The following is a 72,089-nucleotide window of genomic DNA, read 5'->3' as shown; positions in this document are numbered from 1 at the left end:
AATCACAAATTAGGGTGTCCAATTTTATTAGAAATGACAAGTGAGATCAAGCTGGTGTTATAAAGAATGTGTGTTTAAAGATCACACTTATACAGGGACCTGTTTAGTTAGTCATTTCATTCAAACTACTTTGTCAAGCCCATAAGAATTTGAAATGTTTCAATGCCTGGTTTTTCCCATATCTAGTTCAATGCACATTGATGACCATTATTCATTCCCCTTGAGGAGTAGGTTGGACTGTTTGGTCAGGTTTTAAATTATGCTGAATTCATTGAAATGGTCAGAAGGAGAAGAAAATGTCACCTGATGGTATTCAGTGATTGTTTGTCTTATGTTCCCTATCATAATGCGCATTAATGTATCTTGTGCAAGTCTACCACTGTGACAGCCATGTCACAGGGCTAGGCTCAAGCCCTTGGAGCAGGAGGGAAACTGGATGAATTGATTTAAAAAATACCTTTTGCATGCCTACCTGAACAAAATTGGTGAAAGGCTTAAAGTGAGACATTTAACCTATCATATGTACTATGCCTGGTGTCTAGCGAGCTGCAGATTGGGAAGAAAAAGGTGAAAATTAATTGATAAGTAAATTCTGCCACATAAATGAGCAATAAATGATTTTGATGTCTGATTACTGTAAATATTAATTGAGAAGTTCAGTGATGTACTGCTTTTCCAAGTACAATAAAATAACACTGGTTAGGCTTATTGTAAAAAGTCATGGATACTGTCACTTTCTGATGCGACACCATCAAATCATCCAATGTGACATTTCACTGATGGTTAATGCCAATTTATGTTATTAGTGTTCTTTAGCATTTTCAGTATGACTAAGCTTACAGCTTGGACATATATTCTGTCCAAATATCATCCAAGTCTAATGGAGCTGGCATTTTGAATGTTGAAAGGCTTGGACAGAGTAGATGTGGGGAAGTTATTTCCTATGGTAGGGGAGTCAAGGACAAGAGGGCAGAACTTCAGAATTGAATGGGTGGCCATTTAAAACAGAGAGTTTAAAAACAGAGGAATCTCTTTATCCAGAGAGTGGTGAACCTGGAATGTGGTACTACCATGGGCAACTGCAGAGGCCAGGTAGATGGGTGTATCTAAGGTAGAGATTGATATGTATCTAAATAATAAGGGCATCAAAGGTTATGGGGAAAAGGCAGGGGCTGAATGGGAGAATGGATCAACTCAAGATGGAATGGCAGAGTGGACTCAATGGGCTAAATGGCTTACTTCTCCTATATCTTATATGTCTCATTGTCTTATGGTCTCCTGCCAAAAATATTGATTAAGCCCAAGTCTACTTAACAGAGAGCTCAACCAGAGTTCAGATCTATTGCTCCCCATAGATCAGTTGAAATTTGTGCACAAAATGGATCCTACTTCTAACAAGATAAATTCTGCAGGGCCCAGTATCACTACTGGGCCTCACGACTCTATTTCACTAACAGAACATTAAATTTCAGTACAGCTCCTTCGGCCCTCGATGTTGTGCTGACCTATATGTATCTGTCTAAGAGTCTCTTAAATTCCCCAAATGTTTCAGCCTCCACCACCATACCAGGTACCCACAACTCTCAGTGTAAAGAAACTTACTCCTGATGTCTCCCCTAATCTTTCCTCCTTTCATCTTGTACATGCGTCCTCTGATGTATGCTATTCCAGGGTAAAAGATACTGGCTGTCCACCTTATCTATGCCTCTCAGAATTTGTTGTTCTTTGGTTTGAAGAAGACACATTTGTGCAGTTCATCTGTGGGCATGAAGGTGACTCCAGCCCTAGGCTGGAAGCACAAATTCTGGCACATGAGGGCACTGGAAGTTTGATTTGTAATAACCGTGGCTGCTGCTTTGTGACGCTGTTCACAGTTTTCCATCCATTTTTGGCAGCGCCTGTCTTCTTGTAGACCTCTAATAAGTCTCTCATCTTTCTTTGCTCCAAGGAGAAAAGTCCCAGCTTGCTAACCTTCCCTCATAAGACTTATTTTCAATCCAAGCAACATTGTGGTAAATCTCCTCGGCATCTTCTCCATGGATTCTACATCTTTCCTATAATGAGGTGACCAGAACTGAGTGAAGAACACAATGGACAACAATTCAATGATGCCCTATATTTTCAGCAACTGTGGCAAAGCCTTCTGTTCTAGAATCAGCCTCCATGGCCAAAGTAGATTCTGTTAAGCAAACCAGTGACTACCAGCGGAGCAACACCCATGGCCAATCATGACCGATGGAGGCCAAGAGAGAGAACTGAACACAATTCCCTAAGTGTGGTTTCACCAGAGATTTGTAGAGTTGCAACATGACCTCACAACTCTTCAATTCAATCCCCCCCTATTAATGAAGCATCCCATAAGCCTTCTTAACTATCCTATCAACCTGCATAGCAACCTTGAGAGATGCATGGATTTGGACCTCCAGGTCCTCTGTTTCTCCACATTGCTAAGTATCCAATCATCAACCCTGTACTCCACCTTCTTGTTTCACCTTCCAAACTGCATCAATTAACACTGATCCTGAATTCCATCTGCCACCTTTTTGCCCAACTCTGCATCCTGTCTATATCATCTTGTAACCTACAACAACCTTCAGCACCATCCACAACTCTTCCACCTTTCATATCATCCACAAACATACTGACCCATCCTTTCACTTCTTCATCCAGGTTATTTGTAATAATCACAAAGAGCAGAGTTTCTCAGAACAGATCCCTGCAGAACTCCACTCATCACTGACTCCAGGCAGATTACTTTCCACCAACCACTACTCTCTGCTTTCTACTTGCAAGCCAATTTTTAATCCACACAGTCAAGTTTCTGTGGATTCCATTGCCTCATGACTTTCTAAACGAGTCTCTCACAGGGGGACTTTATTAAATGCCTTACTAAAATCCATATAGACCACATCTACCATCCTAACTTCATCAATTTCTTTTGTTAACTCATTTAGGCTCATGAAGCATAACCTGCCCTTCATGAAGCCATGGTGACTCTCCTGCATTCTCCAAAGGCTCATAGATCCTATCCTTAAGAATCCTCTCCAATAGTTTTCAGTCTAGTCTATAATTCCCAAGATTCTCCCTACTAACGTTTTTAAACAAGTGACCATATTTGCCATTCTCCAATCCTCTGGCACCTCCCCTTTGGCCAAGGAGGACTAAAAGATCATAGACAATGCCCCAACTATCTCTTCCCTCCCTTCCCACAGCAACCTCGAGGACTTCAATCTTAATATTTTTAAGAAGATCCAATACTTCTTCTTCCTTAATCTAACATTGCCCAGCACACTAGCCTGGTATATTCCAATCTCACCCTGATAAAGGTCAATACTAAAGCAAAGTATTCATTTAGGACCTCTCCAACCTCCTCTTCCTCCAGGCACATGTTGCTTCTTTTATCCTTAAGTGGCCCCACCTTCATTATTGCCATCCTTCTGTTTTTAAGGTTCTCCTTAATCCAATTTGCCACAGCCTTTTCATGCACCCTTTGAGCTCTCCTAAGACATTTCTTAAGTTCCTTACTGGCTACCATTTAATTCTCATGAGCCCTTCCTGTTTCCTGCTTCCTAATCTGCTTCCCTCTTCCTCTTAAATAGCTGTTTCAGCTGTTTTGTTAACCATAGTTACCATCTTTCCCCTATTTCAGTGGAACAAACCTGTCCTGAACCCAGCACAAGTGGTCTTTAAACATCCTCCGCATTATTTCTGTGCTTTCTACCGTGAACATTTGCTCCCAATTTACTCTCCCTAGTTCCTGCCTCATCCATCATAATTAGCCCTTCCAAAAATGAAATCCTTCCAATTTTGTCTGCTCTTATCCTTGTCCATAGTTATTCTAAAGCTCAGGGAGTCACCATCACCTAAATGGTCCCCCACTGAGAGGTCTGCCACCTGACCAGGTTCATTACCCAGTACTAGATCAGGTTTGGCCCCTCCTCTAGTCAGCTGTTTCATATACTTTGTCAGGAATCCTTTTTGGACCCAACTAACAAATTCTGCCCCATCTATCCCTCTTGTAGTCAGAAGGTGTCAGTCAACAGTAGGGAAGTTGAACTCTCCCATGACAACAACCTGTCATTTCTGCACCATTCCAAAATCTGCCTACTTATCGGCATCCTGAGAGCTATTTGAGGGGCTATAGACTACACCCAACACAGTGATTACTCCCTTCCTATTTCTGACTTCCACCCACACCAATTCAGTAGACACTCCCTCTATAGTGTCCTCCCTTTCTACAGCCGTAAAACTATCCTGAACAGTAATGCTATTCTCCCCTCCTCCAACCCCCCCATCCTATTCCTTTTAAAACACCTAAACCCCAGTACCTGCATCAGTCAATCTTGCCCTTCCTTCAGCCAAGTTTCAGTAATGGCCACAGCATCGTAGTTCCACATACCGATCCATGCTCTAAGTTCATATCCTTTATTCCTAATACTCCTATCATTGAAATAGACAGCTAGAGAAACCATCTAACTGACTATGTTTATGCTTCCTCCCTTACCTACCCTCCCTCACAAACTCCCAACACATTGCATCATGGTTTTCACTTTCTGCCCTATTCTCTGCACTCACATTCTGGTTCCCATCTCCCTGCCAAACTCCCCAACTGCTTTATCAAACCTGCTTGCCAGGATATTGGTCCCTCTCAAGTTCAGTTGCAGCCCTTCCTTTTTGTACAGGTCAGACCTTCCCCAGAAGAGATCCCAATGATCCATGAACCTGAACCCCTGCCCCCTGAACCAACTCTTCACCAATTCTAATTCCAACAGATCCTGTTATTTTCAAGGCAAGATTTGTATCTTTCCTGTAGAGATTATAATATGTGGGTCATAGATCCCTATCTACTTAAGGTTAGGAAGAATGCCAACCAAATTTAATATTACTGGATACAGCAGTAAAAACAAAAGACCTCCTTTTAAACATCTTCACTTTTAATGCAGTGATCGGCTCAAGTTTGTGATGGACAATCGACCAGTTTGTAGGCCTGGCTCTCCAGAGACAGATTCAGTGTTCAGGGAACACTGGAAAACAAAAATGGGCCTAATAACCTGAAACCTGATGGAGGCCACAGTGTGTGCTTAGAAATAAAAATAATACTAGAAACACTCAGCTGGTGAGGACCTTACAACCAAAAATGAAGGGAGGTTTAGTATTTCAGATCAAAAGGCCTTTGTTTTTCTCTACATCAATACCCTTTGACATGCTGAGGGTTTCCAGCATTTTCTGTTTTTCTTTAATTTCAGATTGTCAGCATGCACTGTATTTTACATTTTGGCTATGGTACGAGTACAAATGCTTTATTTCTAGGTCTGAAAATCTGAATGTTTCTTAATATCACAGAAATAGGGTTAATCTTTTTCTCCCAGTAATTGTGAAATAACAAATTAGTTCACCAGATGTTGTGCAACTAACACCTTGTGATTAGTGCTGTAATTTCCAGTCAGAACAAAACTGGTCTTTATCATGTAATTGCATCCAAAATTAAAAAACCTTGTAGGAGGTAATGGTAATAATTTATCCCTTTTTGCAGTATGCATATTACATACCAGTTTTATAATCTAAAATAACACACATTACCTTTTAAAGGCTACATATGGTGAATATGAAATATGCTTAACAGCTGGTTGGCAGTTTTTCTTCAGTTTTAATGTTGACCTATTAATTTCTGTAACATAAATTTATTGATATTGGCACAATGCAAAGTAGAAAATGGTCTGTCCCTCTCATATTGACAAATAGAATATTCCTACAAATGTCAGAACAACTAATGGAAAATCATATGTACTACGTCTATTTCCATTATTTTCTTCTCACAGTAAGTTAATGTAATCAGAATTGGACATGTTTCAGTGTGAGTAGCTCCTTCTTTGAATTCTTACTTTGGTAAACTCCTTAATTAATGTTAATGCCAATCTTTCATCAACAGCCATATCTATGGATGCTTACGTATCTGTTGTGTGTTTCCTCTGCTTTCTGCTTTTCATTAAAGTTTTTAATGATTGTAAACCTTGTAATTTATTGACGTCTGCTCAAATTCTGGTCATTTGGTTTTCGTGTATTGTTGCCTTAATAATGAACAATAAACCATCACTTGACAGCATTTATCTGTTCTAAGGCAGTTCAGATTCCATTTATATTTTTCTTTCTAAAACCCATCACTTCGTCATGTCTTCAGTAAGAATTCAGTATGGCAGGCTTTGGAACTTGAGTCATTACCATGAATTTTCCATTTCTCAAAGGAAAATTATAAGAATGGAATGGAATAACAATCATGGTCTATTCCTGACCATTTACTCCACAGGCACAAGTGACAATTTTCTCTTCGGTCAAAATTAAATAAAACGCTAAATTGACAATTAAAATGCATAGAATGCCATATTTCAAACAAAAAAATACGGAAAGGCATTTCTTTTAAGAATTACAGGAAGCAAATGTTTCTTCTCACTCTTGGCTTCAGTAGAAGTTTAGAAAGGAGCCATATAAGATATTAGGAATCTGTCCGCCAGCTCTAAGGCTCTGGGACAGAAGTAAACCTGGGCACTCTGTGAGATTCTGCTGTAGATAAAGTATAACAGAAAACTACCCTAATAGTAAAATGTATCTTTACAATTAATATATGGAGTATTTTAGCCACATTGATAATTATCCACAGCTATTTGGCCATCTTCTGTTTCGTGTTAAAATTAATGAATAGTTATATTTCTATTTGCGTTCAACATTTAGATTTTTATCTTATTCAACATTATTGAGGCGTCCAATTCATATAAAGCTGAAAACATGAATAAGTCAGACACTTACTTCATTATTGAATTTAGCTGATAGGTGGTTGGGAAGATGTTAAAGTCAATCCTCATGGATGAAGTTATGAAATACCTGGAAATGCATGACAGGATAAGTTCTAGTCAGCATGGTTGTTTTAAAGGGTAGATCCTGCCTCAGCAACCTATTAGAGTTTTTTTAAGAAATCTCAGGTAGGATAGACAAAGGGGAGGCTGTGTATATAATATGTTTGGATTTTCAAAAGGCTTTCGATAAGATGCCGCATATTAGGCTGCTAAATAAAATGAGGCCTTTGGAATTACAGGGAAGCTATTAGACTGGATAGAAAATTGGCTGATAGGCAGAAAACAAAGGGTTGAAATTAAGGGATCCCATTCAGGATGGCTGCCTTTAACAAGGGGTATTTTGCAGGGGTCAATCTTGGGGCTGCTGCTATTTACAATTTATATTAAAGATTTGGATTGTGGAATGAATGGTTTTGTGGCCAAGTTTGCAGAGCAGGAAGTGTTGAAAAATTGTAAAATTGCAGAAGGATAGAGACAGTTTGGGAAGCTGGGCAAAAATATGGCAGATGAAGGACAATGTTGAGAAGAGTTTGGTTCTACATTTTGGCAGTGGACATCAACAGGCAAGGAACTATCTGGATGAGGAGAAAATTCAATCCTCAGAGATGCAAAGAAATCTGGGCGTCCTTGTGCAGAGTCATCTAAAAGTTAACACACAGGTGGGATTGGTAGTGAAGAAGGCGAATGCTATGCTAGCATTCATTTCAAGAGGTATTGTGTTTAAGAGTAGAGAGATGTTAATGAGACTCTGTGGGGCACTGGTGAGATCTCATTTGGAGAACTGTGCACAGTTTTGTGCCCTCTATCTTAGAAAGGATGTGATGTTGTTGGAAAGGATGCAGAGAAGATTTATTAGCCTGGAATACAGGGGCTGGAGTATGGGGAGAGTTTGGCAACTCTTGGATTGTATTTGTTGGCGAATAGGAGAATGAAGGGGGATCTCATAGAGACATTTTGAATATTGAAAGGTTTTGATAGAGTGAATATAGATAAGATGTTTTCCTTGATGGGTGAATCGAGGACAAGGGGGTCATAGTCTTAAAATTTGAAGTTATCTAATTCAAACAGAGAGGAGAAAGAACTTCTTTAGTCAGAAGGTCGTGGATCTGTGCAACTCACTGCCACATAAAGCAGTGGAGGCCAGATCATTGGGAGTATTTAAACAGAAAATGGACAGGTATCTCATTAGTAAGGGTATCAAGGGATATGGGGAAAAGGCTGGAAATTGGAACAAGGTGTTAGCATAGTTTAGCTTAGTGTAGAGCCACAGAACAGACTCAATGGGCTAGTGGCCTGCTTCTATTCCTTTATCTTGTGATCTTGTGAAAACCAAATCCAGTGCAATGGGAAACAGAAAAGCTTTGCTCCCAGATGAAATCAATGCCTTCTATGCCTCATTTGACCACCAGAGAAAGGAAGAACCACTGCCCAGCCCAATGTTCCCTGATGATCCTCTAGTGAGAATGCTGTGCAGGCTATTTTCAGGAGCGTAAATCAAAGGAACACATCCAGACCAGATGGTGTCCCTAGCCAATTACTGAAAACCTGGGCTGACCAACTTGCCAATATATTCATGGATATCTTCAACATCTCACTTCATCAGCGATCAAGCAGGCCTCAATAGTACCTGTGCCCAAGAAGAGTGTGGTAACAACCTGCCTAAATGACTACAGACCAGTGGCACTCATATCCACAGTGGTGAAGTATCTGGAAAGGCTGGTATTGAAGCATATCATCTCCTATCTGAGCTGAAACATGGGGGCCACAGCAGTAATACAAGACTGATTTTGAGACCATGGACTGGAGTTGTTGTAGGGAGGCTGCCACCTACAACCATCATGTAAACATAGAGGAGTACACAAGCTCAGTGACTGGCTACATCAGCAAGTTCCTTAAGGATGTCACCAAAATCTAATGCTTCACAACCAGGGCTAACCGGAAACCATGGGTGAATGCAGAGGTCCAGGTCCTTCTCAGATGTTGCTTTAGGACAGGCCATAGGATGGCACTATCAGCCAGGGCTGAACTCCCCTGAGCAATCTGGAAAGCAAAGCAGGGATACACACAGAAGATCCACAGAAATCTCTTTGTGCTCCTGGTGAATGGGCTCCCTTCATAGCTACAACCAAGGTGAGGAGAAGCCTATCCGAGGTGAACCCACACAAGGCGGTAGAACAAGACAACATTCCTGGTTGGGTACTGAAGGACTATGTAGACCAATTGACGGATGTCCTTATGGACTGCTTTAACACCTCACTGCAGCAGTCCATCGTCCCCTCAGGGTTCAAGACATCCAGGTACCTAAGAAGGTGACAATTACAGGCCTCAATAACCCTGTGGCACTGACCTCCACCATTATAAAATGCTACGGGCATCTGATGATGGAACTCATCAAAGCACACCTCCCAGAGATGCTGAAACTATTTCAGTTCAGCTATAGAAGAAACCATTTCACAGATGATGCAAAAGTGGTATTACTAGAGTTGGTGTCACCCCCCCACCCCCTCTCCCCATGGACCTCCTTCCATACCAGACCATACATAATCCATCATAATGTTTTTGGTACTTATGCTCCTCATAAATCAAAATTCCCATATATCACTGAATGTAATGGCAACAGTAGTGAGATAAACAACTAGCAAAATTAAAATTACACCTTTAAATTACAATATTATATGCACTGCCTAAATGTATTTACATTTACATAGTTTTATAGTTGCATAGGTTAAAGTGAAAATTTGGTAAGAAAACAATAGAATTCGAAATAAAACCATTTAACAACTACATCAAAATTATATTCATTTTAACATTAAACTTTATTATTACGTGAGAAAAATTAATGGATTAGGTTTGCATAATCAACCATGTGATTCGAATCATCATTATAATTAGGTAATAATGACAGCTCTGACCAGAGCATATTAAAAGCAAATTAGCATAGAGTTTTAGCCTTGTAGGTATATTGATACATGTAAACTGGGCTTACAAAAAAATGTTTCTGTTATAACTAACTACAGGGATATTTTTATAAAAATAATAAATTTCTTGCTGAAACGCGGCACAAAAATTTTTTTAGACAATCATTTTGTTGTCACTCCCTCTGATGGTGTCACCCAGTGCAGTTGCACCTCCCTCACCCTTCTAGTGACGCCTTGTCCCTTCACTCTGTCCTGACCCACCTGAAGAATGACAACTCATATGACAGGCTTCTGTTCATTGACTTCAGCTCAGCATTTAATACGATCATTCCCCAGAGGCTGTCTTCGCTGGGACTCCACCCCCCTCTCTGTAAATGGATTCTGGTCTTCCTAACAGAAAGACCACAGTCTGTGCAGGTTAGTAGCAGAACGTTGAGCTCCATTATGCTGAGCGCTGATGCACTTCAGGGTTGTGTGCTCAGCCCGGTCCAGTTCACATTACTGACCATGACTGCATTGTCAGATCCAGCTCCAACAATGTCATCAAGTTTACAGATGACACGACAGTAGTTGGCCTCGTCAGCAACAAAGATGAATCACACTACAGAGAAGCGGTGGAAAATCTCATGATGTGATGCAAAAGAATAACAACCTGAGTCTCAGCATGGACAGGTGAAGGAGATGGTCGGGCACTTTAGGATAACCAGGAATGACAACCCTCCACGACACATTAATAACTCTGTAATGGAAACAATAGAGGCACCATGTTCCTTGGAGTTCACTTAACTAGTGGCCTTTCCTGGGCACATCACAACATATCGTTTGTCAGGAAGGCGCAACTGCGACTGCACTTCCTGAGAAGACTGAAGTGGCCAAGGATACCAGTTACTATTATGTCAGTCTTCACTAGAGCTCCTGTAGGAAAGCATCCTGACTGGCTGCACCACCATGTGGTATGATTACTGTAGAGAAATGAATCAAAGCTCAATCCACAGAACCATAAAAGTGGCAGAGAAGATCACTGGAGTCTCCCTTCCCTCCATCGATGTGATTTATCAGGATTGTTGTCTGAAAATGGCACACAAAATCAATGAGGACCCCTTCCACCCTGCACACAGCATCTTTCAGCTGCTTCCATCGGGGAAGAGATATAGGAATGAGAGCCAGCACCCCCAGGCTTCTTCCCATGGGCATTGAGAATGCTGAACGATCTAAAGAATTGCTCACAGTAACTTTCCGAGACTCTGATATTTCAAACTATTTCTTTATTTATTTATTTGTGTATATGAATTCTTGTCCTACACATGTATTGCATGTCTGCATGTAAGTTGTGTCTGGTTGAATGTCTGCATGTTTTGCACTGAAGACCGGAGAACACTGTTTCATTGGGTTGTACTTGTGCAATCAGATGACAATAAACTGGATTTCACTTGACTTGCCTTGATCCATTCCAATTTGCCTACCACAGAAACAGCTATACAGTAGATACCATCTCACTGGCTCGACACAAAACCCTGGAACACCTTGACAGTAAAAATGCATATATCAGGATGCTCTTGTTCAATACAGTTCAGCATTCAACACCATCGTCTCCTCAAAAGTGATCGACAAATTCCAAGAGCTGGGACTCAATACCCGACTGTGTAATTGGATCCTGGATTTCCTCTCCTCCAGTCCACAATCAGTGAGGATTGGAGAAAACATCCCCTCCACTAGCTCCATCAGTAGTGGAGCACCACAGAGCTCCTTTTTTAGCCCCCTCCTCTACCAACTTTACACAGATGACTGTGTGAATTGGTACAATAATAACACCATGTAGAGATATGGTGATGATGCCATGATAATGAGTTGTATAGAAAGGGGCAATGAGTCAGCATCCACAGGAGGGAGATTGAAAACTTGGCTGAATGTTGTACTAACAACCACCTCATACTCAATGTCACCAAAACCAAGGAGTAGATTGTGGGCTTCAGGAATGTAAATCCAGAGGTGTATCATCTAGTGATTTTTGGGGGATTGAAGGTGGGCAAATTTAAATTCCTGAGGGCACTATTTTGGAGGACCTTTCCTGAACCCAATATGCAAATGTCATCATGAAGAAAGCACGACAGAGTTTCTCAGCAGTTTGTGGCGTTTGGTATGACATCGTAAACCTTGACAAACATCTACAGATGCATAATGGAAAGTGTGCTAACTGGCTGCATCAAGGCCTGGTATGGGACACCAATACCTCTGAGCAGAAAGCTCTGCTAAAGGTAGTGGACATAACCCAGCACATCACAGGCAAAACTCTCCCCATCATCGAGAAAATCTACATGAAATGCTGCCATCAGAGAACAGCAGTAATCATCAAGGATCCACCTCCTCCCCCCCCACCCCCCCCCCACCCCCTCACCCCAGGACGTGCTCTGTTCTCTCTGCTGCCATCAGAAAAGAGGTATTGGTCTCACAAGACTAGTATCACCAGGTTCAGGAACAGTTCCTGTGGTGGTAAACCACCGGCCTTCTACAGGGAGCAACCTCTGTACACCTGCCCGGCTGCCAATCAGTTAGCCTGAATGGATCAAGCCCCACCTGGTCGGGTGTCAATCACCCTCCGGGATAGAAGCCTGTGCCAGCCTCCCGAGGCCTCACACTGAGTTGCTGCAGCCACAGCCAGCCTGGCTCTGAGGAAGTCTTTGTGGATTAAAGCCTGTTGTTCAGTCTTTACCTTGTGTGTGTCTGATTCTAACAGCACACCACAATTTAATCCACAAAATTTTCCCACGGTTGCCATGGAAAAACTCCTGAGCGCAGGGAGCCTCGAGGTTGACCCTCCCCACCCTGAAGCCCAGACATGCTTCGGGATCTGGCAGCATGTGGTCGAGGCAATCATCGAGGCACACGAGGGCAACATCCTGATCTCTGATCGGAAGAGGTTGGTCCTACTCCGGTCAAATTGGGTCCCCGCGCCTTCCAGGTAACCAAAGGGTGCTCCACGCACAAGAGCGCAATTGACACTCTCGAGAATTTTTACAAATCCCCCATGAATGTGGTCTGTGCAAGGTACCTCCTCAACACCAAGCCCAGCAACCCGGGGAGACGGCTGAGTCTTACCTGGGACACTTGCGAAAATTGGCCCAACCGTGTCTGGCTGAAACCAGGATAGGTGTAGAGGAGGTCGAGAGGCTAATCTGGGACGCCTTCGTCAGGGGGCTATGCTCAAGGGCCTTCCAGCAGAAGCTGCTGGAAGACAACATCTATGCCCTAACTAGGACTGTGGAAGTGGTCCAAACCCTGGAAGCAGCAGCCCTGCACATCGAAGCCTTCGATTCCGGTTTCCCCCAGGCTCCCTCATGGCCCTCTCACACTGCAGCTGCAGCCCCAAGCTGAGCTGGGGAGAAGAACATCACTGTGGCAGGCCCCCGGCCCCCCTGTAAATACTGTGGGTCCTGGTGTGGGTCAGATTGAAGATTGCGCCAAAACTGCCCAGCTAGGAGCCAGTATTGTTCCCAATGTGGCAAGAAAGGCCACTTTTCAAAGTGTGCCTCTCTAAACCTGCTGGCAGCTCAGTGGTCCTCTATGACCTCCCTACCTCCCCCGCGGACCTCCCCATGTGCATGTACCGGGTGGTGCCATTGTCCCTGAGACAACTTCTGCTGACTTCGACTGCGCAACATCCAGCCCCACCAACAACCGTCGTAGCGTGTGCACCGAACATCTGCACCAGCCCTCGCCACTCACTGAGAATTAAAGTGATATCACTTCCGGCTCATGGTATGATGTCATTTCCAGCTGACAGAACGACGTCACTGCTGCCAGCCGTGATGATGTCACTTCCAGCGGACATGGCTGGTGAAGGAGGCCAGCCACACAATGGCTCCCCATGTGCCGCCGCCATCTTGGGCCAGGCAGCACCCAACACGGGGGGCCCCAACGATGTTGAGAACAATATGGTCAACACGGGCGATGACCAGGCCGCCTTACCGATGCTCCCCACACCTCTGGTTGCCATTAGCTGCTGCACGCTGCACCCAATGACCGATGGCAATGTGGTCAACACGGGCGATGACCAGGCTGCCCTACTGATGCTCCCCACGCCTCCGGAGGCCATTGGCTACTGCATGCTGAACCTCATGACCAATGTCGACATGGTCAACACAGGTGATGACCAGGCCGCTCTATCGACGCTCCCCATCCCTCCGGATAGCAATGACTCTAAGATGGTCCTGGCTGCCACTATGCTGACCAGGGACATTCCCCATGATCTCGGGTGCTCGATGATGGATGTGCGAGTCAACGGGCAGGTAACAACGTGCCTGTTGGACAGTGGCAGCACCGAGAGCTTCATTCACCCGAGCGTGGCCCATTCCCTAAGGTTAAAGGTCCACCCTACCACCTGCTTGATCGCCCTTGCCGCCAAGGATAAGACTGTTGGTACCCTCGGGTGCTGCTCAGTCGATTTAATGGTGGGAGGGGAGATTTACACAGGATTTAGACTGCTGGTCATGCCCAAACTCTGTGCACCACTCCTCCTGGGCCTAACTTTCCAGTGCCACCTGCAGAGTGTCACCTTTGCCTTCGGGGGGCCCCAACCTTCACTCACATTGCACAGCACACCAACCTACCAGCCCCGGCCAACCTGCAGCCTCTCCATACTGCGCATCACCTCATCGGCACTCTTTCCACATTTTGCACTCGGCTGCAAGCCGATCACCACCAGAAGTAGGCGCTATTGTGCTGCAGACAGGGACTTCATCGAGGCAGAGGTGCGGCGACTCCTGGCGGAAGGCAGGAATCCAGTAACAGCCCTTAGAGAGTCCAAGTCCTGGTGGTCAAAGGGGGAAGTAAGCCGAGTATGGTCATGGATTACAGCCAGATCATTAATCGGTACACCCAGCTGGATGCCTACCCCCTGCCGAGGATCACCGACATGGTCAATGAGATTGCCCGCTACTGGGTTTTCTCCATGATTGACCTGAAGTCGCATAACACCAAATCCCTATCCACCCGAAGGACAAGCCCTACACTGCCTTTGAGGTGGACAGCGCCTGTACCAGTTCTGCCAGGTTCCTTTTGGGGTCACGAAGAGGGTCTCCATCTTCCAGCGGGAGATGGATCGCATGGTAGACTAGTCCAAGCTGAAGGCGACGTTCCCATATCTGGATAACGTCACTATCTGCGGCCATGACCAGCAGGACCATGATGCTAACCTGGAAAAATTCCTCCAGATGGCCTCACTTACAACAAGGTGAAGTAAGCACCACCGACCTTGCCATCCTGGGGTACATCGTAGCCCATGGAGTCGTCGGCCCAGATCCGGAAAGGATGCGCCCATTAATGGAATTACCCCTCCCCCCCAAGCTAAAGGCAGGTGCCTTGGCCTGTTCTCTTATTACTCACAGTGGGTCCCTCAATTCTCGGACAAGCTCCGCCCACTGGCCCAAGCCACAACTTTCCCCCTCCCACCTGAAGCGCAGGCAGCCTTCACCCATATCAAGCAAGACATCGCAGACACCACGATGCAGGCTGCGGATGAGGACTCCCCCTTCCAGGTGGAGAGCGATGCCTCCAAGGTGGCCCTCGCTGCTATCTTCAACCAAGGAGGGTGCCCCATCGCCTTCTTCTCCAGGACCCTCCATGGCTCCGAGCTAGGGCACTCCGCCATTGAAAAGGAGGCCCAGGTGATTGTGGAAGCAGTCCACCATTGGTGCCACTACCTGGCCGGCAGGAAATTCACGCTCCTCATGGACCAGTGGGCTGTAGCGTTCAAGTTTAACACTACCCACAAGAGCAAGATAAAGAACGACAAGATGCTGCGCTGGAGAGTCGAGCTGGCAACCTACAGCTATGACATCCAGTACAGCCCCAGGAAATTTAACGACTCCCCTGATGCCCTCTCTCGCACCTGCACGTCTATGCATGACAACAGGTTGCAGGCATTGCATGAGTCCCTCTGCCATCCAGGCATCACCCAGTTGTAGCATTTCGTTAAGTCCCAAAATCTGCGTTACACCATCAGGGACATTAGATATATGACCGAGGCCTGTCGGGTCTGTGCGGAGTGTAAACCCCGTTTCTTCCACAGCCCCCCCTCCCCAAGCCCACATTGTAAAGGCTACTCGGCCTTTTGAGCATCTCAGCGTGGACATCAAAGGGCCCCTTCCTTCCACAAACCGAAACGTCTACTTCCTCACAGTAGTGGATGAGTACTCAAGCTTCCCTTTCGCCATCCCTTGTCTGGACACCTCCACGGCCACCGTCATCAGGGCTTTGGGGCAGATTTTCACCATGTTGGCTATCCTGCCTTCATCCACAGCGAACGGGGGGTCTAGTTTCATGAGCGACGAGCTGCACCAGTACCTGATGGCGAGGGGTATCGTGACCAGTCGCACGACAAGCTATAACCCAAGAGGCAATGGGCAAGTGGAACACGAGAATGGGGTGGTCTGGAAGGCAGTCCTCCTGCCTCTCAAGTCAAAAGGGTGGGCCATTGAGTTCTGGCAGGACGCCCTGCCCGAGGCACTCCATGCCATTCGGTCACTGCTGTGCACAGCTACCAACGAGACCCCTCACGAACATCTGTTCTCATTCCCCAGGAGGTCGGCAACTGGAATGTCACTCCCATCATGGCTCTCGTCCCCGGGACCGGTGCTTCTGCGTAAACATGTAAGGACACACAAGGCCGAAGCCCATGTGGAGCAGGTTTTCCTCCTTCATGCAAACCATAACTACATTTACATTAGGTTCGGCAGTGGCAGGGAGGACACCGTCTCAACCGGGGACCTGGCACCAGCAGGAGTACCCACCACACCCCGCCACCCTCCAACCCAGGATGACGCTGACCGGGCATACATCCCTGTCCCCATGGAGCTATGGGGCACGCAGGGCCTCCTTGACCACCAGGGGCCCGCTTCAGCCTTAGGAGATGAACCCGTCCCCCCACCCACCCAATATGACCTGCATATGTCGACCCCGGCCCCCCTGGCCACCCCTCAACGTGGCACCACACTAGCCACACACACCCCTGCTGCCAGCCCCCCACCCCCCACTTCCCCTCTGAGCAGTGACTAGGAGCCAGTCCTACGTCAGTCACAGAGACCCTGGCGGCCACCAAATCGTCTCAATCTGTAAATATTGCATTTACATAATGGGGGTGATTCCTTGTTACTGCCCCCCCCCTCCAGGACCATTTTAAAGAAGGGGGTGAATATGGTGGTACACCACCAGCCTACTGCAGGGGGCAACCTCTGTACCTGCAGGAGTGTAAGGGGACAGGACAACACCTGGCCGGCTGCCAATCAGTTGGCCTGAATGGATCAAGCCCCACCTGGTCGGGTGTCAATCACCCTCCGGAATATAAGCCTGTGCCGACCTCCCAAGGCCTCTCACTGAGTTGCTGCAGCCACAGCCAGCCTGTCTCTGAGGAAGTCTTTGTGGATTAAAGCCTGTTGTTCAGTCTTTACCTTGTGTGTGTCTGATGCTGTCTAACAGTGCACCACAGTTGCTACCCCCCCGACCATCAAACTTCTCAACAACCAACTCATTTAAGGACTCTTAATTTGCACATTATTTATTATTGAATATTTATTTTCTGTATTGGACAGTCTGTTTACAGTTCCTTCTTGTTTGCATTTCTCTCTTTTATATCTTGTCTTGAGTTCAGTTATTTTTGGACCACCGCTAAGTAGAAATTCTGCCTGGCCTGGAGTAAAAAAAATCCTCAGGGTTGTATTTGATGTCATGTATGTACTCTGATGACAAGTATGACTTTGAACTTCAATATGAATCAAAACCTGTGGAGCAGAATTCTAGATGACTTGAATTTTATGGTGCCAAATGATAGAGGCAAAACAAGTATGTTTGGAGGTAACTAAGACATGATGAGAATGTTAGCTGCATTTTTTTGGATGATACTGCTAAGGGACATTGTGTTGATGAGAAACAGGAAGCTTCAAAGAAGCCAGAGAGGACCAATCTAATGATGAGGGATAAGCAAGTCTATAGAAGCTCTGGAGAAATTCATACTGTTATCTGCAGGAGTTGTGTCTGGATTAGCCTCCTCAGATAACTTCAGTTCGGACAAACTACTCAAGCCTCTGAAATTCCTCATCCTACAGTTTCTTGGGGAAATGAAGAATTCCCAGGCAAATATGTCCTAGGTAGAGAGTTAAGTGGATTGCTTTTACTATTCTTCATCTGGACTAGGAAGACTTCTGATTGCTATCCACTAAGCCACTGAAGTTCAAAAACTGCTAATGCAGTTTGGATATGATGGCTCCTATGGTCAAATTATGCATCCACATACACTATCTTGGAATAAACTGGCACCATGGTGCTGTGCATATGTGAGTGACAGATTGCCATGGAAACATACTTCAGAATGATTCATCACTTCAGAGAGCATATGAAGATGCAAGAATATAGGAGCAGGAGTAGGTCACCAGGCACTGTCAAGCCCAGCCTACCAACCAACATGATCATGGCTAACTTCTGCTGGCTTCAACTCCTCTTCTGGGCCAGTTCCTCATGACCGACAATTCCTGCATCTTTCAAACACTTAGCGACCTCCATCTGAAATACATCTAACAATCTAAGCTCCACCACCCTCTCGGACAGAGAATTCCAGAGATTCACCATCTTCTGAGAGAATAATTGTTTTATGCACCTCCGTTTTAAATGACTGACACCTTATTTTATAGTGATGTCCCATGGCTCAGAATCTCCCACTAGTGAAAAAAGTTTAAAATCTACCTTGTCAAGTCCCCTTAGGATATTATGTGTGCACATAAGGTCACCCCTAAACTCCAAAGCTGATATACACAAATGCCAAACCTCCCTTGGTAGCAGAACACTCTCATCCCAAGAATAAGTCTGATGAATCTCCTTTGCTCAACCTCCAATGTTACCATATCTTGTTTTAGGTAAAACAATTAAAACTATGCACTGTATTCCAGGTGTGGCTTCACCAACACCATGCACAACTTTAACAAACCCTCCATGGTCTTTAACTTTAATCCCTTTGCAAGAAAAGCCAAAGTGTTATTTACTTTTTGAACTGCATGTTGGATGTCTGCTAACATTTTGCGATTCATGCACTAAAATATCTGGATCCCTCTGAACCACTCATTTTCAGTCTCATGCTATTTGGATAATAATATACATTTTCTATTTCAATTTTTTTATTGAATTTTATAGAACAAGCACACAATGCATAGAGAACACAAGGTTACCAAATATGAAGACTATAAGTACATATCTAAATATAAAACAATAGCAATAGACCCCTTCCCATACAATGTTGTCAGAATGACAAAAAAAACTCTAAACCCCTACTGAATAAAACAGGGATGTTTTGATATAAAGTGAAAGGTCGGGTAGTTCTGCTGAATCTATAAAACATGACTAACTGAAGGAAAAATCATGTACATAAATAAATACATTCAATGATCAATACAAACAGATTTAGTGAGCATGAAAATAGTCCATAAATGGACTCCAAACTTTATGAAAATTAGTATCAGCACATAACATGGATCCCCTGATCTTTTCTAAATTAAGGCAAGACATGACATGACATAACTACTAATCAGTGGAACAGGATCTTTCCAACCCTTCATACCATATGAGTTGTAAATAGTATGACTTGACAATCAGATAAATAAAATAGCTTGTTAATATCATCTAACACTCCAAACAAATCCATGAAAGGGTTAGGGTCAAGATTAACATGTAATATTATTGGCAAACATGAAGAATCTCCCTCCATCAAGGTTCAAGAGCTTGACAAGACCAGAACATGTGAATCAAGGTTGCTTCCCCATCATGACATCTGTCATATCGGGGACTTAGATCAGGAAATATACGGGATCATTTGTCTTTAGACATGTTAGTCCGATGTACAACCTTGAACTGAATAAGAGAATGTTGAGCACTTAGTGAAGAAGTGTTAACTAATATAAGAATCAAATCCCAGTACTTGTCTGACATAGATAACTGTGGATCATGCTCCCATGTTCTTTCCCTTATTGAGGGAAACCTAACGTGATTTTCAAAGCATATCATATATAAAGGTTATTAAACCCTTCTGGGAGGTTGTAATTTGCAAGTTACATCCAGCATGTTAGATTCACGAGCCATAGGAAAATTTGGTAATTGAACCTTTCAAAAATTTCTGATTTGCAAGTTATAATCTAGATTTTGATTCCTCTCTTAGGAAAGTGCATGACCACACACTTCAATTAACTCCATTTGCTAAGTCTTTGGCCAGTCTATCTATATCCTGTCATGGAATTACAATGGTCTCATCATAACATGCCCTTTCACTCATTTTTTTTATCAACAACCGGACATTACATTCCCTTCTCCAGACATTAATGTAAATATTAAACAATTGAGGGCCAAGAATTGATCCTGGGCTACTTCACCACTTAAATCTCTCCAGCCTAAAAAGCACAAGAGAGGGAAAAAAACTTCAGAGTATTGCCTGAAGAAGATTGTTGAGCTATTTAAAACACTGTTCAAAAAAACAAATGGCTATCAGTACCTCCTACATACCCAAGAATGTAAAATTGACTTCACACAGAAAAGAATCATGATAAATAATATATATTAAACACTAAAATAGAATGCAGAAGGAGAACCAAACAACGATGAATAAAAACATGGTTATACAGCATAAATAAAAGTTATGCATTGGATGTTAAAATTGAGAAATCGATAGGTAAAATCAAAACACTTAAAACCCAAATACTGAAATGCTTTCATGTTCTGGTTGTGTTCCAACAGAACATTGCAAATTATCCAAGTTAAAAAAGTCTTCAAGCATATCAGCTTCAGAGAGGACTGCAACTGGGGGATGTTCAAGGACCGCTGAATGTGTTCCAAATACTTGAATCTGTTGATCATCACTGAGTAAACTCCATTCTTTCACTGAACTATGCTCCAAGCTATATTTCAAACAAAATTACCATAAACAGAATAACCATAATTACCATAAATTGCCATGAACAAGAAACAGAACAAACAAATTGACCATAAACAGCATTGACAAACTTTTAAAGTTTTTCATGTAAAATAATCATTTCTGCAATTAAAATATTATTTAGCTCCTAGTCAATGAATATAAATAATTGAAATTCTATCTTTCTATCTTTCTAAATATTAAATGTAAAATAAAGGTTACTTTATGTAAATAGATGCATTATTTTTCTCAACTTAGCAATAAGAAGTATTCTATATCATCCACTCTTCATTGGTAAAATTATATTTACACCAATTTTATTAATTTAATAAATGTTGCAGAGTCTGGAAATGTGAATAAATCGTAAAAATGTTGGTAGTAGCCAGTAAATCAAACAGGATGGAGAAACAGGTCAGTGGTGGCCATTCATGAGAAAATTCATTTATCAAAGTATTTTCAACAATTGAAATAATATGGGATGACGTTTTTGTGTTTTCTTTATTTCCAATTTTGAAATTTCTGGATGTTACTGAATAATAAAAGAGATCTAAGATGCACTCATTTGTTTGTGCAAGCCAAGAATATTGTAGGATACATATATCTGTAAGGAGTTTGTACATCTTCCCTGTGTCTACGTGGGATTCCTTTGGCACTGCAATTTCTTCCATCATTCCAAAGATTAATTAAGTTAGAATGTTAATTGGTCACATGAGCATATTTGGCCAGAAGGGATCATGCTGTATCTCTAAATTTAAAAATTAATATAGAGTTACATTCCACTTCCAAAAATCGATTTATTTGATTTTACTTCCACCTATTATTTTCTGTAAACTGCATGTTTAGTTATCCAGTCCTTCGCTCTGACTTAAAATTTACTGTCTTGTTTGAATCTCTCCATGGTCTTATTTCTTCATTAATCTCTAACCCAACCCAGCAGAACCCACTTGAACTCTCTATGCCTCTGAACCTGACACATTGAGCATCCAACCTGCGCCACCACCCCTGACTGGCCTTCACCTCACCAATGAAATGGCTAACTCCTGTTCTGAAAATCACCTTCCCTTTGTCTCTGCTCTATTTGCAACCCACCTTTTGGCCAGTTCACCCAGTAGCTCCATATTTCTAAATTAAAATTTAAACCTAAATTAAATATTTTATTTTTTTAATTTAGACATAAAGCAGGCCCTTCTGGCCCACATGCTGCCCAATTACACTGAATTGACCTACAACTCCCCAGTATGTTTTAAAGGGTGGGAGGAAACCGGAGCACCCAGATGAAACCCACGTAGATATGGGGAGAACATACAAATTCCTTTCAGACAGTGAACCCAAGTTGCTGGCACTGTAACAGCATTGCTCCAACTGCTATGCGAACAATGACAACCAAATTTCCTTTTTAAAACTGGTCCTTGTGCCTTGTAGTGCCTTGTAGTATTATTCTATGTGAAGCTGTTTCTGAGATATAATATAAATTTACTTAGTGCAGAATATCTTGGATTTCATCTGTCTCAGCAATCAGGAAATATTTTTTGCTGAAATATGTTATCATTGCTCAACATATTTAGGTTTAACAAATATTTTGTAGCCAAAAATTAACAGTTAATATTTGGAAGAAATCTAACTAAAACTGAAACATTCATGGTGGCCTCTGCCAAGAAAATTATTCAGCTTAGACTGCAAAAATTTAAAAGGAGGGATAGCTTCTGGTAAAGGGAAGTGAAAATATTTTTCCCAGTCATGTAAAGAGAAAAGAAATTCTGAAAAATATAAGGGCAAGAGCATCATAAGTTCAGTCCCCTGCTCCACACACTTTAAAGACAATATTTGAGAATTAAAATAACTGTACAAAATCTTCGTCAAGATGTTAAGATTTTAAAATGAAGCAAAAAGAATAAAGATCTTCGGAACACATGGCATATAACAAAGAAAATATCCTTTTCTTTGTGCCAGTTGATAAATATCTGAAATTAAAGGTCTTAAAGTTGACACAATCCCTCAATGTAAGTACAAACGTATGTCACTGTAATTAACAGGTGAGTGAGAAAGGCAGCTGTGTGGACTTACCTCTCAGTGTTTATTGTTGAAAAATGCTGCCATTGTGGAGAATATTTTTTATAAAATATTCATGAAGTGCAAGAAAGAAATGAAAAGCAACTAATAATGAGCCGTGTTATGTGAATGACACAATTCACAAGAGAGGGTTAACTGTGGATTCAAAATGGAGTCTGCCTGTGCTTTGTGGTGTCTGCCTAAATGTAGGAAATCTAATGAAGGCATTGATAGACAAATGGAAGGAGAGTATCATGGTCATTATGAAATCATGGCGAAAAGAGGTGTTGAAATGGGAGCTTTATCTTCATGTATACAGGGCATTGTGTTCACATCTGTTCCTCACATTACGGGATAGAACACAAAGGAAATTTTTGATGATGTTTCCAAAGCAGGACAATTGAAGTTATGAGAAATTAATGAATAAGATGGAGGTGTTTCTTTGGACAGAGGAGGTTGTGGGAGATATAATTGAGGGGATAAGATGGCCAGAAGTGCCAGTTCCTTGAGTTTGAAGGAGTCCTGAAAACATGGCATTCATCCATGAAAAATTGCTTCTCATGATCTGCAGCACCAATCGCTGAGGATGTGAAACCTTTTCCTGTGATGAAAAAGTCCAGGTTATCAGTGGGGGCCTTGGATATCCTGAGTGCAGTCATTGACAGCTAGTGTGTAGTGACAACATGCTAGTGATCCTCTGAACCTCTAGAGGGAGTGGAAACAAGTTTGTTGAAGCTCAGTTGGATTCAAGATATATGCCTCTCACGGTCATGAATATAGCTAATAAAGTATAGTTGTTTTAAAAGAATTAAACTTTATTACAATAAAAGAAACATCACATGGTATCAAGAGTTGAAGAAACACCAGGGGTGTGCACAGGATTGGAGGAAACACCAGAAGTGTGCAGAGTGTGTATCAGTCATTATCAGCAGAGATATGAGGAGTGTAAAGGCTCCAGACACTGTAAATTGGATTGGAAATGTTGACCACAAGTGGTGATTGTTTAAACAAAGATTCATGCTGTACCTAGAAGCTAATGAAGTGGATAGAAAACCTGATGCATGGAAGATTGCACTACTATTTACAGTGGTGGGACCTCAAGCTTGAGAGGTTTACAATACATTTGTTTTTGCTGAAGCAGAAAACCAGAGCAAGCTCAACAAGATTATAAAGATGTTTAATGAACACTGTTCACCAAGGAAAATGAAATGTTCAAAAGGTACATGTTTCATTCGTGCACAAAACTGAAGAGAGAGAGCTTTGAGAATTTTTTAATGGACTTCAAATTAAAAGCAAGAACAAGTAATTTTGGATTGCTGCCAAATTCAATGATCTGTGATCAAGTTGTGTTCAGGATTATTGATAAGAAGATGAGAGAGAGGTTGCTGCAAGAGACAGAGCTTACCTTAGCTGGAGCTGTGAAAATATGCCATGCCAGTGAATTAGCTCTGCAACATGTAAAAACGTTCTGAGAGAGTGCAAAAGTCAGTGAAAATGGAGGCATAGCTGTAGCCACAGTGTGTGTCGACACACATAAATAAAAAATGAGATATAGGAAACAACAAAAAGATGGAGAGACATTCAATTGTAAATGATGTGGTACTAAACATGAACCAAAACAATACCCAGCCTATGGAAAAGTCTGTAATAAGTGTAAAGGACAGAATCACTATGGAAAGCAATTTTTTTCCAAAGGGAAACAAAACAGAAGTGAAAATGTACAGTCTGTACACACTATAGAAGAAACTTCCCTCAGCGATACATTTTTCATGGCATGGTAGTGCAGGAAGATTCAAAACCAACAGACACTGAACAGCCAAGTGTGAACAGAGTTGAGCAGGATAAGTGGACTGTCATTACATACAAATGGAACTGGACACTGGGGCAAAGGTCAATTTGATCTGTGAGTGCAACATCAAGGCAATGAAGATAAATCCTTACATCCTGTACAGCTCAAAGCCTACAATGGACAGAGCATTGGCATGAAAGGTACATGTAAAACCAAGGTGAAAGTTAAAGATAAAGAGCACCATCTCAGGTTCACAGTAGTCCCATATGGACAAGAATCACTGTTTTGTGACAAAGCATGTGAAAACTTAAACCTAATCAAGAGGGTTTACCACATTAGCAGTGCCAATGCATGAAACAGCATAGAGGAAATAATGGATCAATTTCCAGACATCTTCAAGGGGTTTGGAGTTCTACCATTCACCTATAATATACAGTTAATGGAGGACACACAGCCAGTAGTGGATGCCCCGAGGTGGGTTCCAGCGCCACTAAAAGAAAAGCTCAAGCAGGAACCCAACCGAATGATAGCACCAGGGGTCATAAAGAAAGTGGGAGGAGCCCACAGAATGGGTGAATTTAATGGTATGTGTCAAAAGGAATAACGGTGACCTTCATGTGTGCTTGGCCCAAAAGACCTGAATGCCAATATAAAGAGGGAACATTATTAGATTCCAACCAGGGATGAAATTAAAAGTGAGATGGCCGGTGCAAAGTTTTTCACTAAATTGAATGCATCCCACAGTTTCTGGCAAATAAAATATTGTACATTTAATACACCGTTTGGGCAATACTGCTGTCTAAGGATGCCTTTTGAAATTTCCTCAGCTCCAGGACAATGGAGCACATCATAGAAGGCATAAATGGGTACTTGTGTACATGGATGCCATCATCCTATGGCGATCCACAAAAGAAAAGCACGATAAGAGGCTCGTCAAAACATCCAGAAGTATAGATTAAAGTTAAACAGAGAAAAATGTCTGTTTGATGTTGAAGGAAATCACCTTTCTGAGAAATATATTTAAATTTTAAACTGTCAGAGGCAGTTGTGGAGCCATAAGCTGTAAATAAGCTGTTGGAGGCAGGTGTGCACCCAGACAAGAGCAAGGTGAAAGCAATTCTAGAGACCCACTGACAAAAAGGGTATATTGCAAGTGCTGGGAATGATCAATTTCATTGGTAAATTCCAAACCTGTCTTCCAAAACAATGTACTTAAGGAAGTTGTTACAGGACAAATGTGAATTCAAGTGGAGAGACAACCACAAGGAAGAATGGGGATGACTAAAGACAATTCTAACTACAGAACCAGTGCTTTTGACATTCTTTGACGTATCCAGAAGCACAAAAATATCTACAGACACTTCAAAAGATGGAATAGGTACTGTAATACATCAGGCTGTGGGAGAAGATTGAATCCCAGTTGCATACACATCAAGAACAATGACAACATCTAAATGTCAATATGCACAGATAGAGAAAGAGTGTCCAGGTCTGGTCTATGGACTCGCGAAATTCCACAGTTATGGTCTACCAATGCTCGTGGCAGAGACAGCCCAGAAGTCATTAATAGCAATAATCAAGAAAAATTTCATTTAAATGTCACCAAGAATCCAAAGACTGATGATGAATCAATAACTTTGACTTTGAATTGTTGTACACACCAGGAAAACTTATTGTGCGAGCTGATACATTATCCTGGGCAACAACGCAGAGTGAAGCACTCAATGAGAGTTCCATAGAATCAGATGTGAATCTCCATGTGAATCTGATCACGGAATCTCTTCATTTATCCTACACTACAGCAGCTCCAGCAAAGCTGCCATTTTGTTTATTGGTAAATATAAGCCTGGGCAAGCTCTCTGATGCCGCAATGAGCAGGAATTGGGAGATATGGCAGAGGTCTACTGCAGTCATTTGGAAAGTTGGTGCAATGAGAAAGTTGAGGGTCAATGTTAGCTTGACTCCAACAGAGAGAGCAGTCCAGGCATGGGAGCCTAATGAAGGCCTCCCTGCACAATGTCACATACCTGCTTGATCACTGTCCTTGTAAAATCTGAGCCAGTTAAACTCTTCAGAGAGGGAATGGGAAATCGTGTCATAGCAATTAAGAATCAAAAAGAGATACAACTTGGAAACAGGCCCTTCAGCCCACTGAGCTGACCATGAATCAACCAGGTGTCTCTGAAGATTCTCTGGCAATAGATTCTTCACTGATGAGGATATCTTTGCCTCCTGTCTCAAGGCCCCTGGCCCACTTTAATTGGCTAGGGATCACCATTCAATGTCCTTGGCAAGGGAATGCTGCTAGGAGTATCAAGTCTTGGCACCCAAAAAATTAGTCTCCCTGTTAGTAACTGTACTCTGTAGACTTTGTAAGGTGTTTAAATAACCTGCAGTGAGCTATCACAATCTCCAAATGTCAGCATAATATCTCTTTAAGCAACTAAAAAAGCAAAAGACCTACTCAGAGTATTCAATGAAAAATATGGCATGGAACTTCCAGCTCTAATTGTATCAGTACAGGAGTTTACACCGGAACAGGAGTTACATGAATGATAATGTCACAGATACACACTTCATGCCAGTAAAAGGTGCACTACCATGAACTGTGCACAAAGTGTAAAGATCATTTTTGTCTTTGCCACAGTTTGACCTGGAATTGAACATTAGAGTAATTTACTCACAGTAACATCAAATTTTACTCCTTGCATATCTAAAAGATAAATTGGATATGTATATTAAGATGCATCCAAACATGTCAATGGAATCTTTAATCAATAAAGAAGACAATATAGAAATATCAAAGTTCAATGTTCAAATTTATTGTCAGAGAGTACATACATGACGTCACATATAATCCTGAGATTCCCTTTCCTGCAGGCCAGACAGAATTTCTACATATCCCTAAATGTAAACTATAACAAGAAGAAATAGGTATGTGTAGCGCTATCAATTAGACCTGACAGACCAGAAGTTGGGATTAATAGGCTACAATTGAATCACTATAAACTTACAGTCATATTTTACATGCTGTTTGTCCAGTTCCAAGGCAGTACTGAGGGAGGAGATACTGCCTTTGTTAGGAATCCTGGAGGGGGAGGAGTTACAGTATCGGGGCGGGCCAGCCAGTACAATGACTGCAATACAGTATTCCACCACAGAATGCAAAGAGAGAGATGTAAACAAAGAAAGAAATGTAAACAACTGACTGTGTAAATACAGAAAAGGATAAATATCAGTAATAAATAATGTGCAAAGGAAGAATCCTGAAATGACTCTCTGATTGAGCCTGTTATTTAGGAGTCTGATGATGGTAGGGAAGCAACTGTTTCTGAACCTGGTGATACAAGTCCTGTGGCAACTACACCTCTTTCGTGATGGCAGCAGCGAGAACAGAGTATGTCCTGGGTTGTGCGGACCCTTGATGTCTGCTACTGCTCTCCGATGGCAGCATTCCATGTAGATGTTCTTGATGATGGTTCCTGTGATGCACTGGGCTGTATTCACTACCTTACTCAGAGTTATTGGTGCTCCCATTCTAGCTGGACAGCACAATTTCCACTACGCATCTGTAGAAGTTTGTGAAAGTTTCTGATGACATACCGAACCTCCTGAGGAATTAGAAGCAATGACATGTTTTCTTCACAATGACATTAGCAGGATGGCTCCAGGATAGGTCCTCCGAAATAATGACTTGAGGAATTTAAATTTGGTCACCGTCTCCACCTCTGATCCCCCATGATCACTGAGTCGTACACCTCTGATTTAATAATAAATATATCATTGTTTACATCATTATTTGGCAATGTGGTGTAAGCATGATAGATCTTATAACATTTCTCAAAGATATTTTGTTTTCTTGGCTTCTCATACTGAAGGCATGTGCTCAATGGGATGCTGCAGTTCAATGTGAATGTCAATTTGAGGTGATTTTGCAAGTGGAAGCAAAATGAGAGCAGAGATCTGATATTCATTAATACATGTTAGCTTTCTGCATACCTCCTAGACTCTGGAATCTACTCTATACAAGTTAGTGCAGTGAACATTTCATTTGGCATTTTCAACCCATATCATTAATGTTCCAGTTGAAAAGGAAATGCCATTGTATAAATGATGCTGAAGGAAGGTGCCTTTCAATAAGAAACTTCTTTGACAGGATGTAGCAGGCTTCAACAGGTCCACAACAGAAGTAATGCCTTTGGCCAGTGCATGTTCAAGGGCTTTTGTTATTATGAAACCATCTCAAATCAAACATGGAAGTTGCTGCATGGGAAATAAAATGGGATTTCTTGAAATATTTAACTACAAAAAATTTCAACTGCCTTGACTTTGGTGTAATTGGATTGTGATATAAATAGTCTGATAAAAAGTTTTAAAAAATGAAATCTGAATGTACAATTTTCATTGGGATCTAAGAAGTATCATTGATGCTCGGAAAAAGGTCAGTTGCATTAACATGAGTCATGCACAGAAGTGCTCTGTTTATTAGGATATGAACAGTACACCCTGTACAATGATGCCAGAAACCAAAATAAAACAGAGCATCAAGGTCCTTGTTGCCATTACAATTTTATTTGCTTTGTGTTCATATTCAAGGGCTGGGGGATGGGGGGAGGTGGGATGGGTGGTGGAGGTGACCTGATAAAAGTGTATACAATGATGTATGAGGTATGAAGAGTAAAGATGCCCAGGGTGGAAATGTCAAGGCTATCAGTTCAAGGGAAGTTTGAGGGGAGATCAGATGTCTCTTGAATGTGCTTCATGTTGGGGGGGTGGGGGGTGGAGGGTGGTGGGGGGTTGGAAATTGATATATGCATGAATATTAGAGGACTGGAGGAATACAGGTAATATGCAGGCTGACAGGATTCATTTAATTCGGCATCAAGGCCAGCACAGACCTTCTGGGCCAGCTCTGTTCCTCTGCTAAAATGTTCCATGCTTTCTCCTTTTTAATTTAGACATGCAGCACAGTAACAAGCCATTTCAACCCATGAACCCATGCTGGCCAGTTACCCCCAATTGACCTACAACCCCTTGTACATTTTGAACAGTGGGAGAAAACCAGAAGAAACCCTTGCAGACATGGGGAAAATGTACAAATTCCTGACAAACAACGCAGGATTTGAACCCAAATCCCAATTATTGGCGCTGTAACATCGATGCACTAACCACTAAGCTAACCGTGTCTACTCCCTGAGCAAGTTTCTTGTTATTTAATTCACTGCCATCCCACCAATGATATAATTATTATGGAATATTTTAACAAGCAAGGAATGCTCCCTAGATGAATTGTTATAATTTTTTAAAATATTTTATTTTTGTTTTTTTCTCAAAAATCATGCACAGTGACATTTTAAATATACAATATTGTAGCGTGAATAAAAGTTCTCATGACTGGAGGCAGAACAAACACTTTTATTAGCTTATAACTGAGGGTATGGTTTCACAGTAGTCTTCAGAAAGGTTCTGGGTGTAGGCGGGAATCCAGGGTTATGTGTGAGCAGATGGGGGTGGAACCAGGAGGCAGGGCCAGCCATCAGCACAACACACTGTCAGTGAATCCCAGTTCACTGCATTCACCCCTTCCTGTAGAATTTAGGGTCTATGAATGAAGACAAAAACATGGATTCAGAAAAAAATGGTTTAAAAATATGCAGTTATTAAAAATTTACAGATTTAAGTGGTCCAGGGGTCTGCAGATCCTGGTGGAGCACCTTAGCACTGGGGGGCCTTGGACTCCTTGGGTCACCTGGTCCCCTTGTGAGGGAGGAGAGACTCCAAGATGGAGGGGGGGGCACTTTTCTCCTGAACCAGATCCCTCAAAGCCCTGACTGGGGAAGGCAAGAATGAGCTCCGTGGCTTGCAGGGCAATGGACCCTCTTCTCTGGTGGGTGCCAGGTCCCTGATGGAGACAGTGTCCTCTCTGCCATCCGGGTACTCTACATAGGCATATGTGGAATTGGCGTGGAACAGTTTCACCCTTTCCACCAGGGGGTTGGTCATGCTTCTCCTCATGTGCTTCCTGAGATGGACTGGACCAGGAGTGGTGAGCCAGATTGGGAGTGTAGTTCCCGATGCTGACCTTCTTTGGAAAGTAAATAGGAGCTCTTAAGGAGTAGCATTGGTCGCGGTTCATAGTAGCGACTGGATGGAATGGAGCGCCATAGGGAGGAATTCCTGCCAGCGTGAGTTTGGAAGTCCTTTTGACATCAGGGCCAGTTTGACAGCCTTCCAGACCGTGGCTTTCTCCTTTTTAACTTGCCCGGTCCCCTGGCGGCTGTGGCTCGTAGTCCTGCTGGATGTGATGCCCCTCACCAGCAGATACTGATGTAGCTCGTCACTCATAAAGGATGAGCCCCGATCGCTATGAATATAGCTGGGATACCCAAACAGGGCGAAAATGGAGTCTAGGGCTTTTATGACTGACGAAGTGGACGTGTCTGGACATGGAATGGCGAACGGGAAGCGGGAGTACCCATCACTGGTAGAGATGAAGAAGGTGTTCCCATTCATGGAGGGGAGAGGTCCCTTAAAATCGACACTGAGCTGTTCAAAGGGTACGCCTTTGTGGGGTGGTAGAAGTGCAGCTTGCACTCCGCTCAGACTTGGCAAGACCTGGTTATTTCCCTAACGTCTTCCATGGAGTAGGGCAGATTGCGTGGCTTGACAAAATGAGCCATGTGGGTGACCCCTGGATGGCAGAGGTCATTATACAGAGACCGCTGTTGGTCAATGTGTGCAGAGGCACAGCTTCCTCTGGATAAGGCATCAGGAGGGTCATTAAGGGTTCCTGGCCGATAGGCAATGTCATAATTCTAGGTGGTGAGCTCGATCTTGCATCTAGCAATCTTGTCATTCTTGATTTTTCCCCTCTTGACATTATTAAACATGAATGTGACCACGCGCTGGTCAGTGAAGAGTACAAATTTCCTGCCAGGCAGTAGTGTCTCCAGTGCCTCATGGCTTTTACAAGGCTTGAGCCTCTTTTTCCACAGAGGGGTTTCGGAGCTCATGGCCTTATAATGTCCGAGATAAAAGTGCAATTGGCCTGCCAGCCTAGTTGAGGGTAGCGGCCACAGCTATCCCCAAAGTGTCACTTTCCACTCAGAAAGATACCTCCTTGTGCACCGCGTGCACGGCAGCTTTTGCGATGTGGTTCTGGAGGTAGTTAAAAGCCATTTGGATCTCAGCTGAGAGGGGGAAATTAGTGGCTTTTAAGAGAGGGCAAACCTTATCAGCATATTGAGGGATGCACTGGGCATAATATGAGAAAAACCCAAGGCATTTCCTCAAAGTCTTTGTGGTCCTGGGAAAGGGGAGCTCTAACAGGGGATGCATCCTATCAGCATCAGGACCAATGATGCCATTCTCCACCATGTAGCCAAGGATAGCCAGATGTTTAGTCCTGAACACACACTTGCTGAAGTTATAAGTGAGGTTCAGGGCTTTCACTACGTGGAGAAAACTCTGGAGGTTGGCGTCATTGTCTTCCAAGGTGTGGCCACAGATTTTGACATTATCGAGGTCAGGGAAGGTAATCTTCAACCCATACTCATCTACCATTCTGTCCATCTGCCTCTGAAAGATAGAAACCCTGTCAGTGATACCAAAAGGGACCCTCCGGAATTGATAGAGATGACCATTATATGGATGGTTCTCGGAACGGATTGGCAGCTGGTGATAAGCAGCTTTCAGGTCAATGGTCGAATAGACCCGATACTGCGCAATATCATTCACCATATCCGAAATTCGAGGGAGAGGGTATGTGTCCAGGAGTGTGTTCCAATTAATAGTTAAGCTATAGTCAATTACTAGCCTGGACTTGTTTTCCCCTTTTACCACTACCACTTGTGCTCTCCACAGGCTGGTGCTAAGTTTGATGATACCTTTATCGAGCAGACATTGTGTCTCAGACTTTATAAAATCTCAGTCAGCTGCACCGTACCTCCTGCTCTTGGTAGCAATAGGTTTGCAGTCTGAGGACAGATTCAGGAAGAGGGGAGGGGGTCAATATTCAGTGTGGAGAGACTGCATGTGGGTTCTGATTTCAGGGGCCCTCCATTCCGAACCAGTACGGGGGGAGGGGACCAGAATACTCCAAGGTCAGGCTTTTAAGGTGAACCAGGGTCCAGACTCAACAATTCATCAAAAGTGCACAATTCATCAAAAATATACAAGCGAAAGTTACAGAATTTCCCCCCCTTCAAACCACAGATGTACTATACAATGTTGTTGAACATGCATAAAATGCGAATGAGATGCAAGGAATATGCGATAATTGGAAGGATACATCTTTAGGTTGTACTCTACACAGTTCGTGAGTCTATGAAGCTTTCAGTGGAAGCTGTGTCAATTAGGCATTTAGTGGAATGTCCATTTACCTTCACAGTCACTATGGAGTTGCTGAGCTGGTGAGCCCTGTGCTGATCTAGGACCATCGAGGCTAGGTCCCCAGAGACTCCATGCTCCTCACTCAAGTGGCCCCCACCATCCTGGGTTGCCTTGCATGGGTAAGATGGCGTCAAACTCGTGGTGCAACAAGATGGCCGCCCTCCTTCCTCCTCTGATGATGATGGCACCGAGCTTGAATTTGGGTCATGGCAAGATGGCCGCTGAGCCTTTATCCTCAATGCCACCTCCATCAGCGTGTAACGCAGCAATTTGGAGCCAACGGCTTGGGCCTGTAATCGGCTTGGGGCTGGAATCAGATTCAGGAGCGGTGCAGGCCGTGGACTTCACCAGACATCCCTTCGAGTGAAAAACCCTTGCCCAATGCCATTTTTTGCCACAGCTGAAACACCCTGAGTCTTTAGCCGGGAAATGAGATCGGGGGTGCTGGCTCTTGCTGCAGAAAAAACACTCCCTAGCACGGGAAGCAGCAGCCATTAGCGGCAGCAGCAAGTCCTTGGAAGGGGTCACCTGGGTGAGCGAGCTCGCTGGCTTTGAGGTGTCGTTATTCTTGAGCTTGGTCTGTTCCAACGATTTGGCCAGTTCAATGTGGCTAGCCAGGTCATTCTATCCCGACTTGAGCAGTCGCTGCCTCATGAACCTCGAGTGGACCCCCGCAACTAGAGTGCCCACGTCCTCACGGACGTGGCCTGTAACCGCTTCATACCTGCACTTCATGGCAATTGTCCACAGATCCAGCAGGTAGTCTTCGATGGTTTCTCCTGGTCATTGGCGACGTAAGGAGAGTCGGTACCTCGCTAGGACCTCATTTTGTGACTTCAGGTACTGAGCCTTCAACACCTCGATGAGAGCATCATCCCCGATGACTGCATACCCTTCCGTTCTTACCCTTGAAACGCGTGCAGTCGTCCTGAGTTCATCGGTGTGGAAGATGTGTTCAAGTAGGCCTAGAAGCAGTCTAGACAGTATGTGAACTCCTCAGCCGCGTTGGTGGACAGAGAGTCTATCAGCACCATACCTGGCTTAAGCAGTGCTTCCATCGTTAGGGAATAAGCTAATAAAATTGTAGTGTGAATAAAGCTCTCATGACTGGAGAGAGAACAAACCCTTTTATTAGCTTATAACTAAGTCTTCAAAAGGGTCTGGGTTTAGGCGGGAAATCAGGATTCTATGTGAGCAGATGGGGTTGGAGCCGGGAAGCAGGGCCAGCCATCAGTACAACATACTACCAGTGAATCTCAGTTCACTGCAAATATATTAAACATTTTCTCACAAACACAACAAACAAAAGCAAAAACAAAAGTCCTTCCCTCCCTCCTCCCCTTCCACACATACAGATCCATTCACTGTCAGAGCTTACATATATTTTAAGTATTTCGAGTACAGTTGGGGAAACCTCATTTTTACATATATAATAGTTACTTTTATACATTCTTTTTCTTTTTATTACTGTATCTGGGCTCCTATGTGGTCTAGGTAGAGTTGCCAAACCTTTACAAAAGTGTCATATTTATTCTTTCAGTTATATGTGATTTTTTTTCCATAGGCATACAGCTGTTCATTCATTTCCACAGCCCATTGTGCTATAAGTAGAGGGGAGTTGGACTTCCAAGTGATTGCAATACATTTTTTTGCTACCACCAGTGCTATTTTTGTAAACGAGATTTGATATTTGGTCAATTTGTCGCTTATTTCCATGAAATTACCTAATAGACATAGCACCATGTCGCCCATGAAGGCCACTCCCGTTATCCTGGTTAATTTTTCTGTGATTTCTTGCCAAAATGGCCTCACTTTCACAAACGACTATGTGGCTTGTAGAAAAGTTCCTGTCTCAGTCCCACATCTGAAACACGTCTCTGAAATTTCAGCTTTTGATCTGTGTAACTTTTGTGGGGTAAGATATAATTGGTGTAAAAAAATCATGCTGAACCATATCTTGCATGTATAATTGATGTCATGCTGTCCTTACACCAGCTTCTTTCTGAAATTACAACACCCAAGTCCGTCTCCTATCTTTCCCATGACCTCGGCAACCCTGGTTTTGCACTTTCGCTCTGGAGAACATAGTACATTTTTGTTATAAATTTGGATGTATTCACCATCCAAACTGTTTGTTCAGTTTGAATTTTCATAATCTTCTGGAATATTTTCTTCTGACTCGAGAACAAGTCAATGATTTATTGTTCTCAAAGAAGCTCTTCACATTACAAGAAGAGTGCACCCTGGTGCAAATTCAGAAAGCCCAACCACTAGGAATTATTTTAAGATTAATTGGAAATTCTTCACAATATGACTCCTCAATGAATATCATGTGTTATGTCTAAACATTGCTTCTCATTCCATTAATGTGGTTCAACTCAGCTCGACCATTGGAAGATGGTTTCAACATATTCCTGCTTGATAAATAGATGTTGTATTTAATTATTCCGAGGTACTGTTTTGAACAAACTTGTTATTGTCAGATCATGTTCTACTGTCTGCAATCCATTGTCATAATGTCAGATACAATCTTTATCTCAGGCATTTTTCAAAGTCTGGAAGGAGCTAATGCCATGATTGGCAGAATTCTATAAATGATAGAATTTTGCAACCATTGAATAGCAATAATAAAGACTATATTCTGGCTGGTATTTTAATTTTCTACTAAATTCCATCCATTCTTTTCAATTTGTGCCCTTTCTCTGCAGGCCAATCTCCCTTATTTCATGCTGTGCCATTTGTGTCATACCTCATTTTCCAGCTCATTTTTCAGTTTGGCCTGCAATCAAACACAAACAGCTCACGATTTAACTGCTTGGAGAGCTCTGTTCCACTAGTCCTGTGCAATAAATAGTCTTACCCTGTTGTGTGAATTAATTGCCTAACATTTCAGCCAAATGGAAAAGTGGCATCTCTAAATAGTAATTCACTAAAATGTAGCAGGTTAGGCCTAAATACTTCCATGGGATTCTATGCTGCGTGAGGCAGATGGATTATATTTTACTGACGTAATGTCCACCCATTCTTCACCCAGGAATAAGAAACCTTGTAAGTGTGTGAGGACTTTCGACCCCATAATCAAAAGGTAAGGTGATTAGAATTAAGCAGAGGGGATTTAAGAACAAACATTGTTATTTTCATTTGATGACTTTGAACAGATGCTGAAACAACTTTCTGTTCATTCATAATTAACAGGTGAAAAATCAAGTCCTGTGTTATCTTGCAGTGTAAGAACAGAACATACTGGCTTTGACTTCAGAGGACATTTGGTTGGTCAAATCAAACTTCTGAAAATTAAGGCATGAATACACTCATGACATGGATTCAAATCCCAGCAATGCTCTAACTTTGAAGATTTAAAATTGTGGAAGCAAAACATCAAAGGACTTATGTTCAGGAAAGGGGGATTACTGACAAAAAAAGGATTTACCACAATTCAGATAAACATTTTTCCATTATCTTTTGCAATTGATCCCAAAGTCAAAAGGATCAAAATCACAGAATAAAAGAAGCATCAAAGTCAATATTCTTTCTATTTAAAGAACAAGCACATATATTTAAGTTTCATGATGATATTGTGAGCATTTAATTTTACAAATTGAGGCATCCTTTACGATGAAGGATGCCAAGCTCCCGAACATTTTCTCTTTGCGTTGATGGCCTGCATTAAAAAATACCTAATCAAGAACAGCACTGCAAGTTTGGAGTAAAGAGCTCTCAAGGACAACCCAATAAACCAGAGATGTACCTCCACTTTACACCTCAGTCACCATTTAAGCTCTCCTCAAATAATATTACAAATCCAAAAATGGCAATACTTGAGTAGCAGCTTCTACTTGGAGATGGGTCTCGAGCAGCCATTCTCAACGGGGGTCTTTTTGCCTCATATAACATGTTTTTTTTGTTGTTTTATGGAAGAAACATAAACTTGGATGCTTCACAGGGAAGGGAGACCATAAACTTTGAGTAGAGTCCTCAGGGGGGCCTAAGCCAAAACAAAGGTTGAGAATGATTGGTTTAGAGGCAGCCATGAAGGAAGAGCAAATGGAACAGAACAAATGGAGAGAAGAAGAGCCTGATACTTACTTGGCAACCAAGGATGATGATGTTGCTCAATGTCAAGGCAGTGGACAACCCAGCAGCCACAGCAACTCAAGGACAGGTGTAGGACTGATTTAAAGTGGTGGAGGGAGTGGCGGGGTTGGTTGGAGTGGGGGGGGGGGGGCAGGTGTTGTGCAAGAACAGTTTTAGACAGAAAAATATTATAAGGAGATGGAGTTGTGGAATTTGAACAGAATAACCAGGCTAGGATGATGTGTTTTGTAATGAATCATGTTTTTTTCCATGGTATCTGTTCGTTATTGTGTGTTTAATAATGAGTCGAGTCAGCGGGTGAGGTAAACCAAACAAAAGATTTTACTGAACACAACCAAACATGATAAATAGGGTAGAGAGAGAAAACCCACAGTGTGGTGTCTGCTCCCTGCTAGCACTCGAATCAGCTAACATGATACAGTGAACATATATAATGTTCACTAGTGCAACAATATATACATTCAAGCTATATACATTCAGCCCGGTTCAATCCCGGTATTTTGGGTTGGGCCCAGCGCATGTTTTGTAATGGCCCTCTGCTGATGTGGAGGCTTGGGGCACCTTGTCCTGATTGTCTCTACTGTCCATAGACTCAGGGACATTGTCTATTGGCTCTCCTGTGGTTACTAAAGGGCTCTTGACGATCCTGGGCTCATGTTCCAATTCCAAAAATGCCGATTTGTCTGGGTCAGTTTGAGATGGGGGTGGCTCTTTTACTGGGAGGATACGTCATCTGTTCCTCCTGTATATTTTCCCCCTTGAATGAACAAGGCTCCTGGTAGCTCATTTCCACTAACCTTGTGGAGTCTGCATCCTTATAACTTGCCCTTCGGTCAATGGCACGAGCAGTTGGCTGATTTTGTCGTAACCCTTCTTTTGCTCCAGCCTTCTGTTTAGCACCTGGGCCTTGACGTCTTGCAGGTCCTTTGCTTGGGGCTCCAGAAGTCTCCTTGCCACTGGTAGGGTAGTCCTGGTCTGCCTCGACATTAACCGTTGTGCTGGCGAGCCCAGGGTGTCACAAGGGTCGTTTCTTAAATTCAGTAGGTGAGGAAGATGTCTGTTTTCTCTCTGTGGAACTTCTCCATTAGCTGCTTGGCATTTCTCACCACTCTTTCAGCCAGCAGTTTGATTGTGGCTACTCTGGGCTGCTGGTGGTCCGGGTGAAGTCTCATGTTGTTGCAAAGTCACGGAACCTCTGGCTGGTGAACTGTCTGCCATTGTCCAAGAGAAGTGTGTGAGATGCCCCAAGTACTGAAAAATGATGGAGTAGATCTATCTCAAACCAGCCTGAGTATGAGTCTATTAACACTAGGTACTTTTGGCTTCACCATTCAAAGATGTTGGTAGCCATGGTCAACCAGGTACTGGGTGTAGCTGCAGTAGCTCTTTCTGCTGGTGTGGCTTGGTACTGTTGCACACCGAGCAGGACTGCACCTCTTCATTTATGTTCTCTGTCATTCCTGGCCAGAAGACACTGTTCCTCGCTCTGCATTTCATCACTTCGGTGCCGGAGTGCCCTCTCTGCAGGATCTCCACGTATGTGTTCTGACATGTGCTAGGGATAATTGCCCTTTGGCCCTTCATGATTACCCCTTCAACCATAAGCAGTTCATTGCGGTAAGAAAAGAAGGGATCCCCAGCTGGTGGCAGGCTTGGCCGGCTAGCCTCCCTTAATGAAGGTGTCCAGGTTGTTAATGGTTCCATCTCCTGTTGTGTGCTTTCTTAGTTCATCCGGCTGGGCCATGGATATACGAGTTACCATCATTACATCAAAAGTGTCCTCTTCCTTGACTTGCTGGACCGTGCATTTTCTGAGAGCCTATGATAAACCATTGGCTAAATGAATTTCTTTGCCGCATTTGTGTATTAGGGTAATGTGGTATTTCTGGAGCCTGAGCATCATACGCTGCAGTCTTGCCAGTGCTCCATTAATTGGCTTGTTTATTATCATCACCAGAGGTAAATGGTCAGTTCTATGGTGACCAGCCTGCCATAGACAGAGTCATTGAATTTTGAGCAGGCGAAAACCACCTTCAGTACCTCTTTTCCAATCTGAGCATACCTCGTTTCTGTGCCTGTAAGTGACCTGGAAGCATACGCCACTGATCTTCTCTCCTGAAGGCATGCTTCCCCTAGGCCGTACTGTGAGGCATCGCAGGTTAGCTTCACCAGTCTACATCCATTGTAGCAGATGAGGACTGGAGGGCAAGATGTGTTTTAGGGCATTCAAGGCATTTTGTTGTTGTTTGTGCCAGGTCCATTCGACATCACTGTCAGGCCATTGGAATTGGGAATGAACTTGCCCAAGTAGTTCACAGGTTTACCTTCTGTGCCCAGTCGAGCACCTTCCTTAGGTTGGTATTGTGCTCTTCTAATGTCCTGCCACCTACTAGTATATAGTAGATTATGATGGCACAGGGTACACGGCAGAAATTTGTTCCATAGACCTTTGGAACACTTGACTGGCCGAATTGATGCCAAATGGCATTGTCAGGAACCTGCACTGACCAAATGCAATGCTGAGTGTGGTCAGTAGTGACAGGTGGTAGTCAGGCAAGACCAGCAAGAACAAGTTCTTTGCATCCAGAACCAAGAATACCGTTGTGCCAGCCATCTGTGCGGCAACTTCCTCTACGTGGTACATGGGGTGATGCGGTCTTTTCAGGGCCACATTGCGGTCTCGTGGATTTATACAAATTCAAATCCCCTGTCTGTCTTTTTTCTTGGCGGCCACCATGGAGGATGTCCATTCGGTTGGTTCCGAGACAGGAGTGATGATGCTCAAGTTCTGCATTCTGTCCAGCTCGATCTGGACCTTATCCTTCATTACTACTGGAATGCAGTGCACCACCGGACTATGGTTCTTACCTCCAGATCGAGCACATGGAGTTACATCACCAGCAGCCTCCCCAGTTTGTCTTTGAAAAGTTCACCGTACTCAGAAAAGATCTGTGAAAAATCATCCTCAGATGGGCTTATCTGATGGACCTCTGTGCTGAATGAGACAAGCTCCATGTCTATGCATGCACTGAAGCCTAGCAGAGGCATGACGTCCTCACAGACCACGAAGAAGGTTAGCACGTGGAGCCATTCTTGCACAAAACACTACAGCCGTGCCATGTCGTTGGTCTGGATTCTGCTGCCTCTATAAGTCACTAGGCTCGTGATGCATGGTTTGACTTGTTCCATCTTTCTCAGCTGGTTAAATATCCTCAATGATATGACATTGCATTTGGCCCCAGTATCAACTTTCATCTCGGCCATCTTGCCATTGACGTCCATGGACACCAAGACCTTGTTATTAGCTCTGATCTAGGTGTCTGTTGATCTAGGTGTCTGTTAGGTTGCCTGCTGTCCTCATGGTGAGCCCGTCGACGTAGTACTCATCGTCGGGGTTTCTCCCTCTCTGCTCCGGTTCCAAAGGGTCGATGGTCCTCCTGGGTCTGGTCCATGTGGTGGTCTGCTGCCTGGATCTGCAGCACCTGCTGAAATGGTTCCATTTGCTGCAGTTCCTGCACTGCTGGCTGAACGTTGGGCACATCTCCCTTCCCGGCATGTGGTCTCCTCTGCAATTGCTGCATCCTGTCCTGGATATGAGGTGGCCTGGCTGACTTGGCTGATTTTTCCTTCCAGCCTCCAGCCACTGTCTGCTTGCCAGTTCCGCCTTTATTGCATCCATGCTTATGGCCTGCTGTTGTGGAGAGGCCAGCCTTTTACTATTTTCCTTGGTAGTTTCATACGTCAAGCATGGCCTTTGCCAGTGTCAGCTCATTATCATGCAGGAGTGCCTTCTGCATGTTATTGTCACAAATGCCACAGATCATTCTGTCTTTAATTAGTTAGGATGTTGAAATTGCAGGTTTTCGTCTGATTTTTAAATCGCTTCTGTATGAGTGTATCAACTCGTCAGGATTTTAGTCCCTCGTGTTGAAGTTGTGCCTTTCCATTGTCACATTTCTCTGAGGGTTGCACATTTCTCTAAATTTACACTTCAAACATTTGGGATCCTCCCTCGACTCAACCAGGCTGGTAATGAGGTTCCTGTCATGCATTTCGCCTGCGTACAAAAACGTCCTCTCCCTTTTAATAGCTTCCAGGCCCACCAAGTTTAGCAAAATGTACACCCTAGTACAGACAGGGTTGTTGCTATGTGCTGCCATTATGAATTTGTCATATTCCTGATCAAAGATACGGCAGTTTTCTTCCACTTTTCCATCAAATGCGAGTTGGTGGGGCTGTCTGAATCCATCCACCATTACGGTGACTGTGCTGAACATGGTTGTGGTTACTCACAGGTTTGGGACGCTCTAGATTCCACTCTGATGCCATCTTTGTTATTGTGTGCTTATTAATGAGTCGAGTCTGCAGGTGAGGTAAACCAAATAAAAGACTTTACTGAACACAATCAAACATGATAAACGGGGTAGAGAGAGAGAGAGAGCCCACAGCATGGTGTCTGCTCCCTGCTAGCACTCGATTCAACTAGTGCGCCCTCATGATGCTCGAACATGTGCAGGGCACTGCTGCGAGTACAGTGGCTGCAATGCAATCGCAGCGGGTGCAGAGCAGCCAATGGCAGTGGATGTTCTACAGTATTCACTGCCTTCCTCTGCTGATAAAGCCAGAGGTCAAATCAACTCACAGAAGTTCGGTCCCAAACACCTTTCTGTTAATAAATTCAGACAAAGTTTAGAATTGGGCATCTTTTTTTTTTTTTTTTTTTTACAGGAGCAAAAGATCGTTTAACGTTTATATGTATTCGCATGTTAACAGTGGAGGGATCCCATCAGAAAAGATGTGGATGCTGCTGAGAACAAGCTCAAAGAGGCAACAGAGGTGCAGGCAGCGTCACAACAGAGCTTTGGCCCTGCTTCCCCTCCAGGCCTCACCTGCCAAGTATGTGGCAAGCAGGGTCTGTCAAGGATCGGCCTGTACAGCCATTCCAGGATGTACACATCAAACCCCGCAAACTGACAGAAAGGAACCATCATTATCCTATGGGATGGATAGCCAGAAGATTCACATGCAGGAATGGGCAACTTGAAGAACTCCATATGCAGAGGTAAAAGAAGTTTGAAAATAACAGGTTATTTCATTTCATCTTTTTGGTATTATAGTTTTTCAAAAGTAGTAAATGAAAAACTAACCAAACCTAATTGATGGTTTCCGGGAAGCTGACCAAAATGTTGGCAAGCTTTAGATGTCATTCTTTTGACTTGCTTTGATTACGAGCGAGGCTAAAAGTACTGTGGGATACAAGACGTCTTTATGATTTTAACATACTTTATCCAAGTTCCCAGTAGTGCTATGTTTAGTAATTACTGAGGAAGGGTTACAAGTGCAGAAGTCGTAATAATTATTTTCCTATGGGATCCCAGAGCCATCCACTCACCTCCTGAGATTTGATGGATTTTACCACATTTTCCAGCTTCCTATTTCACCATAACAAAAATTGTATAATTTTTAAAACATTGAAAAATGAAATGTTCTAAAGCCATTGCCCATTTAAGATACCTTCATTAACCCTCAGGGAGCCTGATGCTATCCACTTTCAGCCCACTTCTAAGCCCCCCATTCAATCCCTCGACCACCAATACACAGTGTGTTCAATATGAACAGCAGTTACTTGACAAGGTTCCTCCTTCAGATTTCAGATTTATTGCCAGAGTACGTACATCGCATACAATTCTGAGATTCCTTTTTCCTGCAGGTGCACCAGAATTACCACTAATTGGTAGTTCAAAAATTAACTGCACACAACTTGAACATGTAAACAATCAAAAGGACTGTAAACAGATAATGAATGCAAACAAACTGACTGTGCAATACAGGGAGAGCAAAGACAATCAATAAAGTAAATTAGTTCATGATTGAGTTTGTTGTTGAGGAGTCTGATGGTGGAGGGGGAGCAGCTGTTCCTGAACCTGGTGGTGCGAGTCTTTTGGCACCTAGACCTCTTTCCTGATGAGGTGCAGTGAGAACAGAGCGTGTGCTGTTTGGTGGTGTGGGTCTTTGATGATCGATGTGGCCCTCCAATGGCAGCATTCCCTGTAAAGGTACTTAATAGTGGGGAAGGTTTTGCCTGTGATGTCCTGGGCTGTGTCCACTGCCTTTTGGAGGGCTTTATGCTCAGAGGTACTGGTGTTCCCATAACAAACCATGATGTAGCCGGTCAGCACACTTTCCACCACACATCTGTAGAAATTTGCCAGCATTTCTGATGTCATACCAAACCTCTACAAACTCCAAAGGAAGTAGAAGGCATGACGTACTTTCTTCACGATGCCTCCGAGATAGTGACTTCCAAGAACCTAAATGTGCTCACCCTTTCCACCTCTGATCCCCTAATGATCACTGGTTTGTATTCCTCTGGCTTTCCTTTCCTGAAATCAACAATCAGCTCCTTAGTTCTGGTGACGTTGAGTGCAAGGTTGTTGTTGGTGCAGCATTCACCCAGGTTTTCAATCTTCATCCTGTATGCAAACTGATTTCTATCCTTTATACAACCCACTACTCATCGGCAAATTTGTAGATGGTGTTATTGTTGTACTGAGCTACAGAGTCGTAGGTGTAAAGTGAGTAGAGTAGGGGGCTAAGAACACAACCCTGTGGTGCTCTAGTTCTGATGGAGATTCTGGAGGAGACGTTCTTACCAATTTTCATTGGTTGTGGTCTCACAAACCCACAAATTTTACCACCAAGAAGGACAAAGGCAGCAGGCTAATGGGCTCACCCGAACACTAAGTGTTCCCTTCAAATGGCATACCACTCTAAGTTTGTCAGTACATTGTCAGTCCTTCATACTCACTGGGTCCAAACCTTTGAACACCTAATCTGATAGATCTGTAGGAATGGCTTCATCAAACCTATAGTAGTCAAAGGAGGCAGTTACCTCTGCCTTTTTCGAGAGCAGTTAGATATATGTAATAAATTCTGGCCTTGCCAGCAATACCCTGATCTTGAAAATTAACAGATAAAGAAAATAATTTATTGTAACGATTCCACAACATTTTCCAAGGCTGCCATCAAAATTCTGAGGATGTAAATGTCAGACAAGATTGACAGTCTTGGCACTTTTTTTCCTGGAGTGAAGAAGACCTGAGACAAGATCTGAGTACGGTACTTTTAAACGAAAGTGGGAGTGGACATTGCAAAATAGTTTGACTTTGTATCAGCCCCAGAGAGCTATAGTTTATTTTGGAAGTCATAATTTGAAGTTCCATTCTTAGTTCCAAGGGTCAGGTCAAGCCTTCCAAAGCACAAAGAAGTGTCCAGGGCAAATATTCAAAATGTTTTAGATTCTCCAAATGATTTCTCTGCATTTTTCTTCTATTTGCCCTTAAGATTGCTTTGTGAAGTGACATATCAAGTTGTATTAAGAGGCAGCGTGGTCATCTTTCAATACGATGTACCACCACCTCTTCCAGTCAGCAATTTAATTGCAGTCTTTCCCCTTATGCTTGAATTCAAGAAAAAATAAAACCAATTATCTTAATAACTTTTTGCACTGAATAATAGTTCATTTCTCATTTTCTTGAGTCAAAGTTATAATATTGATAGAGGAAGGGCCATCTAAGTAATTCTACTGACAGTCATTCCCAGAATCTAAACTACCTAATCATTTTGCTGATCTCATGACAAAAGAATCACAAGTTGAAAAATGGAACAAAATGCTCTTTGGTTTAAAATATCTAAGTGTTCTATATGCTTTAGATCGTTGGCATTCTGCAGAACTTTCACATGCCGATTCTCTAAACTCAGAAAAGATGACAACTCAAAAATTGCAAATAAATTAACTGTAAGCTGAATAACCAAGGCTGTTGTTCAAAAAGAACTGAAAGCATTTAAACTCATTTTGATCATATTAGATTTGGGGATTTTATAAGAGTTTTGGGATTACATCCTTCAGTTCAGTTTGTTTTCCTGCATAAATTGAAACCCAATGTTTTAACACATGAAAAGAATTAGCTACAATAGTTCAGCAGGATGTGAACTCGTCAAGATAGTAGCTCAATTCTTTCCAATATGATCAGCTGCATTACAGGGGGAAAAAGTACAACAAATAAGTATTTTTTTGGCATGGTTGTTTTGATTTTTTTTTTTGCGAGGGCTGAAATGAGTACGATTCTGTAATAATTATTTTTTAAAGGCAAGATATAGGAAACCTTTCAGGAACTTTTAAGTTTTTAAGGAATTTTGATGTATAAGGCACTTATACAAACATGGCTGAAACCTTAAAAGCATCTTGTATTGATTTTTAAATATGTCACACATAGAAGAGCAGTGCCAGCCAAGTCTATTTTGAAGCGCATTTTCAGATGTCTGCATGTGTAAATTTGGTATCAGAGTACCTCCAGCCGTGTAGAGTGATCTTTGGTGGTGATATCAATCAGTATTCTATTGTTCATCTCCGTTCATTATTGTTGTTTTCACCTCGATTAAAGAAAACAGTGCATATACTGTCAAACCAATTATGGGCATTGAGGCTCCAAGCCAAAACTGATATTCTCTGACACCTTGTCCTTATTCAAGTAACTTACATGCAAATCCAGTGTCTACTTGCATGTCTGCAAAGCAATGAATGTTCACTTTACACTGTGCCATTGTGTACTCGTTCACGTTCCTGGTGATGGTGAGAATGCATTTGAAGGGGCCATTTGCAGACAGCTGCTCTTCTTCAACCCATTTTTTCCCCTCATGGACATATAAATTACATCTGGCAAGCTTACTCCAAGGTCACTCCTGTGTGTTGCAGGCAGAAGAAATTTATTTGAATTTGGAATTCCTCTCTGAGTTTTCAACAGTTCTTGCAAATTCTTGAACTTGTCCAAGACATATATATTTCATACCAAAAAAGCCTTTTTTTTTTGCACCTACTTCCATGTGGAACTTGGCATGATCATATAAAGAACTACTTTGTTTAACTTATCAACTTTTCAATCAACTATTTTACCCATTGTGTATTTAAAGAATTCAATAGAATAGTTACATTGATCAAACTTCACAATAGCTGGAAAAGGGTATAACCCAATTCTCTGATCCATAAATAAAACTGCTCAGTTGCATCTGGCCACTGTTGATAAGAACTGTTTTCAACTACAGTCTATATTACTTAAGGGTGTCTGGAAATTTATACCAAAGATTTTCACTTTCAGCTTATATGGGGTTTGCAGCAAAGGCCCATGGAATTTGAAATTTCCCAGCATTTCAAGTGCATAGCTCTCATTTTGGACAAATAAATCCATTTAATTCTTCGCCTCCTTGCCAATTTCAACAAACGTTCGTGAATGTTTGAGAAATGTCATTCTTAAGGGTAGCCGTGCCTCACATATTAAAGGTCATGGGTCATTTTCAACCATTGCATAAATCAATTGATCAAAAGTATTGAGCTGCTTGTCAATCTTGCTTTACAACTATTTATTTATTAACAATATAAGGTGCATTTATCATCAAGAAATTAAATTTGGCTAACTACTGTTGCATTGGTATGCTTTTTTATTTGTGTCAACTGAGTAAATTATTGTTTATTTTGCCATTTCCCACACTGAGGAGATGATTGTTGTTTATAATTCATAACATGAAATAAAATAAATCATTTGTCAGAATTTAATTGAAGTTCAGTTTCACTAAAGTTTATTCACATTACTACATATGTGAACCTTAATGTTTCTTAGATCAAACTATACCACTTTGTAAACTCAGTTGGACAGTTCCCATTGCAATCTGCATTTGCTTAGGTGAACTGTTTTCTATTTCAGATATACTTTACATAGGTACACAAATATGCTCTTTCAATGCCAGAGGAAATTACATCACATCAGTGGAAAACCTATCAGGTGCTGTAAGCTCTAGAGAGGTTTAAAGAGTACTTCCCTGAGTAGATGACATCCTACAGATCGGAATACAATTCAAGTAGATCACCTTTAAATTATTTACTTATGCGTGTAAAAGACAAGGAAAGTGAGTCTTCCACTCAATCAATATGAAATTAACCATCAAGTTTTCAAGGTCTCGTGATATGGCCCAAAAAGACACATGACTGTTATATTCAGGAAGCCACTGACTTTCATAGGTGAAGAAACCAAATGTCTAGATACACTTTTCTTTGTGGGAATGGATATGAAGCAGAAATTAAAATGAAGAACATAAGTAAATGAACATGGAAATTAAACTCACTGATTTTGTGCAGAGAAGGGTTTCAAAAGAAGAATATCTCAGTGAAAAACAATCAAGAACTAAGATTCTGAAGAGGAGGTGAAAGAAATGGAAGAATGTCAGATCCTTGAATAAGGAGAATTTAACTTACCAATAAGAGTTGTTTCAGAAAAATTTAGTTGGCTAGGTTGCTTTAAAGGACAAAGTGTCATCATGTGATATATTTCTGATCAGACATAAATTCAGTCATCTACATTAAGGTCTTGGATGTCAAGTTTGTTTTTGTATGAACTAACTTTGTAGAGAATAATGCAGAGACAAAGGAGCAGGGATGATGTGTGCAAAAATGAACACGGGGAAGTAGTGATGATATGGTAATGTAGCAGAAGGGAAAGAAAGATGACTAGGTTCTAATTTATTGCTTTCGTGCTTGGATTTAAAATATTTCATTCAATTAAATCTATGAGATTAAAACAATGATGGCACAAAGATAGAGAAGTGATGAATGGAATTTTACAGAGGTGTCCAGGCATCGAAATTGGAACCACCTCTGTCTTTCATCAATGTTAATGGATTTGTCTTGGGTATTAGGAATAAAATTTAATGCTTACAGATGAAGCAAAATTCCAAATTGGAGAATAGAAATAGGCCAGTTACATACTATCAATCTGATGAAAACAATTAACTCAAGGAAAATGCCATTTAATGTGGAAATGTGACACTGAATAATAATTTTCAGGATGAAATAATTTAAGTATGCAAATGAGATTAATGTGCAAGAGCAATGGAATGTGTCTTAGAGCAGTAAAGGCTGAATGGCATTATTTATTCTGAACGAGTCATTCATGGATCTATAAAGAAATAACTACCAATTTGAGCTAATGCCATTAAATACTTTTTTTTGAATCCAGAAAGATAGCTATCAAAATATTTGGGCAAATATCTTGTCCTGAATAAATTGATGACATTGGCATTGCACACCTGGGGCTTTCATAGGACCTTTTTATTTCATGTGAACAATTAAAACAAGCTATAGATTCCCACTAGCTTGTTTATTTAATTTGATGTTTTATAAAAAAATACTGTTTTTAAATTATTTGAAGTCATGTAAAATATGTATGTAAAATATGTGTGGAAACATAGTGGAAAGCATAGAATTATGAAAAGTGATGTTTATTAAAACTTAATAGTGGAAAGCCATGGAAGCAAAATTATATTCAGACAGTTTTGACACTGAAGTATAAAGTATACAGAATTTGTAGTTTTTGGGTGGAGATCACTTGACATTTTTGTGACCCCATTAACTAATATCAACAATTTACAACATTTATTTCTCTGAGATAGGATAATGGATCATAAATATAGGATCATTTTTCATGACTATTTTTCAAAGTTGTTCAACCATGGAGCTCAAAAAATTAATTAGTGAAAACCAATCATCAAACAACAATTTGTGCTAGACTATTGCTATTAACGTTAGAAAATCTCCCAAGAGGCTCTGCAGAGTAATAACTAAAAAGAAATCAATACCAAGACAAAAAATGAGGTATTGGGAACAACCAATGCTATTGTGAGAATGGTCAAAACACTGGGTTTTCAGGAATGGAGAGATTTGAGGGCAGTATCAGTTATGTGTAGCTGAAGGACTGTGTACAAGTGTGGGATGTGGGCAGAGTGGAAGTGATGTGGTGTTGGGAGCTTGTGATCCAGTGGAAATTTTACCATATGGCTGAGCAATTTAAATATGATGGGTGGAAGACTGGAAATAACATACATGGAGTAGTATTTGGCCAGCAGAGCTTAGAATGAGCTAGACTTTGCCAAAGGATGTGAATGAGAGTCCAGATGTGGCAAAGGTAGAGATTATATGTATGTATGTATCAGGTATGTTTTTACAAGCATGTAGCCAGACTGCATCTGTGTGGCTGTGAGTGCCTATGAACTTGAGTCTGTCCACAGAGCTTAGTCTGGAATGATCTTGGATCCCCCTCTGTACAGTCCTTGTGGTAGGTCACCTGCAGCCAGTGACAAAGGCAGTGGTGTCATCAGAAAAGCCATAGCAATGTGCATGGACTCAATCCCAGTCCGAATTCTGAGGAGCACCACCCAGGCCCCCAGTGGACCAACTGAAGCAACTATGCTTGACACTACCCTTACAGCAGCTGACCACTGGTAGCCAGGTCCTGAGTCACAAACAGTGGCCTGGAGAGGGCACTGCTGGGTAAGGGAATGATGCATGAGCAGGAGGGGTGCTGAAAGGGGTCATGAACAAGCAAGGTCAGTATTTGTCCAAATACAAAACTGGTAAGCTTCCAGACCCACGCCTCCACGTGATAAAATTTGAACTACTGCCTGAAAGTCCTCTGACCTCTCTAATACCATAGTGGGAAGGGGTTCCATTTCACTGATAAACCAACCCTTCAATGACACTGAACTATTTTTCTAAGTCATTGGGATAAATTAAAAATCTCTGCCCGATACTTCATGTAGGTAAGCATCTTCACCTTAAAACCTGTGAGTGTTCATGAAATCTCTGATCTTTTATCCTTAAAGGACTCTAGCTGAGATTTTTCAACTGAATTTCTTGTCTCTATTGTTCTTTGATTTGAAAACTCTGGAGAGCCACATTAAACTTAAATTGAGTATTTTTCACATAAATCATTCTATAAATCTTCCATTCCAACAGAGTTGGAAATCTCAAAGCATCACATTAGTATAGCTTTTAACATTATCCTTAAGGAATATCCAAAAGTTTCCAGTATCAACATTGAATATCATTTTTTCTTTCCAAACTTTATTGATCTAGCTCTTTCTTTCCAGGTTCTTCTAAATAAAGCATATTTTACTCTTTTTTTTTTAAACATTGCTCATGACTGTGGAATTTTGGCCAGACCTGTGGTGTAACTGATGTAATCATTTGGGATCAAACCAATAAGATCATTCACACACGTTAAATATGCAGCACACAGTCAAGATCAATGTTGCCCCATAAAGAAGGCTGCTATAAGTAAGACGTCAAAGATTTCAAAACATTGCACATTTTATACTTTAATATCAATGTTTACTTGTAGCATTGACAAATTCCTTTGTATTGCTCATCCAGATAACCAACGTAGCTTCCTATTTCATTCAGCTATTGGCTAACACTATTGGTGGGGAACATAATAATGTTTCCCTTTTAAAGAATTACAAATTAAATATAGACCTTATAATAGCACAGTAGCTTCAGGAGCAGGGACTAGCAAATTCCATGTCAAATGATATTAACCAGCAGACAAACTTCGGTGTCAAGTTCTATCACCTCTGATTTATGCCAGTGGGTCTAACGTCAAGTGTTTTTAGACATAGAAACAAAAGTGAGTAACTGCCAATTCAACCTTACAAAGTCCTCCTTGTAAACATCTGGGCTCTGGTTTTCAGCATAGGGAGACATTTCCACCGATCCTACTGATATCAGTGTCTTCACAAAATCATACCTTCTCGGCAATGTGCCTGACTCCTCCATAACAATCCCTGTCAGCATTTCGTTCATGGAAGAGCAAGCAGAGGTTCTGTTGTTTACAAGATTAACTGGGAAATCCCATTTAACATGGATGCAATCTAAGTGGGACCCTGCATTTTGTTTGAGAAATTTGGCCACTGTAACAAGGACATACAGGAACAGAAATTATATAATCATATAACCATATGCCAAGTACAGTTCAGAAACAGGCCATATCGGCCCTTCTAGTTCGCACCAATTTAAGTGAAACTTCATTAGTTCCACCTACCTGCTCCCTGCCCATAACCCTCCAACCACCTCACATCCATGTACTCATCCAACCTCCCCTTAAATGACAAAATTGACCCTGCTGCAACCACCTCTTCCGGAAAGTAATTCCACTCAGCCACTATTCTCTGAATGAAGAAGCTACCTGTTATGGTACTTGTAACGTTTTGCCCCCTAACCCTTAACTTATGACCCCTCGTTCCAATCTCTCCTACTCTCAAAGGGAAAGAGCCTATTCACATCTACTCTATCTATCCCCCTCTATCAAATCCCCCCTCAACCTTCTACACTCCAATGAATAAAGACCCAGTCTACTCAATCTTTCTCCCTATTCTAGATACCGCAATCCAGGCAACATTCTTCTCAGCACCCTCTCTACCTTATTGATATCATTCCTATAATTTGGGGACTAGAACTGCACACAATATTCCAAACTTGATCTCACTTGGGTCACTTCTTTTCTTAAAATCATTGAAAAATAATAATATCCTAGTATTCTGATTGGAATCAAACTTAGGCCCCAAGGATAAATGGAAAGAAGCCACATGACAATGGGAGCACCCAGGCAATCTATGAAGTCAAGCCATTAATAAAAATGGTATATGTCAGAGAACCTTGGATTTATTTTCGAATTGTAACCTTCAAACTATATTTTACATTTTTCACAATTAATCTGTTAAATTTTTAATGACACACATTCATCAAACTGTGCAGGAAACTTTTGGCTTTCTGATATCTCTTGACAAATGCCTTTGGCATTTTCAAGATTCAAGATTCCTTTATTGTCATGTCATTTAACAGGTATCATATTACACGAAATTGGCTTTAGTCTGCCATAAGCAGACAGATTTGCCAGCAATAGAAATTGCCTAATGTCTCTTAAAGTCAGGAAAGAGAAGCAAAAGAGAATCCACCAATAGTCGCTGAATGTCCATGAAATCGTCTCCAGCGATCTTGCATCCTCTACAGCCACACAGACTGCAGTCCAAACCATCGGCTACCCAACTCCAGATCCAAACCTTCAACACGATCAGAAGCCTTCAGCGCCCTCGGCACCCTCGCATCTCATTCCAATGGTTGATACTCCTTCCACCAGTCTTGAGCCAGTTTCCAACAGTCCACAGCCTGGTGTGAGTTCTTTGTCCCCAGTTGCCAGCAGCCCATTGCCTGTGTGGGTTCCGTGGCTCGAGTCACCAACACCTGTGTGTTCTTCAACCACAGAGCCCTTCACTGGTCTGCCGCCATGGTCACTGTACCGTAGAGTCATCTTCTCTTCTTCTTCTTAAATGGTGGGGTAGTCTTCCCACTTTCTGGTACCCTGCGCCAGTCCTCTGCTCCCCTGCAATCCCTTGAGGCTGCTGCCAAATACAGATGCAGCAATAGTAGGGTCTGGGCCCAGCAATAGTAGGGACTGAATCTCAGGATTTTAAAATAAACCATTGTTGGCTCCTTTAACAGGCTGTTTACGGCCTGAACAGAGCCTATGGCTATTTGACCAGGCAGTAGAACCCTGCCGAGGAACGCTGTGTCTTTCCGCTCCCTGCTTTTCATGGGTCCACACCAGCGGCAACATTGCCATTTATTTTTTTAATTTTCCCTATGTAAATTATAGTCGAACATGCACCAAAACCTGAGTAAATATCGCATAAATGGTGGGCTACTAATGAACTAAACCAATCAATCAGGCTGCATTGAAATTTTGCCCCTCAGGTAAGGACAGCAAAAGGTTTTCATTCTTGGTCTGGTCAAGAAACAAATGATCTTGAAACTCCCTGCTCTTCACACATTCTTTGGCTTGGCTTCGCGGACGAAGATTTATGGAGGGGGTAAATGTCCACGTCAGCTGCAGGCTCGATTGTGGCTGACAAGTCCGATACGGGACAGGCAGACACGGTTGCAGCGGTTGCAGGGGAAAATTGGTTGGTTGGGGTTGGGTGTTGGGTTTTTCCTCCTTTGTCTTTTGTCAGTGAGGTGGGCTCTGCGGTCTTCTTCAAAGGAGGTTGCTGCCAGCTGAACTGTGAGGCGCCAAGATGCACGGTTTGAGGCGCTATCAGCCCACTGGCAGTGGTCAATGTGGCAGGCACCAAGAGATTTCTTTAGGCAGTCCTTGTACCTCTTCTTTGGTGCACCTCTGTCTCGGTGGCCAGTGGAGAGCTCGCCATATAACACGATCTTGGAAAGGCGATGGTCCTCCATTCTGGAGACATGACCCACCCAGCGCAGATGGATCTTCAGCAGCGTGGACTCGATGCTGTCGGCCTCTGCCATCTCAAGTACTTCGATGTTAGGGATGAAGTCGCTCCAATGAATGTTGAGGATGGAGCGGAGACAACGCTGGTGGAAGGGTTCTAGGAGCTTCACACATAAACAACTGCTTCTGATATCTTTAGAGTGGTTATGTTTGCAAATATATTTCCATGGTGATGTTTTGTCGACTTGCTAAATTGAAAGATCCTTGTGTGTATTTTGGCCTCTGATCTTTATATTGATTGCTAAAGAATGAATTTCAGGGCCCGATCACTGATACAGCACATTTAGTGTAACTTTCTTGCTAACACTTTGCAAGCAGCAAAACAGCTTATCAAACACCAAGTTTCTTTGTCATAGTCATTGCTCATGCTCCAACTGATGGATCAATATAGATTAACTTCTTTTAGTCAATATAGATCAACATTCCATCATGACTAGGAGAGGGCAAATTCTCCCTGCTCCTATCTTTTTTCTGCCCAATGCAAGCTAAGCCCTCTCCCTTTCTTACTCCCTCAAACTATTTTGATCACTAACCCTTATTCCAATTCATTTCAACATGACGGCGATTTGACATAACGCACATTTCCTCAGCCCCATTTGCAAACTGCTAAACTGATCTGTTCTCTGTTTTTCTCAGCCATGCGAGACAGTAAAGTGATGAAATAAAAAAGGAATGTTGGAACTTTGATGCTTTTCTAATGGTACTAAATATTTTATTTCAGCAAAGATTTGTGATGTGAGAAAGAAAAATGTGTGGGGTTGGTCTTCATGTGATGGATTGTATTTAGCCTGTTGGGTGAAATAAGGTTATGAGGAGTACATCTGCACTCCCTGATTTTCCTTGGAATTATTAGGTGCTCTGTGAAAAAAATAAAATTGCTGGTGTGATTAGAATTGCGATTGATGCATAAATTATGATTTTTTTTTAAAAATGTGAGTTCATCAGGTTATAAACTTCTGATTCTGGATTTCAACTTAGTATATTCTCATAGTGGATGTAATTATTTAGTGGCAATATCATTTGAGTTAAATCATGTAGAATTATGATACAAAATACAAAGGTTTTGTTTACACGTGGGGAACTTGGAAGTTACAATAAACAATTAATAAATAAGTTTTGGAGGACAAACAATTGATCAATTACCAAAGCTAAGCCAAGCAATGATAATGAAGATTATCTATCAAAATCTACTTGAGCCTCAAGTTTACGATTTCTATTTCCTCTCTGAAATTATCTTCCATTTATCCTTTAACTTCCACTAGCTATTTGAAACCATTGAATTTCTGTTTAATTCCTCTTCTCATATTCAACATCTTTCATTGCACTGTAGAACCATGAGTTGCTTCCAAGCAGGAGATCCTTGAAATAAGTCATCATGTTTTAATACTTTAACAGCAAAAAAGAACTTAAAAGAAAGGCACATGCATAATTATTTAAAGTAAACTTCTGTGTGTAGACTTACAGATTTCTTTCTGTGATAGGGGAGTAAACACAAGTCAAGGAAAGGGAATGAGCAATAATACTGTACTATAAGATGTCTAGCTAGTACGGTTCTGATTTGTTTGAACAAAACATGCCCATGGAGATACAGTTTGACATATTTATAATTTATTGTTTGTTGTCACGTACTAAGATACATGAAAAGTTTTATTTTGCATGCTATCCAGACAAGTCAATCCATTTTTTAAATACAGGGAGGCAGAGAGCAGAGACCCTTCTCAGGGTCCTTCTACCCATTTCTAATGCTGATGGCTTTGTACAGGCTTTAAATGGCTTCTTAAAGGAGCTGACGGTTACCACAGCAGCAGACCAGCGAGGGGCTTGGCAGCTGAAGGACCCACACAGGCTGTGGGCTGCCGGAAACTGGTGGTCAAAGGATCCACACAGGGTACCAGGTGCTGAAACTGTCTCATGGGAACCAGGTATCAGAACCAGAATTTGAGAGGATGTTGAGGGCAAAAAAGGACTTCCAAAGGGCCTCGGGTGCTGAAAGCTTATTGGAGATTTGTATCTGGAGCTCAGGTTATTGATGGTTTGTACTGGAGTCTGTACAGAGGTTGCAGGAGCTCTGGAGGAGAATCCAGGGACACTAAGGGACTCTCTTTCCTTCTCTTTATCTTATTATGCACACTGTGTAATGTTCATGGTGGTGATTCTTTCTTTACCTTATGGAAAACAAAAGTTGAAGTATATCGTATATATTACATTTTTAATGTATTATGTGAGAATAAACGGAACCTTGATCCTTGAACCTTAAATACAGGGTGTAATGTTAGAATGAATCATAAGGTACAAGGTATGGTGTTCCAAGACAAAGTTCAGGATATAGATAAAAATACAGTTAAAACAGTGCAAGTTCAGACACATTATACCACAAATAGATAATTACAGCATTTGTCCATTAAATAAACAATAGTTGTTCACCAGTTTTAAATCATGAGCTTGTCTGGACAGTTTTGTTAGCCTGCTGACTGGCCTACACAGTAGGGGATTATTGAATGGGTGGGGGAGGGGAGGGGAAGGAAAGGAAGAAATAGATTTTCCATCTTCTAACATCAAAGAAGAACTCAAACAGAAAAAAATAGTCTGCTCCTCATCGGTCATTCGGAGACCCTAACTTCAGTTTCAGTTCAGACACTGAGTAACAACTCCAGGCAAAGATAGCAGGGATCTTTTATTATCCTGTTCATTCCTGTCCAGCAGAACCAGACAGGACAGCAGGTAAAATGAAGGTCGATGGCTGCCCGAATCACTAAACCTTTGGCTTTGATGTTATCTGGTTCTTTGTGTAATACAATCTGTGTGGCAAATATGTTTGAAAGTCTAACTTGTTCTAATCCATGTACTATATAATAAGCACGTGCCTCGGTCAAACCATTTATTTACATAGGGAAGATTGTATTGACCAAGACAAAAGAACGATTGTTTCCGCTTCTCCCTGCCACACCAAACTGTCTCATCCCACACAATGAATTTGTATTCCAGTGTCATCATGAAATGCCTTTCAGGGAGATGGTCCAATAACCTGAGTATAAAATTTGCAGCTGTTAAATGTACAAATGATTTCAGATAAAAGTAACATATATGAGAGGAGATATGTGCATTTTTAATTTAGACTGTTTTTGCACTGCCAGGATAATCTGAGATTCTGCTGATGCCTGGCAGGTGGAAAGCTGCTAAGTGAACTTTGAAAGATGAATTGTCATTCCTGTAGAGTGTTAACTCACACTGATAAACCACACAAGTGGAAAATGGAACAATTGGTGACATATTAAGGTCATTACCTCACTGATTATTCTTGCCAGGATTCTAGTACTAAAACAAGGATCAGAAGGTCAAATGCACCACCACAGTTTTGCACCTGCTGCTATGCCACATTCAGCAAGCAAGTGCTGTCAGGTTTCACAATACACCAGGCTTATTTGTTTAACTGAGCTTGTTTAGAAACTTCCCGATACTGTGACTAGGCTCCTTTAACAAACAAGATTAAACTCCAAGATTCCACCTATCTACAATTGGTCGATTCAGCTCCATAGTTGTAAGAGAGAAGTCCCAACCCATGAGTATCACTTGAAAACATCAACTGTCATACGCACAAGTAAATAGAATTTCCTGTCTGGTTGCCGTTACAAAGGCCCATGATATCCTCAGTGATTTAGCCCTGGTGGAATTTTACATTTGTCATCAGTGGGAGCAGTGTGGAGGTTTGCTATTTGAGCTTCTTTCTGAGTCCTCCAAAGCAAACGTTGATGGTGAAGTGGGGAATTCTGTTAAACCAGCAGGAAGTTTCTGAACCACACAATGTAAGAATAGAAAAATGCCTTTTCTTCCATTTCAAGAGGGGGACAATATAAATGCAGGGATGTAATGTTGAGGCTTTATAAGGCTTTGGTCAGACCGCACCTGGAGTATTGTGAGCAGTTTTGGTTCCTTACCCAAGAAAGGATGTATTGGCATTGGAGAGGGTCCAGAGGAGGTTCATAAGAATGATCCGTGCAATAGCAAGGTTGACATAAGAAGAACATTTGATGGCTTTGGGACTGTACTCATTGGAGTTTAGAAGAATAAAAGGGGATCTCATTGAAACCTAATGAATCCTGAAAAGGCTAGATAGGGTGGATGTAGAGAAGATGTTTCCAATGGTGCGGTAGTTTGGGACAAGAAGGCTCAGCCTCAGAATATAAAGCATCCCATTAGAACAGAGATGAGGAGGAATTCCTTCACCCAAAGGGTGTGATTCTGTGGAATTCATTGCTGTGGACACCTGTGGAGACCAAGTCACTATGTACATTTAAGACATCGGTGGATAAATTCTTGATTAGGAAGAAAATCAAGGGTTATGGAATTGAAACAATAGTAAATCAGCCATGATGGAATAGCAAGGAGGACACAATGGGCAAAATGGCCCAATTCTACTCCTATGTGTTATGGTCTTTTGGTTTTATTGTCTTTTGATTCAAAGTGTTCTTCACAGTATTTCATTTCAGTTCTGTCTTCAGTTGCTGAAACTCCTGTCTTATAGCTGCCAAATGATTGACTGAACACTTGTTCTGTCACCTTAACATCCTTGTAAAAATGCACAGATAGTACCCCCTTGCCATCTTCTCGGACTCTTTAATGCCAGTGGGATGCTGTTTATCCATTGGCTTCCACCGTTTCTTCCTGAAAGTCCACCACAGCAATGGACATCACTGGAGGAAGAAGTCAACATACAAAGCATATTCCATCAAGACAGCCACGCAGATCAGGTATTCAGCTGGTCATCTCAGACCAATGACGTGTATGAAGTAAGCCTTGACTGCCTAGAACACCATCCAGAGGAGCAGCCAACCTTAGCCATATGCCAGGAATCAGTATGACTGGGCTACCTCTCCCCGAGATCCTCAAGTGAAACATACCAAGACCTCCCAATAATCCTGCCCATTTAATAACAGATGAATGCCATATCCATTTCTGAGTATCAAGTATTATTCTGTTTATACAACTTTGTGTCTAAAAAATCCTGCTGTAGGCAGTGAGGGTAATCTGTCCATACCAAGAAAGGCAATAGAGAGCAAATTCTTTCGCTCTTCTCCCTCCTCTCTGTCCCCGTCCCAAAACTCTTAGGTGGCTACTGATCTGATACTTCTTGGAGTTATTTAAATTTATCTATTTTAAACATACAGCACATTAACATGCCCTTTCGGCCCATGAACCCATGCTGCCCAATTATACCCAGTCGACCGACAATCCCGGTACATTTTAAACATTGGGAGAAAACCAGAAAGCCCAAATGTGTGTTCAGAATAGATTCAACAGGTTCAAAGGGAATCAAAACTGAACATGTGTTATTGACACATTTACACACAAAAATTCACAGAAGCGCACACATTCACACAGACAACATGCACAGCAACAATACACAAATAACTACACATCGGGTGCAAATAAATTACAGTTAAACATTCTCAACTCCCAATTAGGAATGCAAGGATCAAACACACAATACTTATCTAACAAGCATATCAAATGAACCAGGTTTCAAGCATTGACCACAGCTTGGGATCTGGAGCAGGCCCATTGCAGTCAGGACTTCAGTGATGGTTTTGGGGCAGCAGCAAAAGAGGAAGAATGAGATCCACATGTGCCTTTTCAATGCATCATCTCCAATTCACATGACCTGCTTGGACTAATGGCCCATCAGCCTCACCTGTGTACACATTTAACCCTTAATTGGAGAGTGATGTCACTTCTGATCACAGGCTTGCCAGAGGGGTCCAATGACCCTCCACAATCCACATTCCAACCAGCTTCCAGCCGGAGAGGTCACATAACCCTCCACAATCCACACCACACTGGAGGAAACTCATGCACACACGGGGAGAATGTACAAACTCCTCACAAACAGCGTGGGATCGGATCACTGGCACTGCAACAGCATTGCGCTAACTGCTACACCAGTAGTTCTCAACCTTTTTCTTTCCACTCACATACCACTTTAAGAATTCCTAATGCCATAGGTGCTCGGTGATTAGTAAGGGATTGCTTAAGGTGGTATGTGGGTGGAAAGAAAAAGTTTGAAAACTATTGTTTTAATCGTACCTAATTGTCTCGTTATGTGTATGGTTTCATAACTCCAAAGGAAATGGTCAAATGACAATTTTTCTCAAGCAAATTATTTCAGTAACATTTGGGTCTGGAGCAGTGGTTTCCTTCCCTTCCCACTCACATATCACCTTAAGAAATCCCTTACTAATCACAGAGTACCAGTGGCATAGGGATTATTTAAAGTGAGTGGAAAGAAAAAGGTTGCGAACAATTGGGCTACATTATCCATGTCGGCCATTAGAAAAAGCAATTTCAGTCTGTGAAATTCAGGTTCCCTCACAATCAAATCACATTCTGCAGGATTAATATTATTTTCTTTATGTAGAATTCATGGTGTTTATTTTAATACAAAGGTGATTATATCCAAGATCCTGTTAATGATGTTTCTTGCTTTATTTAATTGCACTTGGATACTGATAGAATGGATGGAGGTAGTTCTAATGACAAGAGCTTCCATTAAGTCTAAACAGCGTTGTGCAAGGCTGTTATGGCTGAGGAATTCCAGATAAGTAATTGAGAAGTGAGTTGAGAAGTGCATTGATGTTTATGGCATCAATACTCTGGTGGAAGCAGAAGTCCAATTTGAGGAAAATATATCATTAAACTTTGTTAACAAGAAAAGCAAGTAATAGATGCTGCCATTTCCTTAGCAAATGTAGACTAACAATTTATACTTGCTGATTTCTCAACATAATATAGTAGCTTGGGTTTAGATAGAAAATCACCATTCCATATAAACATAGAATTCACTAGTTGTGGAGAAATTTTATGCAGACACTGACCCCTTTGGAAATGGCAAGAAGTATTATTCAGCATAATGCCAGGTCCAGGCAGCATATTACTTTTGCTAGTCATCTACGAATCTGCTTTCAACTGACTGTCTGGAAGAAATGATTGCAAAGTATAAATGCTCCATACAAAGCTGGAATGAGAAACAGAATTCATTAGGCTGGAATAGATAATGCTATTCCTGTTTATAGAAAATTTTCCAACGGGCTAAAAGACTGGAGAATCCCAAGCTCTGTTTAATTTCCAACCCTGGGATAATCAGTCTATTTACATATTATCCTCCCTTCTTATCAGCCTCTGCTAATTTCCGGGAAGCAATCAAAGTTTAAACAAACTTTGGCATTTAATGAGATGGTGTACCTTTAAAAGCACTACAAAGTTCCCAGAAGGCAGTGGGCTTAGCTCATATATCAAGCAAGAATGATCAATAAAGGTTAGAAAGGTAAAACAATACCATGAAAGGGATAATGATGTGCATGAGTTTCCACATAGATTGTGTTTGTTGTTCCAAATCCAAATATATTGGTAATTTGACTCTTCGATGTCCAAATACAGTACAAATGAATAAATGAAACAAATACCCAGGGAAGGCTCTTGCAGCATCACTTGTCAAATCCAAGTTGAGATTGGGATGGATGGGAAATCACTCCTGGTCAGAGAAGGATGAGAAATGGACAAGATCCCTGAAGAGAAGGATACGTCCCAGGTTGTTATGGTATTCTAAATTGCTAAATCCTTCTTTTTTTTAAAATCATTGTTTTGCGCTCATAATTCTGTCAGAATACACAACGGTGGTTTCTTGTGACTGCTGATTTTACCTAAAGGAGAACAAATCCTTTACTAGAGTTCAGAAGAATGACCAATAACCTCATTCTGGGCAGTTGGGGGAGTAAGCCAGTAATAATGCAGAAATTTTGTTACTGTGATACAGTCAATACTTCCATAATGGACTGATGCCTGTCAGAGCTGTACCATTCCCACACTAATTTCCCCTGTAACCTATTCTCCCCAGTTTCTATCAACTCTCTCCCTCCATATTCTGCCATTCACCTGCAATTTAAGACAATATATAAAAGCCAATTAACCTACTGCCCTGTGGCATAAGATAGGAAACCAGAACAGCCAGAGGAAACTCTTGTGTTCATAAGGAGAATGAGTTTGCGAATTTAGTATAGGCCAGCACTGGATACGAGGTCTGGACCTAGACCACTGAAGCCACGAGACAGCAGCTCCTCTAAATACACCACTGTGTCACCCCCTACTGAGGGTATCATTCCTAAACTGCATTCATTTTTTTTAAACTTTATTTATTCGTTCAAAAAAAATAATATATGACATATACAGCAATTAAACATGAACATGAACATTTTTTTATATATATAGAAATAAAAGAAAAGAAAAGAAAAGAACCCCCCCCCCCCCTTCAGCCAACTCTCCTAAGGAGAGCCATAAAGAGAAGAAAAAAGAAAGAATATTAAAATATGGTTTTCATTTGTGCTTTAGATGTGGTGATACGGTTGGAACTTTTTTTCTTGCTGTTTGGTCATGTATATATATACAATCTTTTTGGAAGAAAATTCAATTGTTTTAGAATATCTGTATAAGATTAAAATAGTTTTAGATCCAACAGTATTTTTATTGGGTAGTTTGCAACCTCTGAAAGGCTTGGGATTAGATAAGTTTCAGCTTGCTTTTATATATTTAGCTTTATCCGTAGCAAAAAAAGTGTATTGTTAGTACATGGAAAGATACAAATATGATTGATATTAATAGATGGCACAATGAGATGAAATATTGTTTAATAATGGAAAAAATTACGTATGTTTCGCTTGATAATTATAATTTTTTTATTAATAAGTGGCTGTTATACTCAGAATATTTACATTTCAATTTATATTGATTAGATTTTAATATGTATATTTAACATTTTTTCTAAACTGCATTCATGTTAGCTTGCTCAATTAACAAGTGATGGTGAGGGAGAGGAAAACCTTCCAGATTTAATTTTAGCAAAATATATTGAGCAGATGGAATACATAATTCAGTTTGAATTAGTAAATATCTGAAGACAAAGGTAAAGTAGTGGTAAAGGCTATAAATATGGGGCAGCCAAAGAATGAGGAAAACTTGAGTCAAAATCGTTGCTTCATGGTAAATCAATCTCAGAGCAATGGGAGGCATGCATGAAGGCAATTCAAGGAGTCAGACTGAATATGTTCCAACTTGATGAATGGTGAGTCTGCCAAATCTAGAGCAGCCAGAATTTCAAGCTACTTAGAGGATAAGCAGATACAAACACAGCTTTTAAGAGGCATTTAGACACAAACAGACAGGAAATAGAGAGAATGTGGATAATGTACAAGCAGATAGGATTAATTAGATTGGTATCATGATCAGGGCAGATTTGGTGGGCTGAAGGGCCTATTCCTGTGTGGGTGCTGTTCTATGTTCTGTGTAGAATTAAAAAGGCAACTAATATCAATGCCAAATAAAGAGAGTTCAATGCTGCACGAAGTTGTGAAGTGTGCGGAAAATGTAGGGATGAAATTGAAAAGGAAATTATGAAAGCAAATAGCAGACATGACAAAATACTAGTAAATATTCCCAAAGAGGATTCTTAAATACAGAAAAAGCAAGAAGGTAATTAAAGGAAGTGTGGGACCAAATGGGCACCAAAAGTACAATTAGTATATGAAGAATATGAATTGAGTACTTAATGAATACAATGGAAGTGTTTTAAAGAGAGGATGATTCTTGTGTTATGGAAGTTGACTGTAAAATATTGGGTAAGATAACCAGTCTTAGGTATTACGTTCAGTATCTTCGGAAGTACAAAATTCACCCAGCATTAAATGGGTGCATACCAGCCTCTTCTAAGAAGCAAGGAATGGCATAGAAACAGCCCACACTATGACTGCCCAGACCTTTCTAGCTGCAGGAGTGATGTTATTGACTCAGGAACCACCCTTGGCAAAGTCGAAGAGCATTCAGTATGGTATCAAGGCCTTGCATCAGAGGTCCACAGACTCCCTGCATAGACAGCAAATGTGGCACTGCACTTCCCTCCTACCTACCCAGTCAGATACAACCTGATCCATCTGTGGAAAAATCTGAGGTTCCCTCATTGGCTTCAATTGCCATTTTAGAACCCTAAAAACCAGAGCAAAAGTAAGTCATGTGCAGACCCAAGGGACTCCCTGGACAACATGGATGCAGAAAAGGCAGGCCCTGTTTGACAAATTTAATGGAGTCCTTTGAGTATATAGTGAGCATGGTAGATAGCGGAGAGCAGATGGACATTGTTTACCTGGATTTCCAGAAGGCATTCGATAAGGTGCTGCATAAAAGACATACATAAGATCAGAATGCACAGAGTTGGGGTGATGTATTAGTATAGAGGATTGGTTAAGCAATAGAAAGCAGAGAGTTTGGATACAGGGGTGATTTTTTTGGTTGGCAATCAGTGGTGAGCAGTGTGTTGCAGAGGTTGATGCTGGGCCCACAACTGTTCACAATTTATATTAACAATCTGGAAGAGAGGATAGAGTGAAGTGTATCTAAGTTTGCTGATGTCTCTAAATTGAATAGAAAAGCAATTGTGCAGTGGATGTGCAGAGTCTGAAAAGAAATATAGATAGGTTAAGTGAATAGTTAAGGGTATGGCAGATGGAGTATAATGCTGGTAAATGTGAGGTTATCCATTATGGAAGGAAAAATGGAAGATCAGATTATTATTTAAATGGAATGCCATTGCAGCATGCTGCCATGCAGAAGGACTAGGGAGTGCTTGTGCATGAATCACAAAAGGTTGGTTTGCAGGAGCACCAGGCTATCAAGAAGGCAAATGGAATGTTGGCCTTCATTGCCAAACAGATTTAATTTAGGAACAGGAAGGTTATGCTGCAACTGGTGAGGCCGCATCTGGAGTATTACATTCAGTCCTTGTCTCCTTACTTGAGAAAGAATATATTGGCTTTGGAGGTGGTCACCAGGTTGATTCCAGAGATGAGTGGGTTAGCATGAGGAGAGATTGAATTGTCTGGGAAGAATGAGAGGAGGTATTATAGAAACAAATAAAATTATGAAAGGCATAGATAAGATAGAGATAGGTAAATTGTTTCCATTGGTGGGGGAAGAGTAGAACTAGGAGGCATAGCCTCAAGATTCACTATAGTAGAATTAGGATGGAGATAAGGAGGAATTGTTTTTCCCAGAGGATGGTGAATCGATGGAATTTACTGCCCACTGAAGCAATGGTTGCTATCTCAGTAAATATATTTAAGACAAGGTTGGATAGATTTTTACATAGTAGGGGAGTTAAGGGATATGGGGCAGGTAGGTGGAGATGAGCCTATCATTTGATCAGCCATGATCTCATTGAATGGTGGAGCAGGCTCAATGGGCTGGATGGCCTTCTCCTGTTCCTATTTCTTATGTCTAGGAGGTGTTCTAAAATTGGAAGAAGGGATAAATTGGCCAATTACAAGGCAATTCGGTTTACTTCAATGCTGGGATGATCATTATGAATTAATTATGAGAAACAGAACAACCATTACAGAAAAGTACAAATTAGTCAAAGACACTCAGCATAGTCTCAAATGGCTTCCTTCTATTTCATAAGAAAATAAGGGAAACATGCCAAGCTAGTCGTAAAATAACATGTGGAATCATGCATCAATAGCAGGGATGTTCCGAGATTAACTTAGTGACATTTTTTCAGTAATTAGAAGGCTGTTTCTAGTGGGGTTCCTTTGGGCTCAGTATGGATTTGGTCTTCATTGTAGAGGCCATAATAACGAGTTTTGCAGATGATCCAAAAATTGGTTGTGTTCACTAAGAAGATGCAAAGTTTGGACTGCAGTGGATTACTGTTGGATTAATGAGCTGTGCAGAAAGGTGGCATCTGCAATTTAATTTAAATTTAGAGGTACAGCATGGTAACAGGCCCTTTTGGCCCACGAGCTTGTGCCCCTCCCCAAAAAATATGCCAATTAACCTGCAATCCCTGTACATTTTTGAGCATCCGGATGAAACCCACACAGACTCAGGGAGAACCTACAAACTCCTTGCAGACAGCGCTGGATTTGAACCCAGGTCGCTGGTGCTGTAATAGCATTGTGCTATCTGCCGCGCTAACCCGTGCTGCCCGAATCTTGCTGTAATTCTTTCATTTCATTGAATTTTACCCTAACATGATCGATAATTAAACTAATGGAATATATACTGCATTCCGTCATTAATAAATCATGTGAAGCACTTTATTATTAGTCTTACTGCCTTAACAATGCATTAAAAAAATGTAGAAAAATGTATGTATAATAAGATTTGTGTAACCAGTAGCCCCTGTACGCAATAAAGTAGAAATGATGAATGTTCCAACATCACAAGCAACACAGGCAGTGTATGTCCTCACCTTCTTGAAGGTAACAGGAGAGGTCAATAAGATGGCTAATATGACAGATGGGTGCTTTCCTTTATTAAGTTGAGGCATGAACTTAAAAGTGGGAAGATAATGTTTGAACTGTCTAACCAAGAATTAGGTCACAGCTCAAATATAGTGTCCAGTTCCAGTCACCATTACAGGAATGGATGACTGTACTATGGAAATGATTTAATAAGTATGCTGTAAGGAATGGAAAATATTAGCTATGGGGCATGATTGCAAAAGCTGAGGTTGTTTTCTTTGGAACCAAGGAACCTAAGAGAAAATATAATTGGAGTGTATAAAATAATGAGGGGCTTAAATGCAAGAAAAATCTATTCCCCTCAATAGAGGTGATATTCCCACCCTATTCAGTCTTGGCTAGTTTTCTAGTAATTGATAGATGGATTGAAGGGGGGGGGGGGTAGAAAAATACCATAATTGTTACCCAAAAGGGTGATATGAACAGATCACTTCAATCCACTGAAACAATGCAAAGGTCGACACTGGAAGAGATGATATTTAGTGTTGAGCACCTGAGATTAGGGTTGAATGGCCTCCTTCTATGTTGTAAATGTTCTGTTATTTTCTGACCCCATTGAAGCATTCGCCATTTTGAGAGAGTGGATGGTGTGAGGGTGATCCCTACTGTGGGACAAACGGAGAGAGAAGCTTTTGCTTATTCCAACAAAACACTTGAAACCAAAGGTCAGAAACCTGACCCAGAGATGAGGAAGAATCCAAACGTTGGCTTTGGGAGCCTGAGAGGAAAACTTCCCACTGCTCCTCCTCTTGGCCAAGAAGCTTTGCTGGAAAAGGGAGAAGGGAGATTCATAACATTATCCTTTGTGTATCTTTAATGTTAATCTTTTCATATTAGCTGATTACCAAGTGTTAGTGCATTTAAAATAAAGTAACCACATACTGACTCTTCATAATTTTTCAGACATCACAGTGAAATACACAAGGCGCAAAATGAATTAGTCATCATGGTGACTTTGCACTGATAAAAAATTCATATCATTGATTCGTTAGCAGCTGAACTTTCAGGCATTTGGTCCTTAAGCTCTGATATTCACCAACTAAATACTTCCACCATTCCAACTAGTTTAAAACACCTTAAAATCTAGAGCTTTTAGTAACTTCTTTTAATGACAAATTTTCATAAATTATTACATGAAGTGCTTTATAAATGCAAAATATTGTTAATGAATGAAAATGGATGGGTACATTGGGACAAGTAGTCTTCTCCGGTGCCTACAAATCGGCTTATCAGACTTAAATGCATGGAGGAAAGAAAGAGTCGCAAGAAGTATAATTTGTGATTATTATTTATGTTTGATAGTCCAAGAGAAGAAATTATTACTTTCTTTGAGAATTAATTTGTTGAACTGATGAAAGACTTATTAATATTATCACCAATGTATAATATGAAATGTAAAACACACATGTTATCTATTTCCAAACTGAAAATTATATACAGAATTCATTCTGTTCTTTATACTTGAGGAACATGCACACAGATACACACACACACACACACACACACGTACACACACGTACACACACATGCACACTCATGTATATATACACACACGCACTCATGTATATATACACACACGCACTCATGTATATATACACACACGCACTCATGTATATATACGCACTTGTATATACACACACAGAATTTCACACCTTTTTATTGAATGTACAGTTTGTAAGCAAATATGCTTTAAATTTTGATAGATTCGAAAAGGTTATAGTGCCCTATTAACTGAGGTAGATTAATGACTGCTAACTTGATCTTAATATGAAACACATGAAGTAATGAAGGGAGAAAACAGCAGTAGTTACTCAGTGACCAAATTCTTTGCATATTTTTCTAATCTGACCTATAGATCTCCCTGCAGCACCAACTTTTTAGGCCAAACCTCAGTATTTTTAATGAGTGCAGTAAATCTCATCAAAGATGAGTATAATCGCTTTTAAACCAAAAGTCTTAACAAAAAGAATTTCCCTACCCTTCTGTAACTTGTAATTCATTCACAATAATTAGCAAAAATAAGTATACCAAAATGCTTTGGAAGTTGACATGTCATGTATCTTACATTATATAATTAATATTCACAAGTGCATTTTCTGAGGCATTAAAATAAATCAAAAATGTTGCAACTTTGCCTAGATTGGACATGAGAGAAAGGTTTGTTATTAGTCAGAATATAAGATTAAGAATTAAAATTCCACATGACAAGACAAACATGTTTTTATTGGTCTTTGGTGTGCTTTTATTTTCACTATTGCAACGAGGCCAATAGTGTTCTAAACACCATGAACTCACTGCCAACAGATTGGTGATTTTTTTTTGCTTTAAAATAGTTACAAGAATATTCTGTTCCCCCCACCCCTTGCTATTTTTTACTCCGTGGAGAAAAAAAATCATTTCTTGTTATTCCATTGATCAAAAACAGAAGAAGATGGTAAACAATGGCCTAGAAGTGAAACAAAACTACCACTAAGTAGATTTAGTTGTATTATATTCTATTGTGTTGACTGACAATCATAAGATTGATAGTAAATAAGAATATTTAATTAATCGAGGTTCAAACTTCTAAAGAGCTATATTGATTTCTTCCCTGTTCACCATGACTCACAACTATTCCCAGGATTTTTATACCCACCCTTCTGCCTAAGACATTGGCATTATCATATTTCTCTCGAGAACCTTGCATTCTGGAGATAACAAGGACTGCAATGTTTGATCATTCGTATCTTTGTCATTCATAGTTTTAAAACAAACATTCAACTGTTTCACCACTAAAATGATGACAGAAGCAACCCTGACACAGAAGGTATTCTGGTTCCACAATGCTTTCCAGATTGTTCTGTATTTTATGATCATGGCAAGGATTTTTTGACCATTTTAGAATCTTCTTCGCATAAAACATATATCCAAGTGAAAAGTGTACGAAACCAAAATAGTAGCACTTACTGACATGAAATTGTGATTTCATAGAGTCATACTGCATAGAACAGGCCCTTTGGCCCAACCAGCTCATGCCAACCAATAATGTATTCTGGGCCAATCCCATTTTATCTGCACATGGTCTGTATCCCTCCAAATCCTTCTTATCCACAAATCTGCCCAAATAGCTTTTGAATGTTGCTATTGTGCTCACATCTACAGTTTCCTCTGGCAACTCATTGTGGATTCAAGTCTAAGTGAAAAGAGTGACTTTGTAAACCTCGCTCAGCCTCTCAGCCTCCTTTGCTCGAGGAAAGCCAATCCAAATGAATCATGAATGGTCATGAATCCAGATGATCATGAATCCGATCCAGAAGGAATCTTTGGGGGAAAAAAGTGAAGAAACGACGACATCATATTAACCATTTTGTCTACTCTTGTGAGTGAAAGATTTACTATGATCTCAAATTTCTAAAAGTTTAAAGGTTTAAAGTCTAACAAACTTTAAAAAATTTCATAGAATGGTTTGGGCTCAGTCATTTTGTCTAAGTATGGCCATTGTTCCAAAGATTATGTAAATTCCAAACTCTAAAAAGAGATTTATACAAAGAGTGTCAATTAAAAATGATTCTGAATGAAACACAAGATAACGAATTCACATCTTTACAAAGGGCATTTGTATTTTACTAATTATCAAGAAATTAGATGAATGGATCTATTCAATTCAACATCACAAATGAATAGAAAATATGTGCAGCAAATGAAAATAATTCTTTTGAATCCTATTTCCAAAAATTCCTTTACTGGTTAACACAAAAGAAATTTTTGCATGAACGAGAATAATTTTTCAAACAGGAAACGCCAAAGCTCCCACAACTATGGAACTCATTGAAACCTAATATTCATTGTACTGTTTCACAAACAGCTCCTTCATCGATCAATTTACAAAATATCACTTGTGGCAATTATTTGTCTTGTATTACTGACTACAAGGTTTAACCATTCAACAAATTAATCCTACAATATTTAATAGGTGAGAATGGCAGTAAAAACACAGCAACAGAAAAAAGAAGGTAAGATGACTTCTGCTTCCACATCATTCGATTTTGTCTCAGAAATGCTCCAAGATGTAACACATTGACATTATTAGGATGGTGAAACAGAAAATATAACCTTACACAGAGATTAGAAAATCTTTAAGAATTGGAAATTAACAATAACTCGGACAAAAGAACAATTATATATTTGCCACAGGCACATTCATGCCTTTGTGTTCAAAACTTCTATTTGACCTTTTGTCCAAAAGAAAACAGAATTCTTATTACAGTCTTGGCTTAAAAGGTGCATAACCAGCAAAATTAAATAATTTTTGGTAAATTTTGACTGTTCTTGCTGAGGTGGAACCATCCATACTCCTCCACTCAAATGCTCTTGGAATGAAACCACCCCTGCCGTTTCCTTTCATAACCGTTGGCCACTTTCGGCAAATGGTGTACAAGGATATCCAACTCCTCCTTTCCCAATCTATCACCATTCAGATCATTTGTATTTTTGCTCTATGGTGGACAATCTCATGTCTATCCATATATATATTTATATATATATATATGTATGTATTGCCCACCGGCCAATTTGTCTAAATTGCATTATTTTTAAGCATCCTCCTCACAGCTCGTATTGCTCTTCAGATTTGTGTGACCGGCAGACTTGGAAATGTTATATTCATTTCCTGTGTCCAAGTCATTGATAATGTGTTTTGAATAGCTGAGGACCAAGCACCAGCATCCAAACATCTAAATCATTGATCTGTATCATGATCAGGTGGATCCTTGTTTTCCCAGTCCAGGCTAGCAACTTCAATGCAGTCTGGACAATCATATGTAATGGCCATTTTACATGCTATTTCCTGCTGTAGACAAGGGCATCAAGATAAGAGAGGTGACCCCTATGATGAAAACGATGATAAAGATGAAGCTACAGCTGCTGGAGCCTCATAGCAGTTGCTCTGTTGATCTGACTTCCTTCCTCAAACCACACTGCTTCCAGCCTTGACATCTTGCAAATACCTGGTTAAAAACAATATCATATTCATAATATTGTGAAATGTCAGGGTCACCAGCTGGAGCAGGAACATGCTTACTTGCTCTGCTACATCATTGTTCAGTTGCAAGGCAACAGCATGAGTCCAAATTACCCCTAATTAAAATCTTTTCTCCAGCCATTATTTCCACCTTAAGTCAATGGTTCTCAACCTTTTTCTTTCCACTCACATACCACCTATGCCATAGGTGCTTTGTGATTAGTAAAGCATTACTTATGGTGGTATGTGAGTGAAAAGAAAAAGTTTGAAACCACTGTTTTAATTGTACCTAATTGACTCGTTATGTGCACAGTTTCATAACTCCAAAGGAAATGGCCCAATGACAATTTTTCTCAAGCAAATTTTTTCAGTTACAATTGGATCTAGAGCAGTGATTCTCAGCCTTTCCTTCGCACTCACATACCACCTTAATCAATCCCTTACTAATTACAGAGGACCAATGGGATAGGTATTACTTAAAATGGCGTGTGAGTGGAAAGAAAAAGGTTGAGAACCACTGATCTAAGTCTTAGGTTTCTTCAGAGATTAGTATTGAATATTTTAAAGTTCAGATTTATTGTCAGAATACATTCAACCCTGAGATTATTTTTCCTGTGAGACAGGCAGAATTTCTATGTATCAGTAGTGCAAAAGACTACTTAAGAAAAGCTATGTAAACAATGAAAGAAATGTAAACAAACTGACTGTGTAATACAGAAGAAAAAATAAATGTTCATTAATAATCAATGTGCAAAGTAAAAGTCCTTAAATGTGTCCCTGATTGAGTTTGTTGTTGAGGAGTCTGGTGGTAGCAGCTGTTCCTGAATCTGGTGGTATGAGTCTTATGACAACTATACTTTCCTGACAGAGCATGTCCTGGGTGGTGTGAATCCTTTAATGCTTGCTGCTGCTCTCTGAAGGAAATGTTCCATGTAGATTTTTCTATTGATAGGGAGAGTTTTGCCTGCAATGTGATGGGCTGTGTCCACATCTGTAGATGTTTGCCAAGGTTTTCAATGTCATAACCAACCTCCACAAAGTTATGAGGAAGTAGAGGCGCTGACGTGCTTTCTTCAAGGTGACATTAGTCCAAGAAAGATCCACTAAGATGATGACCCCCCCAGGAATTTAAATTTTCTCACTCTCTCCACCTCTGATCCCCCAATGATCACTGGATCATTCACCTCTGGTTTTCCCTTCCTAAAGTTCTCTATCAGTTCCTTGGTTTTTGTGTTGTTAGTACACCATTCAGCCAAGTTTTCAATCTCCCTCCTGAATGCTGGTTTATCAGCACTTTTTATATAGCCTATTTCCATGGTATAGTCAGAAAATGTGTCAATGTATTGTCATATCAAGCCACATAGTCATAGATGTAAAATGAGTAGAGCATGGGGCTAAGTATGCAGCCCTGTGGGGTTCTGGTACTGATGAAGATTATGGAGGAGATGTTCTTACCAATCCTCACTGATTAATGTCTGGAGGTGAAAAAAATCCAGTATCCAGTAATGTATTGAGGTCCAAGTCCTGGAGTTTGCTGATCAG

The sequence above is a fragment of the Narcine bancroftii genome, chromosome 5 (assembly GCF_036971445.1).
Source record: "Narcine bancroftii isolate sNarBan1 chromosome 5, sNarBan1.hap1, whole genome shotgun sequence".
NCBI lineage: Eukaryota > Metazoa > Chordata > Chondrichthyes > Torpediniformes > Narcinidae > Narcine > Narcine bancroftii.
This window is presented reverse-complemented; position numbering follows the sequence as displayed.